General features: G+C 39.3%; 3 protein-coding genes and 1 non-coding gene across 13 annotated transcripts; 1 reads left to right on the top strand and 3 right to left on the bottom strand.

Annotated features, from left to right (window-relative positions):
- Positions 1-19,940: 19,940 nt before the first annotated feature.
- Positions 19,941-20,131, bottom strand: LOC122696684. Its single transcript, XR_006341818.1, has one exon. It is a non-coding gene; the product is annotated as a U2 spliceosomal RNA (small nuclear RNA).
- A 2,698-nt stretch (positions 20,132-22,829) lies between these two features.
- OCIAD1 (OCIA domain containing 1) lies at positions 22,830-45,997 on the top strand. Of its 6 annotated transcripts, none has more exons than XM_043906812.1 (9): positions 22,830-22,951; positions 24,522-24,584; positions 25,012-25,092; positions 29,589-29,642; positions 36,184-36,231; positions 36,998-37,133; positions 38,026-38,201; positions 42,241-42,393; positions 45,468-45,997. In XM_043906812.1, the coding sequence occupies exons 2-9, from the start codon at positions 24,527-24,529 to the stop codon at positions 45,503-45,505; spliced, it is 744 nt and encodes a 247-aa protein (XP_043762747.1). In that variant the 5' UTR covers positions 22,830-22,951; positions 24,522-24,526; the 3' UTR covers positions 45,506-45,997. The 6 variants fall into 6 exon arrangements, with proteins under 6 accessions (XP_043762747.1, XP_043762751.1, XP_043762749.1 ...); XM_043906816.1 differs by lacking the exon at positions 22,830-22,951 and adding an exon at positions 22,975-23,174; XM_043906817.1 differs by lacking the exon at positions 22,830-22,951 and adding an exon at positions 23,211-23,339.
- On the bottom strand, positions 43,282-43,533 carry LOC122696602 (40S ribosomal protein S27-like). Its single transcript, XM_043906818.1, has one exon. The coding sequence runs from the start codon at positions 43,531-43,533 to the stop codon at positions 43,282-43,284; it is 252 nt and encodes an 83-aa protein (XP_043762753.1).
- Positions 45,998-54,723: 8,726 nt separating the features above from the next.
- OCIAD2 (OCIA domain containing 2) lies at positions 54,724-66,507 on the bottom strand. 5 transcript variants are annotated; one of them, XM_043906806.1, is made up of 7 exons: positions 66,372-66,507; positions 63,754-63,881; positions 60,544-60,640; positions 58,766-58,819; positions 58,402-58,449; positions 57,122-57,239; positions 54,724-55,895 (listed from the first exon to the last, which is right to left on the bottom strand). In XM_043906806.1, the coding sequence occupies exons 2-7, from the start codon at positions 63,817-63,819 to the stop codon at positions 55,814-55,816; spliced, it is 465 nt and encodes a 154-aa protein (XP_043762741.1). In that variant the 5' UTR covers positions 63,820-63,881; positions 66,372-66,507; the 3' UTR covers positions 54,724-55,813. The 5 variants fall into 5 exon arrangements, with proteins under 5 accessions (XP_043762741.1, XP_043762742.1, XP_043762744.1 ...); XM_043906807.1 differs by having other exon boundaries at positions 66,386-66,502; XM_043906809.1 differs by having other exon boundaries at positions 63,754-63,877; positions 66,372-66,473.
- Between the last annotated feature and the right edge of the window lie 5,183 nt (positions 66,508-71,690).

Genomic DNA, 71,690 nt, shown 5'->3' with positions numbered 1-71,690 from the left:
CTAGTTGGCTGCTCCAAAAAGGTTGATTGGGCATGGCAGTGATGGTAGAGATAGAAAGTTAAGAGATGATTGATCAGAAGAGTAAACAGAATACTGGAAATCAAGATTTCTAGAGGTGATATAGTAATATGGTAGGAAGTTCTTCAAGGCATATGACCATGATAGCATTTTGCTGAAATGCAGTGGAGGAACATAATATTGGAAGTGAGACGACCAAGGAACTCAGAGGCTAGGGTATTTACATGGATAATTTTTATAAATGCTGACATCACCCGACACAAGATTATAGAGTAGTGCTGGAGAGGAAGACAGAAAACCAGAATCTGAAATCTTCACTGAAAAAGGAAAAGTTACCAAGAGAATGGTAGACAATTCAATAAAGAGAGATGGTGGTCTGAGAGCATGTACTTCAAGGAAGTACAAAGCTGAGTTGGTTGTCGTCATTGTTGCTTAGGGAGGAAAAACAATAAAGATACCTAAAAGTAGGATTGAGAATCAAGGGCATCACCTTGGGGTCCTCTGCAAGTGGGGTGTAGCAGGAAACACGACTACCACTTGAGACAACTGAGTGAATATGTCTTCAAAGCCAAACTTCAGTTAAGGAAAAACGTACTATAAGCTCCAAAACATACAGGGGAAGGGTATGGCTAACTGGGGAAGAGTGAGCAGCTGACTGAGGTCCGTGGCTGTGCTAAACGCTACGAATGACAATGAATGACCCAGGCGCTTACACTTCTGTTTGTGCTGCTGAAATGCAGCAGGCATTTGACATAATGAGATTAATTCTGATGGTCACTTAAGGGGAGGTGCCGATCCTCATTGCAGACTGCGCTCTGGGCCTGATTTCTCGGCACTCTGCAGGAGAGAGCCTGGTGGTATCACGATTGCCGTGGCCTTGCTCGCTGAGAGCTGCTGAACGTCGTGTGACAAGGACTGACTGTACCAAGGCCAAACGATGCTCGTGGTCTTGCTTGGATCCTCTGAACCTTTCAAAAGATGTATTCCATTAAGCTGCCAGGAACACATTCCCTTAGAAAATTCCTTCTTTCAGTGTCCAAAGGCATATGCTCTGACTCCCAGGCACATTAATCAATGGCGTAATTAGTTCTACTGTAGCCTGCTTAGCCTACAAATCCTCCAGTGTTAAGATGAAAAAGCATCCATCTAGGAATGGCATTGGCCTTTCCTAAATTACACCAGTGAAAATTGATGTGAAGATGGAATGACTCTGTCCCAAAAGACTTAAATCAAGTCATGACGAAAAAAAAGGCTCATAACTGATGTTCATGAAACTCCTTAAATTCCTTGATAAAAAATTAGCATACATGAAAATAATAACTGTTTAAATTATATTCTTTTCAACAGTTGTGATCTTACTTCCCAGTACACTTTAAACACATATTAACAGTCACCTTTTGTCTGGATATAGTTTAAAACTACAAAAAGCTTAGTGCTACATAAATTAGAAACACTTAAAAAAAAAGACAGACAGAAAATCTACAGGTGTTTATTCATCAATGAACTATTCTGGATGAATGGTAGGAGGACTTGAGTTCAAAGAACTGAAACACATCTCAACAAGCTAAAAGCTATTAAAAGAGCCTGACTAATAACCTTTCACCCCTACCCAACACCTCTTAACATAAATTCATGACATAGAATGATGTTTGAAACAATGGGTGTTTTGTTTTAAAATTTCAAGTCCAAGGTGTTACTGCTTACTACTGTAGTCTGGAATGCCCAGATGGCTGGGCTTGACAACTGATTCAACATGTCTGAATCTTGTCGGGACACAACACAAGGTCAGAGCAGATAGTCACATTTAAAATATACTGTTGTTATAATGATTTAGAATAGGTCTTCATGAAAGCTACATTTAAAAGTATAGTGGGGAGTCAGATGAAAAACAAGATTTGATTAAAAGGACTTGAACTAGAAAGGTTCCATAAAAGTTTAAAACAGGTAACTCTTGCATGCTCAAGCATTTCCCTTTTTACAACTTCACCTATGCAATTACTCCCCTTGAAAAAAGCTTCTTCTCCAGAATTTTTTTCCTCCTCAAGTCCTTTCCCAAAGCTGCTGCCAAAATCAACTTCCTCTGTAGCCATTATGACAATGTCACTCCCATCCTAAAACTCCCTTTAATGGCCATTGCTGGTCTCCCTGTGACTGGCAGCCTTTTGGCCCTGCCCTGATGACAAACACACTATTTCTGCCCAGATTTATTTAAGGCTCCTACCTACTTTTACAAACCCACATGTCATTTTCCTCTCCACATAGGTTGATTATCTTTCAGTTTCTGAACTTAATGTTCATTAGTATTTAGGCTGTAAACATTTTACTCAGTTTTGCTCAATAAGAGCTCCTCGTTTTAGCTCAATCTTCCCATTCACTCCACCCCAACAACACATACACACTGGAAATCTCTAGAGCTATTTGCCTTATTCAAATTTCTTCAGAAATTTGATCATTTTTGTAAAAACTACACAATCATCCACACTGAAAATTTTGGTCCGATGTAAATCAAACAACACCAAAAACAAAGTACTCTTAAAAGATGAAAATCATGTGGAATTTCCCTAAGAGGCAAAAGGATTTTTCAGAATGAATCACAGGAAAAATTATCTAATATTTTTATCACGGGTAACTTCTAGGAAAAAGTTCTCCAGATTCTGAAATAGCACCAATGCTATGTTCTTTTCATTCCTTCCTCCTTTTCTTTTTTTTTAAACCTAAAAGACCTGAATTCAAGTCCCAGCTTGGTTATCTGCAACTTTTGTTATTTTTGTCATTTAATCTCTTCAAGTCTCAGCTTCTTGTTTGTAAAGGGGAAATAACCATATCTATATGAGCTTTTCCGAGAATTCAGTAGCATTTGTAAAAATGCTTTGTGAAGTAAAAAGTGCTATACAAATACAAGGTATTATTATTACTTCCTTCAAATGTTCCCTTTTGACAGAACTTTCCCAGGATTTCCCCTTTCCCATGCATTTTTAATCTGGAGACAAACCTGGCAATGTAATCATAAACTTATCTTCTAAATGGGAAACTGTGTTAAATCTTTCAGAGATATTGAATATTGTTGTCAATAATATCTTCTATAATTATTGGATTTTATAGGAAATCAGAGATACTGATATCATTTTTTATGATTATAATTTTTTAAATACAGAAAATATATAAAAGAAAATGAAATTTATCAATAACCTCATCACCCAATGACACAATTATTAAAAATTGTGGGGTTTCTTTCTTATCTTTTCATAAGGCATATGTATAACCTTATGGAGTGTTTGTACATACATTACTTTGCCAACAAAGGTCCGTCTAGTCAAGGCTATGGTTTTTCCAGTGGTCATGTCTGGATGTTGGACTGTGAAGAAAGCTGAGCACCAAAAAATTGATGGTTTTGAACTGTGGTGTTGGAGAAGACTCTTGAGAGTCCCTTGGACTGCAAGGAGATCCAACCAGTCCATCCTGAAGGAGATCAGTCCTGGGTGTTCATTGGAAGGACTGATGCTGAAGCTGAAACTCCAGTACTTTGGCCACCTCATGCAAAGAGTTGATTCATTGGAAAAGACCCTGATGCTGGGAGGGATTGGGGGCAGGAGGAGAAGGGGACAACAGAGGATGAGATGGCTGGATGGCATCACCGACTCGATGGACATGAATTTGAGTAAACTCCGGGAGTTGGTGATGGACAGGGAGGCCCGGCGTGCTGCAATTCATGGGGTCGCAGAGTCAGACACGACTGAGCGACTGAACTGAACTAAACTGAACTGATGCTATGCTAAGGCACTTCAGTCATATCTGACTCTTTTGAGACACCATGGACTGTAGCCCGCCAGGTTCCTCTGTCCATGGGATTTCCCAGGCAAGAATACTAGAGTGGGTTGCCATTTCCCTCTCCAGAGGATTTTCCCACCCAGGCATTGAATCCACAGCTTTTAAGTCTCCTGCACTGGCAGATGGATTCTTTACCACTATGGCCACGGTTTGTACATGTCAGAGGTTTTATATGAATTATCTAATTTATTCTTTACAACCACCTTGTAAGGCAGATACTATGAGCCTCTGCTACTTTTCACAGAGGAAGAATCAGTTCAGAGAGATTAACTTGCTAAAAGTTACATACAGGGGGCTGTCTAGGGATGCTGAAGTCCCTACCGTGGAGCACTCCATTATTTCATGTACAACACTGCAACCCTACTGTGTCTGCCACTTGTGAGATAGTGGCCATCTTACTATGTCATTATATATTAATTAGAAGCATGGTGTTAATAATCTTTGTAGTTTGGGTGAGTCATGATTCATTTAATTAGCCCCCTATTGTGGGATACTTAAACTTATTTCCGATTTTTAACTAAACATTCTCTTGTTTAATAATATTCAAATATATGCTCAATATCTAAAACTTTATTAAAAATTTATTATTTATTTGTGGGTTTTCTGTGCCGCACGGGCACAGAGTTGGGGCTACTCTTCATTGCGGTGCTCGGGCTTCTCACTGCGGTGGCTTCTCTTCCTATGGAGCACAGGCTCTGGGGCACACGGGCTTCAGTAGCTGTGGTCCCCTGGGCTCCAGAGCACAGACTCAGTACTTGTGGTGCAAGGGCTTGGTCGTTCCGTGGCATGTGGGATCTTCCCAGACCAGGGATCGAACCCGTGTCTCCTGTATTAGCAGGTGGATTCTTTACCACCAAGCCACCAGGGAGGCCCTAAAACTTTCTTAAAACAAGGAAATATATCATAAAGAAAGTAAAAATCTTCTGTGCACCCTTCTCCAAAAAGAAATTCTACCCCTACTTCTTTCTCTCTCTTTTTTTTTTTTTAGTTCATCACTTCTAACAGTCTTGTATATATTTTTGCAGGACTGTTTTTCCTATTTTAATTTCATTTAATTTTCTGACCAAAAAAAGAAATGCAATCATTCTATATATGATTTGCACTTTGCTTTTTTGCTTTGCAGAATTTCATGGAAATCTTTCCATGTCAGTTCATGTGTTTATCAGGACTCTTTCTATGGCAAGAATTACACACCAATTCAAACCAAAGTAGATTAAAAGGAGTTGCTTTTTTGCATATGTACTTGGGAAGTCCAGAGGTAGATCTGTATCTCAGGTGCAGCTGGGTCCAAGTCCTCTGAAGGCAGCATCAAGAAACCCTCCCTCTCTCCCACTCTGGGCTCTGCCTTCCACTGCAATGACTTCCCATGAAAGCAGTGTGTGTCTTTCCCAACACTTACAGCCAAAATCCCAGGATGGACAGTCATCAGCGCAGCTTGTGTCCTGGGTCCACAGCTAGAATTGAGAGGCAGAATAAACCTCAGCCTCACACACTAACTGAAAATGGGTAACACTTGGTTTCACAAAGGAAAATCAGGGCACTGCTACCAAAAGAAGGAAGGAAGGAGGCCGGGCAGATACAACAACAAATACTTGCTAGTGGCTTCCCAGGTGGTGCTTGTGGCAAAGAATCTGCCTGCCAGTGCAGGAGATGCAAGAGACATGGGTTTGATCCCTGGGTAGGGAAGATCCTCTGGAGAAGGAAATGGCTACCTACTCCAGTGTTCTTGCCTGGAGAATTACGTGGACAGAGAAGCCTGGTTGGTTACAGCCCATTGGGTTGCAAAGAGTCAGACACAGCTAAGTGACCAAGAACACACACACACACAGTATGTATAGATTTGTCTTAAGATGGGTGATAGCTTATTTTTTAACTTGGTGTTTGGATCATAATTTGTTCCATAACTAATCTACTGATGAGCAGTTCAGCTATTCTTACCAAATAGTCTAAATGGATATATTTTGTGCTTACATTGTCTGATTTATTTTTAAGTTTTAAGCATCTTTAGCACTCAACTGATTTCATATTTGTTACATAATACATTACAGCCTTCTTATTAATTTGCTGATATTTCACATGGAAATAAACACACCCCATGTTATGGACTGGTGTACTTGTGTACCCTCCAGAATATGTGGTGGAAGCCCTGCCCCCCAGTGCCTCAGAATGTGACCTGATTTGGACATAGAGTCTTTATAGAGGCAATTGGACTGCCCTGGTGTCTCAGACGGTAAAGAATCTGCCTGCAATGTGGGAGACCTGCATTCGATCCCTGGGTCAGGAAGATTCCCTGGAGAAGGAAACAGCTACCCACTCTAGTATTCTTGCCTGGAGAATTCCACGGACAGAGGAGCCTGAAGGGTGACATTCCATGGGCTTGCAAAGAGGTGGACATGACTGAGAAACTAACACAGACAGAGGTAATCAAGTTAGCATGACCCTCACCCAGCAGGACGGGTGTCCTTATAGAAACGAGAGATTTGGACACATGGACAGACATACAGAGGGAGAGACCACGTGGAGACCCAGGGAGAGGACAGCCATGCGGCTGGGGTGACAGGCACAAGCCACGGCACGCCAGGGGCTGCCAGCAGCACCGGAAGGCTCAAGAGGCCAGAGGAAGCCCTTCTCTAGAGCATCAGAGAAAGCACGCACGGCTGCTAACGCTGGTTTCGGACTTCTCAACTCGGACTGTGAAACAGCACACTTCTGATTGTAAACCACCTGATTCTCGGTTCTTTGGTGTGCGATCCTTAGGAAACTAAGGCACGGTACTTACCTTCCCTGGAGGACTCCAAAGTGTCAGTAAAATGCAGTAAAAACAACAAGGAGATCATTATTTCATGCCTAAAAGATAATAAAAATTAGAAGGCTGGGCAATGCCAAGGGTTGGCTGGGATGTGGGGATGTGTATATAGGAAGTCTCATGCACTGCTAGGGGAAGCACAGGTCGGGGGTCAATTCTGGAGAGCAAACTAACAGTGCTTAGCCCAATAAAGAATACGCCTGGCCATTCTCCTCCTAGGTACTTAGGTTCTAAAGAATTCTCATAAAGGTCCATGAAGGTATGTGTTTAAGGAGGTTTGCGTATTATGACTTGTGGTGGTCACAAGTTTGAAGCAGACTCTGTGGCCATACCTGGGTAGTAGGTGCAAAGGGAAAATGTGGTAAATACACACCAAGGACTACTTACTATGCAGTCATTAGAAATAACAGGCCACCAGCCATAAAAAGGAACACAGTTGAGTCAGTTCTGATGAAGTGGATGAACCTAGAACCTATTATACAGAGTGAAGTAAGTCAGAGAAAGATAAATATCGTATTCTAACACATATATATGGAATCTAGAAGAATGGTACTGAAGAATTTATTTACAGGGCAGCAGTGGAGAAACAGACATAGAGAACAGACTCGTGGACATGGGGAGAGGGGAGGAGAGGGTGAGATGTATGGGAAGAGTAACCTGGAAACTCATATTACCATATGTAAAATAGATAGCCAACGGGAATTTGCTGTATGGCTCGGGAAACTCAAACAGGGGCCCTGTATCAACCTAGAGGGGTGGGATGGGGAGGGAGATGGGAGGGAGGTTCACAAGGGAGGGGATATATATATGCCTATGGCTGATTCATGTTTCAGTTTGACAGAAAACAACAAGATTCTTTAAAGCAATTATACTTCAATAAAAAAGTAAATTTAAAAAAAGAAGAAATAACAGGTTACATATACACAATCCCTAGCAGCATGGATGAATTTTAGAAACATAGTCCTCAATATGAAAATAACAATAAAACAAATTATGTAAATGTGAAATAAAAACCCATAGGTGCACCCAGGGTTGAGACACCACTGCTTGAATACACCAAAGCAGAAAACCAGGAAACAGTGCTGTATCAGAGGCCAAAAGAAAGATAACTTCACGCAGAGAATGATTTACAACACCAAATGCTGCAGAGATTTTAAGATGTGAAAGGAATCCAAATAATTTAGCAACTAGAAGGCCATTATTGACCCTTGGGGAAGAGCTTCAGAGGAGAATTGGGGGTAAAAGACGGTAGTAGCTTGAGGAATGAATTGGAAGCAAGATGCTGGAGATGTGGAAGGTAGACAGCTTTTTCCAGGAAAACACATAATCATCCACTTGAAAGACAACCCTGACATCAAGCTATAATTTTACATGATAGGGACGGTGGTGGATTTAAAACATGTCCATGCTCCATGCTTCCACTGCAGGCAGCATGGGTTCAACCCCTGGTTGAGGAACTAAGATCCCGCAAGCCATGTGGTACAACCAAAAAATAAATTAAAATAATGCATCAATACGTCCTTAAAGCCCTTGATGTGCTGTGCTGTGCTGTGTTTAGCCGCTCAGTCGTGTCCGACTCTCTGCAACCCCATGGACTGTAGCCCACCACGCTCCTCTGTCCATGGGGATTCTCCAGGCAAGAGTACTGGAGTGGGTTGCCATGCCGTCCTCCAGGGGATCTTCCCAACCCAGGGATTGAACTCAGGTCTCCCACATTGCAGACGGATTCTTTACCGTCTGAGTCACCAGGGAAGCCCAAGAATACTCGAGTGGGTAGCCTATCCCTTCTTCAGGGGATCTTCCCAACCCAGGAACTAAACTGGGATCTTCTGCTTTGCAGGTGGATTCTTAACCGGCTGAGCTATCAGGAAAGCCCAAAGCTTTCGATCCTTCTCCCTTAAAAAGCTAGAGTTCAATTTCCCCTCCTCTTGGGTGCAGGCCAGACTGAGTGCTTTACTGGACTTACTTGCTTCTAACAACTACATACAGAGGAGTAGTGGTGATGGCTTCAGATACTAGGTCACAAAAGGCATTGCCGCTTCCTCCCTCCTCTTTCTCTCTTAGATAATTGCTCTGCAGAAACAGCTGCCTGGTCACGGGGACGCTCAAGAGAAAACTGAGGCCCTTGCCAGTAACCAGGCGTGACCTTGCCTTGGAAATGTTGAGTTCCAGCCCCAGGCAAAGCCTTCAGGTGACTGTAACCCCAGATGACACCTTGACCAAAGCCTTATGAAAGACCCTGAGCCAGAACCACACAGCAAACCCACCCCCCAACTCCTGAACCACAAAAATTGTGAGACAATAGATGTCTGTTGTTTTAAGCTGCTAAACTTAAAAATAATTTGTTACATAACAATGGATAGCTAATACATACACTATACAGATGGTGGACAATTTGAATTTTTGTATGGCTAATACAGGTTTCCCAGCTGGCTCTAGTGGTAAAGAACCCGCCTGGCAATGCAGGTGACATAAGAGATGTGGGTTCGATCCCTGGGTCGGGAAGATTGCCTGGAGAAGGAAATGGCTGCCCACTCCAGTATCCTTGCCTGGAAAATCCCATGGACAGAGGAACTTGGAGGGCTATAATCCATGGGATCATAAAGAGTTGGACACAACTGAGGCGACTTAACACACACACATGGCTAATACTCTGACTTACTTCAGATAGATCTGGAAAAAGACAAGTCACATAAGATTTATCAGAACTCCCCCTTTCTCTTTTTCAGGTTTGTCTATGTATCCATGTATGTTTAGTTTGCAGTTATTTAGAAGAAATTACATCATTTAAATTTTAGTGGTGAGCAATTTAATTTTTTTATTACATGGGTATGTGGATTTCTACATTTTATGCTGGTTGTATACATTAAAGATCTCTAGAAAAGATAATGTCCCTGTTTTTTAAAACTAGAACAGTGTGCATTTTATTCATTCACAGTTTCATGTCTGGCTTTAGCATTTGTCAGTTAAACTTGGGAAAACATTTGGGAAAAAGTAATCAATTTTTACTGCTTTCATTAGAACATTTTCTTTGTCAGCTTTGGGAATGGATTTTATACATTGTTGGTTTTCAACCTTTCTCTATATTGCCTTTATAATTTTCTTTATCTTCACTCAGAAAGACTCTTTAGATTTAGAGTATGTTTCAAAAAATCATTTCAAGTTGTGGCTATTTTTTAAATTAGACCACAGATATACTCAAGATTAGATTGATTTGACCAATCTCACTTTTTGGTAGATGGCCCAGTATCATCACTCCCTCCTCCTCACCCCACCCCACCCCCATTCTTAAAATTAATTTCAGTCACTTTTGATGCCCCACCCCCAGTGTCTTTCATGTCCAGATCCGGCACCCAAAAATTCCACCTGAATTAGCTTGGGGCAGGACCTGGGCTCATTCCTTTTACAAATCTGACTAGGTGACTCTAATAGGTAACCACCTTGAGAACCAGCAGTGTGGTGGACCCTTGCTAGTCAAAGACGATCTTAAGATCTGCAGAACTGGCTTCACCTGAGAGTGGTTTGCTGCACAAGCAGAATCTCAGTTTCCATCTCAGACTCGTTCAAGCAGAGTCTGCCTTTCAATAAGTCTCCAGGCCATTCGTAAGGACTTTAAAATTAAGAGCACTGGCTAGATTCAAATCCTCCCTCTATGACTTACTAGCTATGTGACATTGAATAACTCAACTTCTCCGGGCCTCAAGTCCCTCATTTATGAAGCAAGAATAATAATAGTACCTATGATCTATAGGGTTGTTTTGAGAATTTCACATGATATTGCACTAAAATATTTAGAACGGTGCCTGCCTTAGAATAGTGAGGGCACAAAAAATGTTAGGTATTATTTACAGCGGTTACCTCTTCCTGCTTCTTCTTTCAAGCAATACTTCTTGGACTCAACCATCATTTAAACCACTGGCTCCTGGTTGCTTCTTTGGAAGCTGCAGGCTAGCCAGAGCAGAATCAACTGAGTGCTTTCAAGAATCTAGAAATCCCTCAGTCTCCTCTCTGAAGATTCTGATTCAGTCAGTTTGCGGACTGAAATCAAATTCCAGAGAATCTGTGTTTTTAAACCCTCCCAAGGTGACCTGATGTTCCAAGTCCTCAGACTGGGAATCAGGGCTTGGCATGCTGGTAGTGCAGAGCATTCACACTACCTATTCATGCTGTAACATCAGCTCCACTGACGGCCTGACAACTCCAGATCGATATACCTGACTGACCATGGCAGCCCTCCACTTGGGCATCCTGTAGATACTGCAAAACCCTCACATTCAGAATTCATCCCAACAACCAAAATGCCCCCCTCCAACAGAAAGTCCTTTGACACTCTGTCAGCCAGTGGTTCCAGCACTGTGCCCAAAACCAGGAAGCTGGGAGTCACTCTTGTCCTCTTTCTCTTTAACTGTCCTACTCAGTTACAATGTCCTTTGATTATACATCTTCATTATTCCTGAAATCTGTTCTCCTGTCTTTGTTAGCACTTCAACCATATTAGTTCAGGCTTTCATCTTTTATTTTTTGGAATAAAATAGCCTTAATTGATGTAGCTGTTCTTCTTGTCTTTTTTTTTTTTTTTTTTAGATTTTTTTGATGTGGACCATTTTTAAAGTCTTTATTGAATTATGTTACAATATTGCTTCTGTTTTATGTTTTGTTTTTTTCGCCTTGAGGTATGTGGGACCTTAACTCCCCCACCAGGGATAGAACCTGCATCCCCTGCAAAGGAAGGCAAAATCTTAACCCCTGGACCACCAGGTAAGTCCTCTCCTTGCCTTCAATTTAATCTGTTAACTACACAGATGATAGTGATTTTTCTGAAATTCAAATCTGATCCTTGTTTCAAACCCATCTATGCCTTCCCTATTGTCTTTAGGATAAAATAGAAAGTCCTTTCTGTGACATATGAGGTCCTTCATGGTATGATCTCTATTACTCTGACACTTTTCTCTCTACTACTACTTCTCTGCTATGACTAATACGATCATTTTGGAGATGTTCAGAGCAACCCACTCCCTCACCTGGAGGTACATCTGCTGCACTTTCCTCCCTGAGAACCCTTTCCTTTGTTCTTCCTTTAGCTAACTCACTTGTCTCTCAGAATCACCTCTTGCAAAAACCTTGTTCCCTATGATGCTATAGGATCCCCTTAGTTACAATAGTAATTGCATTATGAACTGTATGCACAAGTAGTTAAGCGTATGGATTCCAGAGTCAGAGTGTGCTCTGAGTCCTGGTATCACTGGTTACAGCTCTATGATACTAACCTACTTAATCTCTGTGCTTTGGTCACCTTGTTTGTGAAAGTATTATTTTAATAAGTCATCTCCTGTTTTGTCTTGAGAATTAAATGATATGACACATGAAATTCTTAGAACACTGCCTGACACAAAGTAAGTGCTTAGCAGCTATCAGTTATTATTATTATCTCCACTGATGAACTTAGCTTTTTAACAGCAGAGGCTGCGTTTATGCTTGATTTTGTTTATGTCTTGTTTGGTTTTTTTTAACCTCTGTGCTCTTTATCTGGTCCCTCCCATATCGTGTATACTCATTAATGACTATACATCTTTTATTCATTCTGTCCTTTAACAAATATTAGTTGAGCACTTATGTCAGGCACTATTGTAAGCACAAGGGATACATCAGTGAAAAAATTAAAATTCTGCCCACATAGTGCTTACCTGGAGACAGAAAGGCATAAGTAAAACATGTCAGGTGGCAGTAGACAGGGAGTCAGAGAGGGAATGGGAAATGCTAGTGACAGACAAGTGTTTCTGATGGGAGAGAAGGAAGAGAAGCATTCCAATTTTTAAATAGGATGATCAAGAAAGGTTCATTGAGAAGACGCAGGCTCAGCAAAGATCTTAAGTAGATGAGAGGTTGCTATCCTAGGGCACTCAGATATCCCACTCAGAGGAGGAAACAATTACATAGTCCCCAAGATGAGTATCTGCTTTGCGTATTTGAGAAAATGCAAGAGCAGTGTTGCTGCAGTGTAGTTTGAAGGGGAAGGGCAGCAGAATATGAGGTCAGAAGTTCTCTGATGGCCTAGCGGTTAAGATTCTAGGCTTTTACTGCCAAATTCAAGCCGTATTTGGGGAATTGAGATCCTGCAAGCCATATGGTATGGCCCCCCTCAAAAAAAAAAAATGTCAGAAGGGAGGCAAAGAAAGCTTGCAGGATCTTATTAGCCATCATAAGGACTTTGTCGTTTATTGGAGAACACTGGAAAGCTACTGGAGAGTTCTGAGGAGTGAGTATCTAACTTGGATTTTAACAAGATCAGTGTGGCTATGTTAAGAGTAAACTGAGGCAAGGCAAAGAAAGCAGTTAGGGGACTTGAGCAATAATTTAGACAAGAGATGATGACATGGACCAGAGTAGTAGTAGTGAGTCTAGTGAAAAGGAATCAGATTATGGTGATATGACTGGAAGAGAAGCCAAAAGGATTTACCACGTGAGTGCATGTAGGGTGTGAGACAAACAAGGAGTCAGGGACAGGACACCTCCAACGATGTTAGTCCAATTAGAAAGAGGAATTGCCTCCAAGTGAAATGGGGAAGATTGAAAATAAGAGGTTAATTTTTTTCTGTTGTGGAGTTGGAGATTAGAAATTTGGTTTGGGATGTGCAAAGTGTGTGATGCCTGTTAAGTATAAAGAGAGACAGATATATGAGTCTGGAGTTCCAGAAGAAGGGTCTGTACTAGAAAACTAAATTTGGGAGTTATCAGGGCACAAATGCTATTTAAACCTCAAAATTGTATGAGATTAACATGAAAGTGACTGCAGAGATGTCCAAACTCTGAATCCAAGGGCATCCCAAAATTTAGAAGACAGAGATGAGGAGGAATCAGCAAAAAACACTGACCAGTAAGATTTTAAGAAGAATAGAAAAGTGGGAAATTTTAGAATCAAGTGAAAAATAAGAAATGATCAATTGTGTCAAATGCTTTTCCTGGAATAGGACAAGTAATACAAGAATTGAGAATTGAAAAATCAGCCTAGTAACACGGAGGTCATGGGGACTTTTTACAAGGGCATTTGTAAGTGGAAGAGTAAGGGAAAAAACATGCTTGAAGTAGGTCCAAGAGAAACTGGGAGAAGAGGAGTTGAATCTAGGAAGTACAGAAATTCTTTCAAGTTTTTACATAAAAGCAAATAAATAGGATGTGGGCTCAAGGGAAGTTTGCGGGGGGCCGTTATTGTTGTTGAAGGTGTGAGAATTATAGCTTGTTTATAAGCTGGTGGGAACAGTCCAACAGTAAAGGGAAGTCAATGATGCAGGAGAGAGTGAGAAGAACTGCTGAAAGAATGACTTGGAATAGATTAGAGAGAATGAGATCCACCTTACAAGTGTAGGGTGGATCTTGTACAGGAGCACAAGCAAAAGACACAGTAACCGGAGGAAAGACAGACTCTGGGCACAGAGGCAGGTAGGCCGGCAGACGTCATAAGAGCCTGAGCTTATTCACTGCATCTCTTAAAGGTCCTTTAAAGAAATATCAGAACACCTATTCTGTTACATATATAAATGACTTCTCATTTAACTATTTTAAAAAGAGCCTAGTATGCATGATACTATTGATAGAAACATAGAGGGACACAGAATCTTTTCTAGCAAGAATTAGTACTGTGGGTGAAATAGGTAAACAAACAATGTGGAGGTGAAAGTATTATCAAAAAGACATTTGAAAATACTACAGGAGCCAAGACTGAGAAAAGCATTGAACAAAGTTTTCAGAATATATAAGCATGCAGCCAGGACTCATTTCCTAAGGTTTAATATTCTGGGTCAGTAAACTTGCAAAATTCTGTGTTTTAACATTATAAGAATGTGAAAGTTCTCATTTCCTGCATAGATGGAAAAGTAAATAATTGCATTTGCTTTTTGGCCAATTTGAGGTTGATAGAGTGAAACTGGTCTGACACTGTTAATACTTTACATGTCTAGACCTCAAACTTGCCTCTGTATCAGAAACTCCTTGGCTCTTGAATCAAAGTTTTAAAAATATTTTTTTCATGTAATAATTTTTCTTAAAAGAATTCATGAATATTATTTAAATATTTACAGTTGGCCTGACTCTTAAACATTTTGTGGGAGTTAACTATATATAAATATATATTTCAACTTTAAAAGAAGTTTAAGGCCCATTCTCCCAGGAGTTAGTATGATAAAATGAATTATTCCCTTTGTGGTTCTAATCTTATAAGAAAATAACTCCAAAGCTGAAATTTCTGAGTGGAACCCAGGTTCAGAACTTCAAAATCAGCTATATGCAGCTGCACCCTGGCTCCCCTAATCCATCTAACAGCTTTTAATGGGTTCTATTAGTGACATTAGAAAAGGCACAGCAGATGTGCAAGATGGCTTCTGAAATCTAAAGTAGGACAGATGGTTCTCTGGCTGATTGACAGCATGAGGAGCTCTACTGCAAGGGTCACCTCCTGTGAAGGTTTGCCCCTCCCAACTCCCACTCCTGCTTCGGCCTGCAAACTGAAAGGTCTTACAAGAAAGAAAAGCAGGGATGGCTATTCAGAATGTCTTTGTTTAAAAATATTCATTGTAGTGAAAAGATTTTCTATAAAAGAAAAAGTCACCTAGATATGGAAAAAAATTCTCCTTTTTTAACCTTTGACAAAGAATTGACTCTCTGCATAGTTACAACAAAGTAGATTCATGTTTGAACACAATACTCAGGAGACTAGAGGTAGAGATGAAAGAACAAAGAACTAATATAATTGGAATTTATAAGCACTGGTTAGTACTACTGTTTAGTATTATCAAACAGCATTGGTTAGTACTAGACTATTTCACCATTGGAACTCCCATATTGCCCTTAAAAATAAACTTATTTTAAATTTTAACTACTTATGATTGGTAACCAGGAATTAATAGTCTAGACTACACCACCTGTATGCTTATCCCTCTCTCTCTCTCTCTTTTTTTTCCAAATTCCTTTCTAGCACTTCAAATCTTTAAGAAAAGTAAAAACAAACTCATATTCATTGCATGTAAACTAAATGCTGGACCCTGTACTAGCTGTTTCTTATAATTTAATTTGATTTGGGATCTCAGCAATATTAACCAACTCTTTCCTCTTAGGTTCACATTAATACAGAAACTTGGGCCCTTGATTTTATTGATATTCTTCTTCGTCTCTTCTGCTGTTGAGGGAAGTATAGCGTTAGTGGCTCAGCTGTATCAGATTCTTTGCGACCCCACGGATTGCAGCCCACCAGGCTCCTCTGTCCATGAAATTCTCCAGGCAAGAATACTGGAGTGGGTTGCTGTTCCCTTCACCAGGAGATCTTCCAGACCCAGGGACTGAACCTGGGTCTTCCACACTGCAGGCAGATTATTTACCATCAGGGAAGCCCCTGGTGTCAGAGGGAAACCAAACACAAAATACACCCAGGAATATGTGTCCACACCTAAGTTCAGATGCATGCTATGATTCCAAGATTTCTGCCTTCCACCCAGCTCTTAAAGACATTTATACAGTGGCAGATGCAAGGTCTCTCCATAGAAGAGACTCAGGAACAGTGATGTGTTTGTAAGGAAGAGCTGGGGATAAATTGTTTTGAAACTTCCTTTGTCTAAAGTTATGCTTATTTAGAGCAAGCTGCCAAAGTACCAGTGAATTCACACCCTGCTGGGAAGCCTGCTTTTTGGAGGGTCTTCGAAAAGTGCTGCATATTGATAAAAGTCTGAAGACTACAGTGGATCCTATACAGAGATACATTTAGACTTTACTCCTGAGGCTCATGAAGTAAACTGGGTTCGGACCATATGGACAGCAAACTCCCAGCTACCTCTTTCTATCCTCAAACAATTCTAGAACTAACGAATAGCTGACTAAGTGACACATAAGAATGAATAAGTGATCTGGAATATAGAATAATGGAAACCACTCAGTCAGAACAGCATACAGAAAGACAAAAAAAAAAAAAAAGGCAACATATGAGATCTACTGGATAATATAGGTGCTCAACACTGCTAACTATTAGAGAAATGCAAATCAAAACCACAGTGAGGTATCATCTCATACCAGTCAGGATGGTCACCATCAAAAAATCTAAAACTAACAAATGCTGAAGAGGGTGTAGAGAAAATAAAAGCCCTCCTACACTATTGGTCAGTGTATTGGTCAGTCAGCAAAAACAAGATGGGGAGCTGACTGTGGCTCAGATCATGAACTCCTTATTGCCAAATTCAGACTTAAATTGAAGAGAGTGGGGAAAACCACTAGACCATTCAGGTATGACCTAAATCAAATCCCTAATGATTATACAGTGGAAGTGAGAAACAGATTTAAGGGACTAGATTTGATAGACAGAGTGCCTGATGAACTATGGACGGAAGTTCGTGACATTGTACAGGAGACACGGATCAAGACCATCCCCAAGAAAAAGAAATGCAAAAAAGAAAAATGGCTGTCTGAGGAGGCCTTACAAATAGCTGTAAAAAGAAGAGAAGCCAAAAGCAAAGGAGAAAAGGAAACTTATACCCATTTGAATGCAGAGTTTCAAAGAATAGCAAGGAGAGATAAGAAAGCCTTCCTCAGTGATCAGTGCAAAGAAATAGAGGAAAACAATAGAATGGGAAAGAATAGAGATCTCTTCAAGAAAATTAGAGATACCAAGGGAATATTTTATGCAAAGATGGGCTCAATAAAGGACAGAAATGGTATGGACAAAACAGAAGCAGAAGACATTAAGAAGAGGTGGCAAGAATACACAGAAGAACTGTACAAAAAAGATCTCCATGACCCAGATAATCACCATGGTGTGATCACTCACCTAGACCCAGACATCCTGGAATGTGAAGTCAAATCAGCCTTAGGAAGCATCACTACAAACAAAGCTAGTGGAGGTGATGGAATTCCAGTTGAGCTATTTCAAATCCTAAAAGATGACGCTGTGAAAGTGCTGAACTCAATATGCCAGCAAATTTGGAAAACTCAGCAGTGGCCACAGGACTGGAAAAGGTCAGTTTCATTCCAATCCCAAAGAGAGGCAATGCCAAAGAATGCTCAAACTACCACACAATTGCACTCATCTCACACGCTAGCAAAGTAATGCTCAAAATTCTCCAAACCAGGCTTCAACAGTATGTGAATCATGAAATTCCAGCTGTTCAAGCTGGTTTTAGAAAAGGCAGAGGAACCAGAGATCAAATTCCCAACATCCACTGGATCATCAAAAAAGCAAGAAAGTTCCAGAAAAATACCTATTTCTGCTTAATTGACTATACCAAAGCCTTTGTTTGTGTGGATCACAAAAAACTGGAAAATTCTGAAAGAGATGGGAATACCAGACCACCTGATCTGCCTCTTTTTTTTTTTTTCTGATCTGCCTCTTGAGAAACCTGTATGCAGGTCAGGAAGCAACAGTTAGAACTGGACATGGAAAAACAGACTGGTTCCAAATACGAAAAGGAGTACGTCAAGGTTGTAATTTGTCACACTGCTTATTTAACATATACAGAGTACATCATGATAAACGCTGGGCTGGATGAAGCACAAGCTGGAATCAAGATTGCCGGGAGAAATATCAATAATCTCAGATATGCAGACACCACCACCCTTATGGCAGAAAGTGAAGAAGAACTAAAGAGCCTCTTGAGGAAAGTGAAAGAGGAGAGTGAAAAAGTTGGCTTGAAGCTCAACATTCAGAAAACTAAGATCATGGCATCTGGTCCCATCACTTCATGAAAAATAGATGGGGAAACAGTGGAAACAGTGTCAGACTTTAATTTTTGGGGCCCCAAAATCACTGCAGATAGTGACTGCAGCCATGAAATTGAAAGACACTTGTTCCTTGGAATGAAAGTTATGACCAACCTAGACAGCATATTAAAAAGCAGAGATATTACTTTGCCAACAAAGGTCCGTCTAGTCAAGGCTATGGTTTTTCCACTAGTCATGTATGGATGTGAGAGGTGGACTACAAAGAAAGCTGAGCACAGAAGAATTGATGCTTTTGAACTGTGGTGTTGGAGAAGACTCTTGAGAGTCCCTTGGACTACAAGGAGATCCAATCAGTCCATCCTAAAGGTAATCAGTCCTGAATGTTCATTGGAAGGACTGATGTTGAAGCTGAAACTCCAATACCTTGGCCAACTGATGCGAAGAGCTGATTCATTTGAAAAGACCCTGATGCTGGGAAAGATTGAAGGCAGGAGGAGAAGGGGGAGACAAAGGATGAGATGGTTGGATGGCACCACCGACTCAGGACAGGAGTCTGAGTAAACTCCGGGAGTTGGTGATGGACAGGGAGACCTGGCGTGCTGCAGTCCATGGGGTCGCAAAGAGTCAGACATGACTGAGCAACTGAACTGAACACTATTGGTGGGAATTTAAATTGGTGCAGCCTCCAAAAAAACAGTATGAGATTCATTTAAAAATTAAAAATAGAGCTACCATATGATCCAGCAATCCCACTCTTGGGTAAATATGCAGAAAATACAAAAACTCTAATTCAAAAATATGTATACACTCTCATGTTCATAGCAGCACTAATTATAATAACTGAAACACGGAAACAACCCAAGTGCCCATCAACAAACAATTGACTTAAGAATATGTAGCATACATATACAATGAAATATTACTCATTCATAAAAAAGAATGATAATATTGCCATTTGCAGCAACATGGACGGACCTAGAGAATATCATATTTAGTGAAGTAAGTCAGAAAAAGACTGACTGATACCAAATATTATATGGTATCACTTCCATGTGAATCTAAAAAATGTTACAAGTAAGTCTATATACAAAACAAAATCAAACTCACAAATATAGAAAACTAGCTTATGGTTAACAAAGGGGAAAGGGAGTACAAGGGATAAATTTGGAGTATGAGATTAACGGACACAAACTATTATACATAAAGTAGATAACAAGAATTTTCTGTACCGTAAAGAGAACTATATTCAATATCTTGTAATAACCTATTGTGGATTAAAAATTGTTGCCTGACATATGAAGAATGCTGTGGCCATCAAACCACCAGCTACTACCACAGCCCACAACCGTAAGCCTGAGGGAACTGAAGATGGATACAATAGGGCTGCTGGATGCCAAGCCCTCAGCCACTGCAGCCGTCCCCAGTGGTGTACAATGAGGGGACTCAGGATGAGAAAGAACAGGACCTTAGATAGCTAAGGTGCATGTTAAAGAAATGATCTCAATGACTGTTGCATCTTTCCATACATAGAAAAATACTAAAATCATTAACTTGAGATGTCTGGTATTCTTTTTTTTTTCTTTTTTCTTTTTTTTCTTTGTGCACCGTTCCTGGAAGTACTGCAATACCAGGTCGATGCGTGGAGTGGACGGAGCAAGCTCCCATTCCAACTCCTAATTCCAAAAATCCATTTAATATATTGTCCTCGGACAGAGGACGCATCAGACATTAAACTGATAAGAACAGATACTACACTTGATCTTAGCCAAAAGGCCGAGAAGCGATGTCTGGTATTCTTTAACCAACAGTAAGACTCTTGAGAATCCCTTGGACTGCAAGGAGATACAACCAGTCCATGCTAAAGGAGATCAGTCCTGGGTGTTCATTGGATGGACTGATGCTGAAGCTGAAATTTCAATACTTTGGCCACCTCATGGTGGCCTGATGCTGGGGGTATTGGGGGCAGGAGGAGAAGGGGACGACAGAGCATGAGATGGCTGGATGGCATCACCGACTCAATGGATATGAGTTTGAGTAAACTCTGGGAGTTGGTGATGGACAGGGAGGCCTGGCGTGCTGCAGTCCATGGGGTTGCAAAGAGTAAGACACGACTGAGCGACTGAACTGAACTGAACTGAATCTTTTGATGTTTCAACTACCTGGTTTTTGTTGCAAAACTCCTATATTGTATGTACTGGCTCCTCCCTGAACTTTTTGGAGCAGTCTTTCAGACCTACCTGAGAGGCTGTCTCCTGGGCTTGATGTCCTTAGCAGGTCCACCGACTAAAATATATTTCTCAACTTATACGTTGTACATGTTTTTTTTCAGTCGATACTATAATGGAAAATAATCTGAAAAAAAAATCGTATATACAACTATATGAGTCACTTTGCTGTACACTGAAACTGGCACAGTACTGTAAATCAACTATGTTTCAATAATTTAAAAAAAGAGAAATCAAAAGGTGAATCAACTTTCAGTAAGCCTTTGGCACCCACCCAATCTATGTTTAAATTCTTTAATTGTTGCATTACTAATGGACTCATTAACCTCTAAATGCCAGAAGAGAAAACGCCAATTTACCTTGAATGTTTAGAATCTTATTTTTTTTCCCACAGAAAGAGTACCATACCCTTTCTTCAATAGAAATCCAAGTTTTCAGTTAACTTGATTGCTGAGAAATATGTGGGCAACAGAAAATACACTCATCAATATCTATCATGTGCCAGGTGTTAGGCCTGGCTTAGTAATATAAAGAATATGGTAAAATTATGTTCTTACAGTTTATTCAGAAAGCGAAAGCAAAGAACAGATTACGTTTTAGCGTTAAGCTCACTCCCTGCGTCTTCTTATTTTCCTATTTTTGTTTCTTCTTATATAAAAATGTACTCAAATTCACTTAATAAACACTTATTGATTTCATACTATGTGCTAATCATTTTTGATGCCAGACAGGCTCCTACCCTTATGGATCTTTCATTCTAGTGAGGTGCTGTAGAGGGGGGCTGGGAGGGGGCGGCAGTGGGGGGTGGTGGGGGGTTGTGGAGGAGAGAATAGACAAATAATTGTTTACGTCATGATGAATGGTATGAAAATAATAAATGGAGTAACATGGAGAGTGACTGGGGAGCTATTTTAATTGTGTGATCAGGGAAGGTTTCTTTGATATGATGACACCAAGTGCAACCACAAACAAGAAGTCATGTGATCATCTGGAGGAATAAAGTTATTGAAAAAGTAACAGTGGTTGTAGAAGAAGGAATGATGATTGCAAAGGTCCCGAACCCAGAACCAGGCTACCATGTTCTAGGAGCAAAATGAATATTAATTATTGACGACTTTAAGGATGTATTAGGGACTATAATGATTTATAAGCCAAGTTCTCAGTCTGAGAGAAGCTCTGCAATAGAGACAGAAATGAGCAAAAAGATCACAACAGTGGCAGAATAACATTATAGTGATAGAATTTTGCACAAAGAGGTTCGAAGGAGTTATTAATCCTCAGGGTGTATTTCAGGGAAGACTTTGCAAAAGAGGTAATGTAAAAGCAGGATTTTGAACTATCAATAGTGTTGACAAGGCAGGAAGGCTGTCTATGTCAGGGGCAAAGCATACAGGGAACTGTGAGTGCAAAGGAGTTTCCTCCAGTGAACACTAAAATAGAAGCGAGGCTCAAGAGGACAGAGTCCAAGACAGAAAGGGCCCGATATTCTGCGCATGATACGAGATATCAAAAGCTCTAAGGAATGAACCACAGGATTGAACTTTAGATGGATCACCACAGATTGTCTCCCAAATATGTCTGTGGGAGAATAAAATGGAGGCAGCGAAGAAAGATGGAATGAGGATAGTCACAGTTGGGCTCGGTAAGAAGTAAAAGCGATCTGAGAGGTTTTCAGGAGTTAAACGGAGAGGGCTGACTGTTCAGTAGCTGGCCCTCAACAAATATTTGTATAGTGAAGAAATGAATGAATGGTGGTTGAAGAGTCATGAGTCGCGCCCTCCAACTTCCATTACTAGAGAACTTGGACGGCTCGTTTAAGTGTGTCGTTTTAAACCCAACAACCCTCTGAGGTAGGTCGTATTTCCATTTTTTAGCAGAGAAAAACCTGAGGTTCAGAGAGAGCTGGAATGTACCTTGCCTGAGGTTTCTAGAACTAGTCAGAAGTTAGGCTCAAAAGTATCAGCCAAGTGCACATGTTTAATAGTTACTTGCTACTACTTAGCCTAGAGGCCCAAAGGAAGAAATGCACTATGTAAAGCCTAAAAGCAGAGAAAGCTAAATAGCCAACTCTCAACAGAGGATAAAAGCGGCTTCCAGAACGTTCCTGCCGGCCAGTCACTGGAAGATTACAGCGGTGCGTCACAGCAGCCTAAACCTTAGCCTCCTCCCGCGGGCTGCAGGGAGGAGGTGGGCGGGGTCGGGTCCGCAGTGGTGGGACGCGCAGCCGCAGTGCAGCTCGTGAGCGCCCCGGCGGGCGGTGGAGGGGAGCGCTGCAGGAACAAGCCAAGGCGGACTACGCAGACAGACGCAGGAGTTCGCGTCCTTTCTGAGGCTGCTCGCCTTCAGACTCCGCAGGGAGGTCTTGACGTCATTTCCTTCCGTAGGTCACCACTGCTTCCGGGTCGCGGTCATCTTGAGTCCGTATCTGGGTGACTTCTTGGCGGTCGTGTCGTTGACCGCTCCCCACCCCCAACCCCGCAGCGGTCCCGCGCGCCTCCCGCCTTCCCCTCCCCCCTCCACCACACTCGAGTCCCCCTTCGGGCCTTCTGTCCCTGGTCGATCGGGTTCGCCGCGCCACCGCCCGCCGCCGCCGTCGTCGGGAGGTGGGTGAAATGACGCAGAAAGCCCTGTTCCGCCCCCCACCTACCCACTCACCCATTTCTGTGCGGCCGGCCGCTCCCCTGCGCCTTCCGCCATTTTTCCCGCCTGCGAGGGTGGGCCGATTGCGCTTTGGGCCTCGGGCTCCTGGGTGCCGGTGACCAGGGCTGGTGAGGGAGCGTGTCTGGGGGTGTGCATGGGAGAAATTGGTGGTGACGGATGTGTGTAGGTGTTGGAGGTGGGAGACGCAGTGGGTGGGGGATGGGATGCAGGAATCGACGGTTGTTGTTCTTTTCTTTGGGAGCAAGAGATTAAAATGATTTTGTGAAAAGGGGTTTTGTCAAACCTGACAATCTCTTTCTAGGTAGGATGCTGTTGTGAGAAGAGGATTTCGGTTTTTTCTTTTGCGGTTGTTTTAGGATATACGTAGTTTATTAAGGAATCTCCATCCATCCATGCATTGATTTACTCTATTCTTTTTCCCTAGTCAAGAGGTTGGCATGAATTAATAGAAGGCCCTCAGTGACAATTTACTGAATAAGTGAATTATGGAAGGGTCCCAGTTGCTCTCCTCTTCGCGTGTGAAGTTTCCTGTTTTCATTTGAATTGTCTTTAAGATGAGAATAAAGACCATCCTATGTGAACATTGTGTACAATACGTAGCTATCTAATCTGTTGATCTCTTAAATCCGGAGGCATGGGTTAAAAATAATAAAATGTATGTTCTTGAAATGCTATGCATTTTGTGTATCTCGTTTATTTTTCTAGGTCTCCATTTGGGGAGGGAGGAAAGAGGATACAGAATGTGCTGTTAGCTTCCCACCACAGGGAGAACAAAATGACGTCCTTGTTATTTCAGTTTTTTTTTTTTTTTTGAAGTACTGCTTTGTAGAAGAGATTGTATGTTTCCTGGTCATTATTTCATTTTTTAAAAATGTAAGCCCAGAGATGATTTGGGATTTCCTTCTCTATTTTGGTGAATTATCTTAATCGTTGGGCATATGTTTCGGAGAGGATCCTAACACAGGATAATGTGAAATAAACCGGCCTCAGAAGGAAAAATAAGTCTTTGTTAAACATCGATAGCCTTTTGTGTCTTGATATAACCAGCTAATAAGTAATTGTATTATTTATGTATTCTTCAATTACAGGACCTAATGAATCGTTCTAAAATAGTTACTAGGTTTGTGACTTTTTAAGGCAGCTTTTCAAGTACTCTAGATGTAGTTGTGTTTTGTAAATATTTGTTGGCTGGTTGCAATGTAGACTAGTAATTTTACTGTGTTATATCTTGATTTATTTTGGCCAGTTGCAGTGATTTCTAATGCTTTTCATAAATGTTTTTGATGCAGGAAAGATGAATGGGAGGGCTGATTTTCGAGAGCCAAATGCGGAAGTTCCAAGACCAATTCCCCGTAACTATCAGTTAAATTATTTCTAATTAAAAGCACTTTTTATGTAGAGAAATTTCCATTGCCTTGAATAACCATAGCCACTGGGCTGGCTTCATGACTATGTGACCTTTGCGTTGCACATGGACCCATTAATGGTCTACTCTTGGCATCGTTAAATTCCTAATAATTTGAACAGAGGGTCCCAAATTTTAATCTTGCACTAGACCCAGCCCATTTTGAAGCCAGTCTTGACTACATAGCTGGTAGAATACTGGCACTAACTTTATATTTGAAGTCAAAGTTTGTTAAAAGTTTACAATCCACTTATTCCATTACTTTATTTAAAAAAAAAATTATGTTTTGTTAATGTTTAGACTAAGGTACTTTTTTAGACTTAGTTTTTCTTCATGGGTGTTTTAACGTTTTACTGATTCTCCTTGGTAAAAAGACATAGGGGCTGATTACATTCCAACGGAGGAAGAAAGAAGAGTCTTTGCAGAGTGCAATGATGAAAGCTTCTGGTTCAGATGTAAGTTAAATTTTCTGATCAACAAAATTTGATCTTTAATACCTGAAATTATAATGACTTTGCATAGAAAGAATGGGCAGCTTTTTTACTTTGGTATGGTTATTGCTAAAAGAGGTTGGTTAAGGAAATAAAGTTGTACACATTTTATTTAAGCATTTAAAATTGAAATATAGTTGATGTTTGATATTAGTTTCAAGTGTACTCCATAGTCATTTGACCTTTGCATACATCATGAAATGATCAGAATTGTATGCATATTAAAGTAATAATTTCTTTTTTCAAGATCATGAAGTATTTTTATTGACAATAGTAATAGCATTTATTGAGTATACATGGGTTATGATACTATTTGGTGTTCCACAGCTGGTAAGCAGTGGTCTCTGGACTTGAAGCCCTGTCCCTCTGAAACGAGTTCATGATTCTGCCCCTTAAACTTTTAACCACTGTAGGATAAAAATTGGTTAGTTTCTGTTTTATTGATGTGTTATTACACTACAGCTTTTGATTTCTGACTAGAGATTTTATACATGAAGATTTTAAGTACAGAGAATGGTGAAAGCAACACAAAACATAATTTTCCTTTGAGTAGAACCATGTTGCTTCTTCAAGAGGTCACTGCAGTCCTTTCAGATAAGGTAATTCTAGCAAAAAATAAAAACAAGGTGAGATTTTAGAAAAGGAGGGGGGACAAATAATTAAAAAGGATGTACATTTTCATCAGTCAGCCTGGTATTTGTGCATATAGTGTGTAAGGTACTATGCTTGGAATATGTTTTATGAGATAGTCTTTGTCCTGAAGTAGTTTTATGATGTACTTGAGACAGAACTAACTGGAGACACCTTGAGAAAGATTAAGTGCATAACCGCAATAGGATTAAAAAGATAAATTAGTTGGAATTGATTTAGCTATAAAAGGCTTTATTAAACAAATGAGACTTAACAACCAATAGAACTTCAGGTAAATGAAGAATGGTGGGGGAGCATTTAAATGAACAAAATAGTGAACAAAGGCAGATTCTGTAATAACTGGATCTCTTCTGGAGCCTTGAGTCTGAAGGGATTGTAGCAGAGGTCTTTTCTTGGGGGTGGAAAATAAATATAATACCAAGGAGTTAAAGGTTTGCTTTATTACCTATTATATTTTCTTGGGGGCTTCCCAGGAGGTGCTAGTGATAAAGAACCTGCCTGCCAATGCAGGAGACGTAAGAGACGCAGGTTCAATTTCTGGGTTGGGAAGATCCCCTGGAGGAGGACATGACGACCCACTCCAGTATTCTTGCCTGGAGAGTCCCATGAACAGAGGAGCCTGGTGGGCTACAGTCCATAGGAATGCAAAGAGTCAGACATGATTAAAGCAACTTAGCACATGCCTGTGAGTTCTTGGGCCAAGGGGATGATATGTTATTTGTTTAAAGGAACATTAGTTAGCAGTGTGCAGAATGGGTTAGAAGGACAAGAAGGTGTACAACTAGTTACATCTGCACAAACATACAGGTAATGTAACAATCTACATGCTAGGGTTAGTTTAATGTGTGTTATGTATTACAGCAGTTCTCAATCTCTGCAACTGCTGAGAAAGTGTATGAATTCATATTTGTTTAATGCATCTTTTATAGGTTTTGTGAATGACGTTTCATATGTCTGTATTGGTTTTCAAATAAAACAGTATATGATTTATGTAAGAGAGCATAGACTCTGAAACCTGATTGTCTGGATTCAAGTTACAGCTCCAACATATATTAGCTGTGAGATTTTGGAGAAGTTCCTGATCTCTGTATGCCTCAGTTTCCTTCTCTGTTAAGTGGGGATAATAATAACCTATCTTATGGGATTGTTAAGGAGATTAATTCAGTTTAACTTACTATGTTTAAGCTGTTTCATTGAATGGCTGTCAGTGCTGTTGTGATGAATGGAAAGTTTCAATTGAAAACGATTATGAGTTTAGAGAAGTATTTTGCTAGTGTAAGAGAAGAGTTAAAGGAATTTTAGGGGTTCTTGTGTTGAATATGATTGAGATCATGGTTGTAATACAAAATAGCATTTGGTCAGCAGTTTTACTGATTTGCCTAAAGAAACATTTAGTTGACTCTCGAATGGGAGTCAAGTGCAGTGGGAAAAGACCACTGACCTGAGAGTTAGACGACTTAGGCTTTGATCTAAATTCTACCGCAAACCATCTGGGTTGCTTTGAGCAAATGACCTGTTCTTTACTCTGACTAGAATGAAGACTAGATAATCTCTGAAGTCTCTTTTAATTTTCCATTCTCTTTTTCTGTAACAATGCATGAGTTGGGAAGAGACGTTAGTTCTATTCGGTTACCCTTTTTAGTATGAAAAGAAGTTAGGAGATTTATGGAAAGATACAGTGGTGAATGGCAGAACTAGTACTAGAATCTCGTTAACCAGACTGTTGCTCTTTACATTGTACCATCTTGGCCTAAGAAGAAAGCAAAATGGGGAAGTTGTCCTTTGTAGAGATGGCCAACTAACTCATTGCCTTATATCCTTAATGATGCTTTAGTGCTTCAAGTTGCAATTCTTGAACCAAGCTGAAGGAGAAAAGTGATTGCAAATTGTACTGAAGCTGTAATTTTAAAGGAGTATCCTTTGAAAAACCTTAAATAATATATGAAGGCATTTTAACCAACTAACGTTACATCATTTTTCCAGCAGAGGTAAAGTCCATTAGTAAGTAATAGAGCAAGGATTTAAGCCTTAGAGTTTCTGCAGATTGTGTCTGAGGGCCAAGCTAATGCCCTATTCCAGCATTATGAATTTTAATCATGTATATTTTAATAATTCAAATGCTTATTGACTTTGGTTCTTAAATTGCCCATATGTATTCTAGACCATAGTTGAGCAAGCTATAGGCCAAGGGCCAAATCTGTTTTCGTATGGCTATAAGCTAAGGCTGACTTTCACATTTTTGAATAGTTGAAAAAAACCAAAAGAATTTTTCATTACACATGAAATTTACCTGGAATTCCTGTTTTTGCATTCATAAAGTTTTATTAGAACATAGATGTGTTCATTTGTTTATATATTGTCTCAGTGCTTTTGCTTTAAAATTAGTAGTTGGGGCAAAGACTGTGTGGTGGACAATACTTAAAGTATTTACCATGTGACTCTTTACAGACCATTACCGAACCCCTAGTCAGGAACTTCAGTCTCCAGTGCGGCAGTCATGTGTAGCTATTTCAATGTAAAATAGTTTACAGCAGAAGGGATACAAAGGAAAATCAGCAAAGGTTAAGGAGTGGGAGAAATTCAGAGACAGAGCTTCTAAGAGTCCTCTCCAAGTAGACACACACAGAATGTACTAAATTTCTCCAGTTGCATGTTGTAGCAACACATCAAGAGACTTAGCACCCACAGATTTTATTGGGATCTGGTCACATAGACCCCCTCAGCCTAGCAGGTAACAAAATTCCAGACTCCCTGAAGGAAAGGAGGTGTTTGGTATGAACAGTATTTGTGTAAGTAGTTCGGGCATAGTGAGCCGCTTATCATCCAGGTAAAGTTTTACATCAGTTTACCTGTCACCCTCCCAGATAAAAGGGAAGGACCAACCTTGAAAGCAGGCCTCTGTAAGGAAAGCAGTCTGGGGGCTGCCGTGTTAAATCTTTCCTGCACACTACCTAACTGGGAAAGAGGTACAGACTTAACATCGAAATCCTTTTAGGCAGTTTGGGTAGAGAAGACTGGTTTCATGAACAATGAGCCCCTTTGAGATGATGAGAGTTTGGGATTTTTCACTCGGCATGAATAGGCATATGTATGTCAGTCATACTTTCATTTAGTTTTACAGAATTCCCTGGTTTAAGAGAAAGCATTGGTATTTAAAATATATGCTTTCTAATTGTACCGATCACCATATGATTTTGGGCAAGTAATGTATCTTGTGTATTGGTTCACTCTGTAATACAGAACTTAAAAACTTGATATCTGGTATCAGAATTCATTGGAATCTGGAATCTGCCATTGAAAGTGGCTGTATGATCTTGAACAAATTACTTAATGTCTCTAAGCTTCAGTTTTCTTATCTTTAAAAGGGTAATAGTAATATCTAGCTTATAAAGATGTGGTAAAAATTAAATGAGATAATGTGCTGAAAGCACTTAACATGGTATGTGGAATTTTGCAGTTTGTAATATATGTCTTGCCTACCTCATCATTAATTTTTTTCCCCCCTTCAACTTCAGAGGTAACTTTTGGTCACTATTACTGTGTTGTTTTAATTGATGAATGGCTTTTTTAGAGCCTAAATTTTGGGTGGTTCTGAAATTATGTTGTTTAATAATCTGTCGTATTTTCTTAAATTTAAAATGCTTTTTATGTTTCCCTGAGTATATATAGCACAGCTTTTAAAAGTGGAGAAACCTCTTTTGAGGATCTTAATTGCGCTGGTTTTACTGATAGGCATCTATTTATCCTAATGAACTCAGACAAAATCTTATCCTTTTATTGATGTTGACAAATTCTTTTTCCCCCTACAGCTGTACCTTTGGCTGCAACAAGTATGTTGATTACTCAAGGGTTGATTAGTAAAGGTAAATATTTTAAACTTTGAATTTGTTTAGCACTTTGGATATCATGTTTTTATGTTCTGTTTTTCTCATCTTTAGATAAGGGACATATGGTAATATATCATATTAAAAATTATCATTAAAAATTTCTACATTAGAAGGGATATATCGCCATGAATCCAGATTCAAAATTCAAATTTGAGAATTTGATGTCCTCCTGCACTGTAGTGTACTAACACTATAAGAACAAGGAAGTAATTAAAAGCCAGTGGTGGTTTACAGGAAGGTAGAGAAATAGACCTGGTTTAGGTAGACCGTCCACATAACTCATCACCTAGGAGCTTGTCAGAAATGCATATTCACAGGCCCCATCCCAGGCCTCCTGAATCAAGGGGCTCCTGCTGAATCTGTGTACTGGTTAAAAGACTGAATTCTCTACCTAGCTTCCTAAACCAGCTGTGTCTTATACTGGGGGAGTGGAGGTTCTTCCTTGTCCAAATTCTGTTGGTTTAAATAGTGAAGTTGGCAATCTCTCAAAAACAAGAGCAAAAAGAAAATACGTAGATATTCTGTTAGCTATTAGCAAAATAAATGAAAATTTTGAATTACACAGTAAAATATGCTACTTGGAAAGAATAGTTGTGTTTAGGTTAGGTATTAAATGTATCAGTCTGTACATCTTTAAATTTAGTGTATAAGCAGTAGAAATATTCATTACATTTATTTTGTGACCTGTCTTCTTGGAATTAGAAGATGTTCCAGAAAAGGATAGTCAACAAGCTCCTTCTAAAATGTTACTATGATAGGCGCATACAGCCTTTTCATATTAACAGTATGAAATACTTAGTAGTATTGACACAACTAGTTGAGAAAAGTAGTTTTGAAGGGAAATGGGAGGAGTTTTTGAGGTAAAATTTTGTTTTTATTTCAAGAATTTCCAAAGAACCTCACTAGACAGGAATTTTTAAAAAGCAAATGAATCAAGATGCATTTACTTGTCTTTCAGAGTTGTTTTATAGACTAGGGCTGTTTCTATAATGTGAAACAGACATTTTAGTCTCATTAATTTTAAGGAAAAACTGAGCAATGAAGAAATTACAGTGTCTATTATTATATTACCCATTTTATTTATTTGAGTTCTGTCATTTAATGATTGGAGCTAGACATGGGGTGGGGTGGGTTATAGAAAAGAAAAATTAGTAACAGCTGGTGGTTCATGTAAGGAAAACAAAGTGAATACAAAGTTGTCAATACGACTTTGTGAATACAAAGTCAAAGCAAATAGAGAATATAATTAAATAAGCTTCTAAGTTTTGTGGTAGAGACTCCCAAGAGTTACAGGGTTTCAAATAAGAAAGATCTTTGTAGGGCTACTGTAATGAAGGTTTTGAAGATGGGTAGGATTTAGATTAAAGGAGATGTAGGAGAATCTCAGGAAGGAGGGACCTGGTTATCAGAATGATAACCATGACAGTTGGGGGGGAGGGGACAGTCAGGAGACTGACATGGCTAGAGTGGCAAAGTCATGCAGGGAAGAATGAAAATGTATAGCTAAGATGGAACCAAGAGAAATGGTAATGTTGAAAAGATAACAAAGAAAGCAAAATTTTGGAACTTTTGGGCTTACATAGAATAGGAGACTTTGGACAGCTTGAAGGTAAGGCACAAGTGGTGAAGGTTGGGAGGATGAGATTGCACCTACTCAGACCTTAAATGACACCATTGCTGGGTTTTTGCCTGTTTGGGAATGCCTTGTAGCTAATTATACATATAACCAAACCACAAACAGAAATTCTCTTTTTGTAGTTGAACACACATCTTCATAGGATGGTTCTCACATAGTTACCACTGAGAATCTTAGGACCTAGTACTGAAATGACAGATTATTGTTGCAGCCAAGATCATCTTGGACTTCTGGTTATTGTTCGGTGATTATTTGACTTGAAATTAATGGTGATTTATGCCTCTGATTTCATTTGCAGAAGTCATACCATGAGCAACAACCATCTTCAACATTTTTCGTAGTGACTGGGCTTGAACCTTTTCAGTGGGATTTAGTAATCCATTTTTTAAAAAGGATGAGTTGTTGAAATTGACTTAACCTAATTTGTAGAATAACATTTTCTATTGAGCATGTCACGTCATCTTTATACCTTTGTCAGAGTTTTGTTGTTGGGATTTTGATACTTTGAGTAAAAGATACAGAAAAGAATATTGAGTGATATGTCACCCATATAATTATCTCCCAGAATCCAGGGCTTTTATTATTGTTGAAATTGTATTGGGATCTTGTTTTTGGAGGGTGAGGTATTCTAATGAAAACTCAGTCTCAAAAAAAATATTGAGAGAGACTTTAGAAAAGGAATTCGAATCCAGCAAAACATTTTGCATTTAATCAAAATGCCTAACATTTTGTGTATGATTTTATCTACATGTATGATTTTTATCCAGTTTGTCATACTCTACATAGTCTTAGCTGCTCCTGCTCTATTCATTCTTTTAAATCAAAACATTTAAATATGCTCAGATCATTTCTAACTTGAGAACATAAAAAAGAAAAAATTTTTATCCTTTTACAGCTGCTCCTGGTTATCTTGAATTTGAAACCAGACTTCATGAATGAGCACTTTACTTTTTCTTTTGACCTACTGCAGTATATGTCCTAGATTATGTATATAATCTGACATGTACTAAAACGTACCAGTACAACCTTTTTGTTGCTTGAATTTGATAGACAGATTTTCTTCATGACCATTACACAACTTTAACCAGTCCTTCTTAAAATGTTCTTGTCTCTTGGCTTCAATTATAGCACATTCTTCTGGTTTTTCTCCTATTGCAGGCAACTTCTCCATGTTTTCATGTTTTTTGAATGTCTGATATGCAGTATATACTGTTTTGGGTATGTAGCATTGAAGACAAAAACCCACAACCTGTTGGTGCTTACATTCTTAGTGTGGGTTTTTTCCTTCACTGTGTTCTTAAGAGTTTTGTTTTGTCTTTGAATTTTTAGTCCATGTACTATCCAGCAATGATGGGAAGTTTAGTGACCATTTATTGCTCTAAGTCCTCATAATTATCTCGAGCCTAGGTAATCTGCTCCAGAACCATGTTCTGCACATCTCCACGTGAATGGCCCTTCTACAGGCTTCTCAAATTGAACTCAAGTTCAGTCCCAAACTGAATTCACTTCTCCACAAATTAATTCCTCCATTCCCCCTGAGTCTGAATGGCATCACTCTCTAGCCAGGATTCAGACATTTTTCACTTCTGTTCTTTATCTGCTTTGTCCAACAAATATCCATTCTGTAGTCCAGTTCTTTTTTTTTTTTTTCAATCTACAGGCAATTTATTTTGAATATAACAATATAGGGAGGCTGAAAATAAAAGAATAGGCAAAGGTATATCATGTAAACATTAATTAATAATAAACAATTCACTATATAAATGTCAGATAAGATAAACATCAGAGCAAAAAAATTAGTGGATACAGAGAAGAACATTATATATAATGAAAGCTTCTCAATTGTGTCCAACTCTTTGCGACCACATGGACAGTAGCCTAACAGGCTCCTCCGTCCATGGGATTTTCCAGGCAAGAGTACTGGAGTGCGTTGCCATTTCCTTCTCCTGTAGTCCAGCTCTTAAGTATTTCTGTAAGCTATCTATTTTCATCTGCATTCCCATTGTAATTCATGCACCATTTGTTGGTAAGAATATTGCATTAGTCTCAGTAATTGTATTTGTCTCCATTCTTGCTACTTCCCTTTAGAATATGGACCTTTTTTTTGGCAACTGACGGGGCATAGTGCATGCAGTAGACACTAAAATACAAGAATAATTCATTTTATTGTGCTTCACAGATACTTTTGTTTTTTTTACAAATTCAAAATTTGTGACAAGCTGCATAGAGCAAGTCTTATCAGTATCATTTTTCTGAAAGTAGCTGTTAACTTCTGTGTCTCTGTGTCATATTTTGGTAATTCTTGGAGTAATTCAAACTTTTTCATTATACTTGTCATGGTGCTCTGTAATCAGTGCTCTTTGGTGTTACTGTTAACAAAGATTATAGCTTGCTGAAGGCTCAGATGATGACCAGCATTTTTAAGCACAACATATTTTTTTTAAATTAAGGTATGTACATTGTTTTTTAGACATAATACTATTGCATATTTAATAGACTACAACATAGTGTAAACATGAATTTTAATATCCAGTGAGAAACCAGTAAATTTATGTGATTTGCTTTATTACAGTGGTCTGGAACTGAGTCTGCAGTTATCTCCAATCTGTGTCCGTATTTGAGTGGATGAATAGCAACCATTACACTATATTCTGTTTGTCTTCATTTGATCTGTAGACTAAAAGCTCTGTGAGGCTAAAGAGAGTGTCTCTTTACTGTTACATTCCTACTTCCTAGAATGTAGTGCCTGTATGTTATAAGTGGTATATAGCTATTTGGTGACAGAATAAAGAAACAGTGTTTTTGTGTAAATGTAGATATTGTTACAGTCCTCCCTTTTCTCATTATCTCAGTTCATTTTATAAAAAATTAAATGGCAAAATTACATACACATGATATAATCTTTTGTGTACCTTCTTTCAACATTGTGAGATTCGTCCAGTAGTATGCCAAAACTGGCTTGTACCAGCTCCAGAGGGCTAATTGTTAGAAATTTTAGGAACTTGGCAAACCAATTTTTAAAGCATTGGTAGCTTGAAATAGGGCAAGTATTTACACCACAGAAATCAACTAACATTACAAATCAGAGCCTTTTATTTGGAAAGCTTGTTTACCAGCATGTCACTGGATTCATTCACATTGTTGCATGTAGTTGTAAGTTATATATATTCATTGCATATAGTCTTTTGATGTGTGAATATATCATGGCAGTCTGTCCATCCTTCTGTACATTGATTGTGTAGTTTCCAGTTTTGACGTTACAAATGGTTCTGCCATGAACTCCATGTCTCTCTGTAGACGTTTTGCTTGGTCAGAGATTATGTCCAGGCCCAGTTTTAGTGGACACTTTCTAAACTTCCCAAACTGTTTAGACCAGTTTACACTCCTACTACCAGTTTATTAACTTATTGGTGTCATTATCACCAACACATGCTACTATTGTATCTTTTGAATTTTAGCCGTTGTTAGTAAACATGATAGCGATTGCATTGTAGTTTTAATTTGCATCTCCCTCATGGTTAATGAAGTTGATCTCGTGTGTGTTTATCAGATGTCTTCTTATAAGAAAGGCTTTCTGTGGTCTCTTCAGGATATTTATCTGGTATAAGGACATGAAGAATCTCTTGTGCTTTTTCTGTAAGCGTTATTGTATTTATATTGTCACACTTCTTAGTTCACTGACCAGGGATTGAACTCAGGCCCTTGGCAGTGAAAGCCCAGAGCCTTAACCACTGGGATATTAGGAAATTCCCTGTTTTGTCTTTCATACTTTTATTTTCAAGTCATCTCGAATTACTTTTGAACATTATATGAGGTAGGATCAAGGTACATGTTTCCCCCGTACGGATTTGTGGTTGGCCCAGCACTATGTTTTGAAGGCTAGTCTTTGTTCACTGCAATGCAGTGTTGTTGCCTCTGTTATAAATCAAGTGACTGTATGTGTGGGTCTGTTTCTGGATTTTTCTGAATTTGATCAGTTTATGTGTTCTTGTACTTATAACACATTCTTAATTAGTATAGCTTTATCATAGATCTTGATATCTAATGATAGCTAGTTCTCTGTTGTGGTGTTCTTTAATATTGCCTCGGTTTTTCTTGACCCTTTGTGTTCCCACATGAATATTAGAATAAGCTTTTCAGTTTGGGGAAAAAACCTTCTTTGCTTTTAATTGGGATTGTGTTGAATTTATAGATGTTTATGAGGAACTGCCATCTTTACAATATTTAATCTTTGAATTCATGAACATGGTGTGTTTCTCCATTTAGCTTTAGCTTCGCTTTCATTTCCCTCAGTAAATTTTGTAGTTTTCAGAGTCTTTGATGGTTTTTGGTGCTGTAGTAGTATCCTTTTTAAATTGTTTTTTTTTTTGTTTGTTCCTGTTACATAGAGATGTGTATTTTTTGTTTTTGTGTATTTTTGTATAGTGAGCTTGTATCAAGTGATCTTGCCGAATTCATCCATTCTAATAGGTTAGAATCTTTTGATTTCTTCATATTTCTCTTGATGTTGAATTCTTTTTTGATTAGCTTCAGGCTGCTTTGGTATTCTAGAAAGAGCTGATGCTTTCAGGTAATATATAGAGGTGTAGTCTGTACTAATTTTTCCTTATGTCTTTGTGGGTTGCTCAAAGCCACTAAGAAATAGATATATCTTGCTTTATACTGCACTGCTAAACTTAAAACTACTTTTGTCTCACATTAAAAAAGACCAGCAGAAGTATATGACTAGCAGAATTATTTTCTTTGTATTTTTGACCATAATTTCTGTACCATTCTTATACTCTTAGCATAAATGCCTCTCCTTGCAATAAAAAATAAAAAAAATCTTAATTATGTAAATGTAACAGTGTTGCTCAGAAACATTTACTGTTTTATCTTTAGGAATCCTTTCAAGTCATCCCAAATATGGTTCCATTCCTAAACTTATATGTAAGTATGAACAATACTAATTCTCATAGCTTTTTTGCCTAAGTAAAATAAATAGCTTTTACAGATGTTCTGTCTTACTAATAACAGTTATGTGGTTATTTGTTTTGATAAATCATTGTGTTTAAGTTTTAAATGAACTACTTGGGCATTTTATTGTTAGCATTCAAAACCATGGGTTAGTTGAAAGAGGCATTTTTCTCTGTTTTATAATGTCTAAAACCATCAGTTTTAAATTTTGTAAAGATACAATGTTTAGTCTATGAGGAAAGAAAGTTTAGCTATTCTGATTAATCAAAGAGTATTTGAAAATTAATTTTTTAAAAACCCTAATTTGCAAGTAGTAGATAAACATAACAGCATTTATAAATATAGCTTCTTTACATTTTATGATATGGTTAGTAAAAAAATAGTAAATTGCCCTAAAGGAGAGTGTCTGAAACTTTCTATGAATCTGACAGGGTATTCTGTCTTCTGTATCAAAAAGATACAACAGTAGCCATGCTTAGGTAGCGCTTCATAATTTATTATTTTAAGGGATTTTTTTCACATAATTTTTAACTTACTTGATTTATATCCACTGAATCTTTCTGTGAACTCTTTGAGTGCAACTCAGTGTTGTACTTTTACCAGTATTTCAGGAAATCCCAGTTTTTCCACACCAGAGACGTATTTAGAACTACATTTTTTTGAAGTGTTCTTTTAGAAAAGATTTTTGTCTATAAAGAGGCACATTGAGTTACACTTTTTGTTTATTTTTACAAATAAGTTGCTTGCATCATGGGATACTTTGCTGGAAAGCTTTCTTATGTGAAAACTTGCCAGGAGAAGTTCAAGAATCTTGAGAATTCCCCTCTCGGAGAAGCTTTACGATCAGGACAGGCACGACGATCTTCACCAACTGGGTAGGCCATTCAGATCTTTATAAAGGCTTTCATTTTAGCCAAAAAACCTGTAACTAGATACTGATGTAGTTGAGTGCATGAAACATTGCCTCACTGAAGGACCACTGGAAACTTGCCATTTTGCAGCAAGCTAAAGCTAATTTTATTTTTAAAAGTAAAACAAGATTTGTTTACTTTGGTTTAAAATAAAGAGTTGCATCCTATTGGGAGTTCATGTCCGAGAATGAGAGATTTTAATTTGGCAAACTAGTTTGGTTACTATATTCTTATTTTTTTAATTGCCAAATATTATCAGTCTCATCTCTTGACAGATTTCAACTTTTTAATCCTTCTGTTGGTTAAAATTGTAGGAAAATTGTGTAAGTGTAGATAAATGAATCTGTCTGTTTTGAGAGGTAGATGATAAATAAAGTAATTAAGTAGATTCAGTAGATAAATTGTCCTGTCACAAATGGTAAGTGACAGAAACCCCATGAGAACTACTGTTATTTATATTTGCTTCAGCAAAATGGTGTTTATATGGACTACTCCCTGTGGAAGTAACTTCCCAGTTAATGTGAGAAATGGACACATTTTCTGATCTGAAGTACTTTTTCTTTCCAAGAACTTTAAACACATTAAAAGGATCTCTGAAGCCTAATAATAGAAAATCGGATACATATTTTCTCTTCTCTATATTAAGAGTGACAATTTTTTAGTTGTATAAGTGGATCAGAACATATTTTTGTTTTTGTGGCAGAAACAGACTGTATTTTACTCTTTTAAATAACTATACTAAAATTATATGATTCCTTTAGAAAATGACTTAAGGTTTTGTATCTTAACACACTTCTTTAAATAAGGCATAGACAGTAACCCATGTTTCTTTATACAATGTGATTTTATTTTATAGGCACTATTCTCAGAGGTCAAAATATGACTCAAATGTGAGTGGTCATTCATCTTTTGCAACATCTCCAGCAGCAGACAACTTAGAAAAAGAGATGCTTCCTCATTATGAGCCAATTCCGTTCAGTGCTTCTTTGAATGAATCTACTCCAACTGGTATTACTGATCATATTGCCCAAGGTAGAAACTTCTCTTGAAATGAATTTCAGCTTTTATGGTCCAACGTATGTATAAACTTTATTTGATGACCTTTTTTGCTGGATATCACCTCTGTATTCCACCGTCAGCCTAAACTCAGCATGTTTGTTTGCTCATCTGTTCATTTGAATTCATTCTTCATTCCTTCAACACTTTTTGAGGTCCAGTAGGTATCAGGTACTCTGCTAGGTATGGAAGTAAAGATGAATAAGAGCTGGCTGTTTGCCCTGAAAAACTCTCTCAGTCTGCTGGAAAATATAGAAAAATAAGAATAAATTATTAATATGCTCCATTAATTGAAAATACCATGTTTAGTGAAATAGCAAAGACGAAATGATAAATGGTGCTTGAAAGAGTCTTTAAAAGGTTTCATTTATTACTGTGGTCTTAAAGGCTCTCTTAGCTTCTTTGTAATGTGAAAAAAATTACCTGCTTTACAGAACTGTTGTCAGGTGAGAAAATCCATGTGAAAGTGCTTTGTGAAGTTTGTGTGACTATTAGCTTTGAAGATCATGTGATGTGAGTGAAACAACATCAGCTTTGGATTAAGGCCTGCATGTGAATTGTGATTAACATTTGCTAGCTATGTGTCTTTAGACAAGTAATTTGTAGTGCCTTCAGTTTCTTGATCTCTTGAATTGAGTTGGTAATACATGTCTTAAAGAAATTTGGGAATGAAATGAACTAATCAGAGGTAATGCCTGAAAAGTATTAATAATAGACTGTCAACAAATGTTAGCTAGCTTGCTTCCTTGCTTTTTCTTCAGTCTAATTTGCCATGAAAGATGAATTGGAAACAAAGTGTAAGTTTGTAATTTCTTACCTAAAATCAAAAACTTTTTTAGAAGAACAAGATTTTTAAATAATTAGTGATAAACATCTGACCTGAACTCAAACTGATTTCAGCTGGATAGAGCTATATTGATCATCTTTATTTATCTTAATATTTTTTCTAGATTTTGTTTTAGGAATGTTGTGTTTGCTTATTCATCACTACTTCAATGGACATTAAGTAATAAGGGATATATACGGTAATGTTTTTTCTAAAATCTAAAACTCTGATTTTTGAAGCATTTCTGACTCCCAAGGGTTTGGAGAAGGGATTGTGGACCTCATAGATTATTTGAAAACACGTGCTTTGAAATAAACACAATAAGCCAGTACCTGTGGGGAGCAAACAAGGTTAAAGGGACATTTGGGCCTTCATTTCTTTTCAGACAGAAAGAGATTTTATTCTCTATGTATGAATAGGTTAAAAGGAGGGAAAGTATAGAGTGGAAAGAGAGGTGTTGATTATAGATCAAGTAAGGTTCCAGATGGTGCTGAAAGGGTTCTAGGTTGGTCAGGATATAAAATAGCCATTTGCTGTATGTGGCTGTTTAAATTCGTTAAAATTAAGACAAATTGAAAATTCAGTTCCTCAGTTGCTTTGGCAGCATTTCAGTTGCTCAGTAGCCATATGTGTTACTGGCTACTGTGTTGGACTGTGTAGAGAACATTCTTATCACTACAGAAAATTGTATTGGACAGCACTGTTATCTTAGAGCAAGAGTCAGTGGCGGGGGTGGGGAGGATGAGTATTAACTTTGCAAAAGAGACAGGAGAAAGTGAAGTTAAAGAGTTAAGATAACTGAAGAGATTCTTAAGTCTTATTTTTTGTCTGCACTGTACGACATGTGGAATTTTAGTTCCCTGACCAGGGATCAAACCCACGTGCTGTACTGAATCATCAGGAAGGCTCAAAAGTCTTTTTAATTGTTACCATTTCTCCCCCCTTAGTAGCTGGACATGCTACACCTGATTAGTGAGAAAGGAAAAGAGGTCAGCAGCATAGGAGAGAATGGTTAAAGTCATTAGTTTATCTCCAGAGTCAGCTGTTTCAAAGTGTCTCCCATTTCTCCGGTCTCCCAAATTCGAATCTATTCTACTTCTGTTCTAGCCATGCACCAAGTCTTCCCTTGCTATGTCTTGCATCCTTCCTTGTATTTGCATTAGAAAATTTCATTCCATGTTACATAATTTCTTTGCCAGTGAAAACAGACAAAACGCCCTTTGGTATTTGCCCACAGACTACAGCAAGGACCAAACTTTGATGTGTTTTAAGTCCCCCACTGTAGCCATCCATCCATCCTTGCTCTGCTGTCTCACCCCTGCCCCCAAGTCAAGGTTGCCACTTTAGTTCCCCACGTGAGCCCACAGTGGCCTCCTTTGCTTTCCTGCAGTCCTCCCTTACCAGGACATCCTCCCCTTTTGTTTAAGTCCTTTTTGTCCTCTGCTTTCTCTTACCAGGAATTGAAAGTTATTAATCTCTCAGAGTAGAAAGCATTCTTTCATAGTTGTTATGAGACTTATTATAGTTTATTACAGTTAGATTTAAATCAGTGCTTTTTTACATTTTCCTGTTCCTTCCAGCTCTTTACTATAAGTCTTGCTCCCTACACAATGCAAAATATTTTCATTTGGCTTTTACAAGTGAAAAAAATTACCCCTAATTTTCTGTCTGATTCATGTTTTCATTATTCGTTGCAGAATTTCAGAACGATGAAATGTTTTTCTTTTTGATAAGAAAATGTATTAGACCTGGAAGGAACTTTGGTGAAGATCATCTAGTTCAAACTTCCATATTTCACAATTGAGAAAACCAAGACTCAAAGAAGCTTAGTGATTTGCCCAAGGACATTCATTAAATGTTGTCAGAGTGGGAATGAGAATCTAGGGTTCCTAACTACTCATCTAGTATAAGCTGTCTCCTTCAGAATTTAAAAAATATCATGTATGGTGAAATCAAATGAATTCAATAACTTATTACTAATGAAATGCAAGGTGCTTTTAAATGCACTATACAGTTTTAATATTTTTCTTTAAGCAAGAAAAATGTGGTTTTTGTCCATGTTATATAATATTAGAACTAATTAGAAATTTAAATCCTCTGCTTTGTATCAGCGCAAGTATACTTTATGGTAAAAGATTGTAGTTGAATATAGTCAATGAAATGTTATGTTGCTTTGAAAAATGTGAGTATTCACTGGGACCTTACTATTGACTTTCAAAATAGTACCATTTATAAAAACTGCTTTAAAACAATTATTTTAATTCATATGGTTATATTATTAAAATGATATACCTAATTTCTGTGTCTCATTAAAAACCTCTGAAAAATATTATTTTGGGAGTGGTTTATTAGATTTTATAAGTTAAGTAGTTCACTGAATGTTATGTTAACATTAATTAATTTTTTAAAAATATTATCTGGCTTTGCTTGCTGACTATATATTTTATAAACTATATTCAATATTTAGTCCTGTTACCTAACCATTTCCTTATTTTTATATCAGTATTTGACTCTTTGATAAAATGTTTTCATACTTTGACTTTCTTTGGGAGAGAGAGAGAGAGAATAAATGCTGGTTCCCCAGGTAAAAGTTGCTACTTTTTTCTGCCTCAGTATTGTATCCATTAAACCTGAATCAAAATGATGCTTCCTGTGATTAAAGACTTATGTTTTATACCTTTCAATAGCTATTTTCAAATATTATTGAAATACAAGAAAAGATAAATTTTTTAAATTGCTGGAGTTGTTTGTATATATATAGACTGGATACAGTAACATTTAACTATGGAAATACTGCTAAATCTACACCATGTCTAGTTTTGTTCAATTGTCACTAGTAGAATATATTTCTCTTTAATTATATAAACTGTATGAATAACCTCCCAGTTTAGAGCAACGCTGGCAATTTAATCAGTGAATTGTGCTGGTGTATATTATATCCATTCTTCTGGCCATGGGTAGTTTAAAAATATATATTTTTAACTTTAGAAATAAAAGCTTGAAAGTGTAAGAGGAAGTAGATTTTGGTTTTATAATTACCTTGGGGAAAATACAGAACCTTTGGAATGCTGGTAATAATTTGATCCTTCACTTTACTTTTTTGGTAGGTAAGGAGCATTTGTAAACTTTAGTTGCTTTGGATTTACTCAAATCCTTTTATCACCATTTATTAACTGTTTGTTGTTTTAGGACCTGAGCCCAACATTGAAGAAAGTCCTAAAAGAAAAAATATTACATATGAGGAATTAAGGAATAAGAACAGAGAGTCATATGAAGTTACTTTAACACATAAGACTGACCCCTCAGTCAGGCCTATGCAGGAAAGAATGCCAAAAAAAGAAGGTATGATAGTCTAGTCTGACTCACTTTACTCTTTAGGATTGGAAACTGCAGCACTAGTTTAATTATACTAACGTGTGATTTAATGCCTCAAGCAATTAACCAAAATAACATTTTTTTAAGACGGTAACTACTTAATAGTTATCAGTTCTTCCTTTTTTAAAGTGTTCCAAAAGCCATTTTACGTTAGAAAATAATGAAGTCCAAATAGTGTAACTTAAAACAGTAAGACTAAATTTTTAATGTAGAAATTACACAAACATTTGATTGTTTTCCCTTATGAGAAGCCACCTTGGGAATTGATACCATTCTTTCAAATGATGTATCTATTGCATGAAACCAGATTAGATTGATAATGAATGCCACTTTTGGCAGAATCACAGAATCCTGATTGAGTAATAAGATGATGGCCTTGTATGTCTGCGACATTGAAAGAATTCCATTCTTGCAAGCTAGCTTTTGGGGCGTTTCCAAAGAGGGAGTTTGACTTTCACCCGTGCTTTGCGCGTAGTTGCTCAGTTGTGTTCCACACTTTGCAACCCCATGGACTGTAGCTCCCAGGAAGAACACTGGAGTGCGATGCCATTTCCTCCTCCAGTGGATCTTCCCGACCCAGGAACTGAACCCATATCTCTTACATTAGCAGGTGAATTCTTTACCACTGAGCTGTCAGGGAAGCCCCTTAACAGTACTTCACTCTATAATTAATTATGACATATAGATTTTTTTTTATGGTATCCAAAACTTGTTTATTGGGATGGATTCCCATTCATCTTTTTTTTTCCCCCATTTATTTTTATTAGTCGGAGGCTAATTACTTTACAATATTGTAGTGGTTTTTGCCATACATTGACATGAATCAGCCCCCATTCATCTTGATACAGGGAGATTTTAGTGCTGCTTCCGTCTGAAAGAGCATCCTTCTGTAAGCCTTGCTTTTCCTCCTGTAGGCTGGTAGAGGACAGTAGAGCAGCCAACACACAAAACTACTATTTGTGCATGGCTAAAGACGGTGGTGATTTTATAGCATCCTGGGCATTTTACATCCATGAAATAGGAATTGGGTCTCTGCACCAGGCGCTTCTTCTTGTGTTTCCTCTTCTCTTCTGGAGAGGGATGAAGAAGATCTGTTGCAAGATGCATGTTATTGTGAGGAGGTCGTCACCGCCGGAAAGTACATACAGATTTTTAAAATCATGATTTAAGACTTTTTGGAGCAGCTGCACATAACCCAGAGTAGATTTTCTGACTCCAAAGATTTGCCACTAACGAGGGCATTTTGAATAGGGCTTTGTAGCTGTTTCAGTATAAAATTTTGTAATATCTTTCTTGAGGAATTTTAGAGGATGTATCATTGTTTCAAGATTTTCTATTTACTACTTTAAAAATTGAAGGAACAAAAAAGTCCTGTGTACCTTCTTGAGAGTACTCCATAGAGAATGCAAAAATACATAAAAAATCCTTAGTATTTTTTATTATGATCATCCTTTAGAGCTAGTTTTATTTCTAATTGGTAGTAATTGTTTCATTTAGAATTATATTTTATAACAGTGATCCACCTCTGTCATATTATTGATGTTCTTTACAGCTTTAAAATAGATTTGTAATCAGCAATACTTGTTAATGTTTGTCATAAAAATTTTTAACATAAGCCTTATGTATTTAGTAGTTATTAATTACTCTGTGATATGTGAAGATTCACTGGTACGCTGATCTTCTAATTAATTTGAGAATTTAGACTGTAAGCTCCATGAGGGCAGGCGGTAGTATTCTTCTCATTTTTGTAATCTGCTCTACTGTAGGTCTGCATAGCATAGTGCCATCATTTGATGTCAGAAATGTGTTTTGGTTAGGCCTTCTAGTACTAAAAACTAAGAAGAGATAGCAGGGTAGATGAGTGATATTTGCTGGATTTGGACATTTGCGCTTTTGGCTGTGAATAGTTTTGAAGTTCTGTTTCGTGATACAGTGATATGAACTGTTTTTCTTTGTAAAAAGAAAGCTTTTTTTTTGCACTTTATGTAATTTAAAGAAAAAAGTTATGAAACAGTTTGTGATTTCTGTTGTAGAACCTAGACAGAAATTTAACAGTACAGTGTAGATTCACTAGGTCAGAAAGTGTCATTTAAAAATTCTCAGCTTTTGTTTATGTGGATTATATTCATTGTTACTTTAGCTAGTTAGAAATTATGGCGGAAATTTTAAACATCTAAGCATATTTTCAGTTAACTATCAGCAGTGATGTCCCCACACATCATGTAGCTCCGTGAAAACTGCCTTCTACACATAAGGAAAGAAGAGCAAGGGGAAAAAGCAAAACAATGTCCTAGTATAATAATGAAATAATTTTGACTTTGAAGACTTCACTGAAAAAGTCTTGGGGAAGGGAATCCTCTTATATAACTGCTTCTTTACATTGTTAATGAATACTTGGGTCTTCTGAAGAGTTATAGTTCACAGATGATGACTGTGTAGAAGAGGCTAAAAAGTAAGAGTAGAGAAGATAACATGTTTCAAAATATAATTTCACATAAAATGCAAAAATATGGAAAGCATTTCCTCCTTGTACTAGTATTAATCTCCTGAGAGAGATTAATCAAATCTGAGATTTCTGTGAAAAACGGCATTCAAATGTTCATTATTGTTTTATTTTTCATTTACTGGTAACTATTGTACATCCTGTAATGTATACTGTGCTTACTTTAGATGGTAAAGTTGTAAAGGTACCCAGGCTTTTGGACCTAAATAGACCTGTGTTCACGTTTCAGTTCTACCTATTTTGTTAGGTTTGTACCTTGGGCAAGTTACTAATCTGTTTTCCTTAGAATGGGGATTATATGTACTTTATCAGGTTGTTTTAGACATCAAATGCATTTGTAAAGGTCTTGATACCATATTTATGTCCAACCTCCAGTTCACAAAAGTCTAGCCAGCCCCTTTTTATAATTATAATTTGACTCTCATGTGCATTTATTCAAATGATAAACATAATTTAAGTCATAATAATAGCAAACATAAAATAGTTCCTTTCACTTATTACTATTTGGAATCATCAATTATTTGTGCTTTTTTCCTAGTCAAAGTAAACAAATATGGAGATACTTGGGATGAGTGAAAAATTGCATCATTGGACCTACTGAAGGAGTTTCAGTATCCAGCTTCATCTAGGTGGTCATGAACATCTGCATGCTTTGAGCTCAGCAGCAGTCTTCATAAACACATTTAAAACTAGAACCTGGGTTTTTGTGGTTTGGCTTATTAAGATGATGTTTTAAAAACTCAGACTTTAATATTAATATTGTGTGAATGTAGTCATTTGGGGAACTCTGAATGATGGTATTATACCATGATTATACATAGTTTGTGAAATTGTTTTAAGTTACAGGGCAAGGACACTCTGTTATAAAACTTTCAAGAGAATGTAATGCTCTGCAATCACTGCATCTGGAAATAAATGATGCCTGCATGTTCAATTGGGGTGGGGGGGAGCAAGCATAATTTTAAGTGTTAAACTTTACATCAAAATTACTTAAACGCCTTTCTCCAGTGTTTGCTGTATTCTCTTAGTGTTTATGGTAAATAAAATATACAGGAATGTGCATCTTCATTGATTTCATGGTCTTACTGTTTCTAGTCTGCCTGTGTGTTAAATTGCTTCAGTCGTGTCTGACTCTGCAATCCTGTGGACTGTAGCCTGTCAGGCTCCTCTGTCCATGGGATTCTCCAGGCAAGAATACTGGAGTGGGTTGCCCTCTTCTTAAGTATAATCATAAGTAAAAGTTTTGTAGGGATAGGAAATAAAGTCATCTCTCTGAATATTTAATTATGATACAAAGAATGTGACTCAAAGCAACATACAGTGAGTAGCCCAGTGCCCTAAAAAAGCAGTGTTTGAAAAATTTGTGAATTCCAGGGGAATAAAAATTTAGTATAGTCTATTTTCTTCATTATTGACCTAATACTTGTTTCTCGTTCAGGTGAGTGGAAAGTGAAAGTGTGGTCTCATCTAAATTATACTTAATTGTATTACATTTCCACCAGAAACAGTATTTCAGTTAGTTACTGCTGCAAATCATCCCCAAACTTTGTGGCCTAAAACAGCAACAATTCTTTGTCTCCTGTTTCTGTGTCAGAATTTAAGGAAGGATTCAGCTGAGTAATTGGCTTTGGGTCTCTGAGGTTTGCAGTCAGGTGCTGGATGGAATGGAAACAGCAGGCAGCTAGTCTGGGCCTGGCCAGGCTTCTCAGCTTCAGGACCTTGCCGTGTCTCTGGGTGAATGGGGGCTCCTCACAGCATGTTGTGCTCAAGCCATTCGACTGTTTACTTGATCATTAGGGCTCTAGTGTGAGTGCAGCAAGCGTTTCAGAAACTTGCCTTTTTTTCTGACCTTGCCTCACAAGTCCTGCCTCAAGTGGGAACGTAAACTCCACAACTAGTCACGTTTTTTAAAAAAAGAAACGGGATGGAAGATGCTGAGCTCTTTTCAGCCCCCCATTTGACCGCAATAATTCACACCATTCTCACTTGCAAAATTTTTCCGGAACTCCATTGTGACAGCTCAGGGTCTAGGAGCTCACCGTCTAATCAGGTCCAGGTGTGGCTGAGGTAAAGGTCCTTAAGTTTCATTCCTCTCAGTCTGAATACCTACGAACTTAGAAGTAATCTTCCCTGTTTGTCCCAAACTCTGTCTGCTTTCGACTTTCCTTTTTAAAGGGGGAATGAGAAAGACACCGCAGTCACCTGTCTTTGGCACTTAAACCCAGCCAGTCTTGTGTTGGTTTGACTAGGATTTAGGCATAACCCCTGGGGCTCTGAGTCATCCTTTCCCACAAAGGTAGCACATGATTGCCCGTGGAGTAGTGCTCTCAACCTGCCTCTTTCCCGTAGGAATTAGGGATTTCAAGGTCTCTGTTTATATTATACCTATCCAAGCTGAGAGAATTTTTTAAACCTGTGGGGCTCTTAGGTTACACAAAAGCCCCTGTAAGTCTGTTAGAAATAGTCTCTTCTGTCTACGGCCATACCACCCTGAACACGCCCGATGTCATCTGATCTCAGAAGCTAAGCAGGGTCGGGCGTGGTTAGTACTTGGATGGGAGAAATAGTCTCTTCTATGTTGGGCTCCCTGTGAGGCTGATGAACAACCTCCCTAAAATTCTTGGAAGCCTTCGGCAGGGTCTTCAAACTTGTAGAAGGCGGTTTGTGTCTGAAGTGTTCTGAGGCACAGTCATCTTTCTCAGATCTAAAACGAAGTCTTAGTGCCCTTCTCTGAATTTGACCTTTGCCTGGAAGCTATTTCTGTACATGAGAATCCTTTCCTGGCTTAAAAGACTTCTGAGCCTTTATGTTTTCTCCAAATCACATTTTTCCTTATGTAAGGTTTCTCCTCTCTTATTTTACTTACACAGCTAGAAAAATCCAGGTGGCATCCTCAGCAGTGATCTGAAATAACTAGAAAAGTTTATTAGGTATATATATGTATTTACTTTTCATTTTACCACAGGTAGCAGTTTTACTAAACTCTACTACACAATCTTCCTTTGTGGCTCATCTGGTAAAGAATCTGCCTGCAATGCGGACCAGGGTTCGATCCCTGGGTTGGGAAGATCCCCTGGAGAAGGGAAAGGCTACCCACTCCAGTATTCTGGCCTAGAGAATTCCATGGTCTATATATAGTCCATGGGGTCACAAAGAGTTGGACATGACAGCGACTTTCACTACCCAGGGTCTCTTCCAGGTTCCAATAACATTTTCCTTTATTCCTTGTAATTCCTCCTTTTCAGCCTCCTCTCTAGGCTTCTGTTAACGCCCTCATCCAGGCCCTTTAGGTTTTTGTGAAAACCTACTCAAGGTCCTGCCAGTTGTTCCCCAAACCAGTGCCACATGTTTTAGGTTTTTATGGCAGCTCCTTACTTCCAGCTACCCAGTTTCTGTATTAGAGTTTGATAAGAAAGTAGAACTGTTCTGAATGATAGAGATTTACTATAGGAATTAGATCTTAGGAAATTGTGAAACTGATAGTCTGCTGTTTATTGTGTCTGCAACTAGTATTAGGCATGTTCTTACAGTCAGGATAGAGACCTAAGCAGAAACAGGTCACTCTAGGCCTAAATTTGGAACGGTCATAACTTAATTTCTGCTTCATATTTTTCCCAAAGCAAGTCATACGGACAAGCCCAAGGTCAAGAGATAGGTAAGTGCATCCCACTAACAGTGGGAGAGAAATACAGAATTATATGACAAAAAGCTTTCATGTAAAGAGAGAAGGAATTGTCTTACTCAAGGGTCTTCCCTGGTACTTCCAATGCAAGGGACCCAGGTTCAATCCCTGGTCAGGGAACCACATCTCACATGCTGCAACTAAGAGTTTGCTTGCCTCAACTAAAAGATCCTATGTGCCACAAGTAAGACCCAGTGCACCCAAATAAATGAGTCGTTAAAAGAATTGGGCCAGTAATACAATCACAAGGGGAGCAGAAGTGACCAGTCCTGCCCCTGGCATTCTAAAGGCATTTAGCTTGTATCTATCTCACACAGACATTATGTCCTATTGTATTATAGCTATGTATTTAAATATCTTATCTCTTGCACTAATCTCTCTGAAAGCAGGGATTATTTTATATATGTGTGTATCCCTATTTCTTCAAACACATTGCCTTGCATATTGAAGGTCCTGAAAAATATGGAGTTAACGGATGAAGCCATTTCTGGGCTTTCAAATCACAAGCTCTGGTTTTCAAAACATTCAGGAAGCTTCCTTTTTTTTTTTTTCCCCTCCTATTTTTTGGCCATGTTGTGTGACGCATAGAATCTTGGCTGCTCGACCAGGGATCGAACCCATGCCCCACTGCAGTGGAAGTGTGACATCTTAATCACTGGACCACCAGGGAGTTTCCTTTTTGATATTTCTTTCCTCACCATCATTAATTTCTACCTCCCAGGTTCCTTCTCTTGTCACCTCCCCATTTCCATCCTCATTCTTGCCCCAGCCACTTCTAGAGATGAGAGAATCCAATAAAGTATTTTATAATATAAATTCTTCAAGACAGGCCTTCAGGCAACAAAGATTTTTTTAGATAATTGCCACAAATATTATACATTAATAAAGCAAAGGGCCAAACTAGTTTTCAGTGCAGGTGACACAAAACTTCCATCACAAATTTTGGACTGAAAAGGACAGATAGTTGAGTCTGAAAATAGCTCCATGAAATTGAAAAGAGATAAGTGTATAACGAGTTATACTGAAGTTCAGAATGGCCAGCTGCATAAACATAAAATAGGCAGATGAGACTTGAAGGCAGATCATGTGAAAAAGCCTAGCATGGGCCAAAGGCATGACACAATCACACAGGTTTGGACTACGCAGTAGTTAGTTCTAACATCCATTTGTTACCGAATTAGGTCATAAGGATCCCACTTGGGCTGTAGCCCAGCAGAGGCCCCTGCCTCAGTGAGGAAAGTTCTTTTTCCATTGGGGTTCATGCAGTCAAAAATGAGTTCAAAGCTGAGATTGAAGCCTTATTCAATGGCCAGAGAATGGAGACATGGGAACTTAGTTCATAAATCAACTTCTTACATAGGGGATGACTGAGGCAAGATTTTAGGGAAAGTTTAATGAGGGGGAGGCATAAGCATCGCTTTTCTGAGAAGAGGCAGGGTTCTTCCTGGTGCCACCTCTTTTTTGCCCCTGTGTGGTCCTCGGGCATCTGGGTGAGAAGCAGGTCGAACCACCGTGGTGCAGACAGGCGGTGATCTCAGCCTGATTGGTTGGTGGTGAGGTAATCGGGAGTTGACATCATCAACCTTCTGGTTCCAACAGTTTGAGGTCTATGTGTTTTGTGGGCAGCATACAGTTAACTTCTCCCACCTGGTAGGAGTTTTAGTATCTTCGAAACAGCCCAAAGGACATGACTCAGAGTATCAGCTACAGACCTTGAGGAGGAACTAAAAGTCCTTGACTTTAATGGTGCAACCATTATTTCATGTGTGCACAAGTGAAGAATATGCTAGTGTATAATATGCCACTGGTCTCGCTTCACACGACTACACGTTCTGGTCCCAGACTTTGAAGCCTCTGGGTTAATCACTGAAATCTCTACAACTCTATAAATGTCCATGAAATCAGATTTTATAGTTCAGATTTGGGTGCAGAGTTCCAAAGTGAAAATGTTTTCTGTTGAATAGTAAGAAAATTACCTACATGACATTTTCATTACTTAAGTCATTCAAGATAAGTATCATTACTATCGCAATGTTAACAGAAACTAGGAAAATCATTCTGACAGCATAGGAAGAGAAAATCTTTGCTTAAATGAGAATTTAGAAAATATATTAGCATTGTATAAGGTATATCATTATATATAGTTATAGATAGATAACATACAATATATATTGAAAATTCTGGAAATTATGATCTACTTTGGTAAATGAATCAGACATAAGAGGATTTTGCTACTATTTTTTAAATTGTGAGATGCTTATTTCATGCAGAATATAGTTAAACTCCAGCAATAACTTTTGAACTTTAAGATCACACCAAAGAAAAATTTAGAAACAAATGGTCACCCTAGCTAATACTGGGTAGAACGTTTGAGCAATGTCTCAGAATTTAAAATATCTTGCATAGAGTCCTTTCTAGTCATCCATACATACATTACCTAAGACAGAAACACACTTCTGGCATAATTGGAGTGTCAGTTCAGTTCATCACTCAGTTACGTCTGACTCTCTGTGACCCCATGGACTGTAGCATGCCTGACTTCCCTGTCCATCACCAACCCTCCTGAAGTAATTCATGTCCATCAAGTCAGTGATGCCATCCAATAATCTCATCCTCTGTTGTCCCCTTCTCCTCCTGCCCCCAATCTTGGCCAGCATTAGGGCCTTTTCCAGGGAGTCAGTTCTTCATATCAGGTGACCAAAGTATTGGAGTTTGAGCTTCAGCATCAGTCCTTCTAATGTAAATTCAGGAAGTGTCACATGGAAGTAAAATATATCACTTCAATGATGTTTTCTGGTTGGATGAGGATCATCCTTATCACTGCCCTTCTCCACTGTGAATGGGCTTCCCACATGGTGCTAGTGGTAAAGAGTCTGCTTGCCAATGCAGGAGACATAAGAGATCTCTGGGTTGGGAAGATCCTCTGGAGGAAATCATGGCCACACACTCCAGTATTCTTGCCTGGGAAATCCCATGGACAGAGGAGCCTGGTGGGCTACAGACATGGGGTTGCAAAGAGTCAGACACAACTGAAGCAAACTAGCATGTATGCATGCCACTGTTAAGAACATTTTACCATGTTCTCTAAATAAAATACACATACAGGACAACACTTGTTGATTTCAGATATCGTCTGTCTCATCTTATAGGTACATCCAGGAATAAAGTATCTCAGTCAGTTCAGTCACTCAGTCATATCTGATTCTTTGCGAACCCATGGACTGCAGCATGCTAGGCCTGTCCCATCACCAACTCCCGGAGTTTACTCAAACTTACGTCCATTGAGTCGGTGATGCCATCCAACCATCTCATCCTCTGTCATCCCCTTCTCCTCCTGCCTTCAATCTTTCCCAGCATCAGGGTCTTTAAAAATGAATCAATTCTTAGCATCAGGTGGCCAAAGTATTGGAGTTTCAGCTTCAGCATCAGTCCTTCCAATGAATATTCAGGACTGATTTCCTTTAGGATGGACTGGTTAGATCTTCTTGCAGTCCAAGGGACTCTCAAGAGTCTTCTCCAACACCCCAGTTCAAAAGCATCAATTCTTTAGGGCTCAGTTTTCTTTATAGTTCAACTCTCACATCCATACATGACTAGTGGAAAAACCATAGCTTTGACTAGATGGATCTTTGTTGGCAAAGTAATTTCTGCTTTTTAATATGCTGTCTAAGTTGGTATTAGCTTTCCTTCCAAGGAGCAAGCATCTTTTAATTTCATGGCTGCAGTTACCATCTGCAGTGATTTTGGACCCCCCCCCCACTCCAAAATGAAGTCTGTCACTGTTTCCACTGTATCCCCATCTATTTGCCATGAAGTGATGGGACCAGATGCCATGATCTTAGTTTTCTGAATGTTGAGCTTTAAGCCAACTTTTTCACTCTCCTCTTTCACTTTCATCAAGAGGCTTTTTAGTTCTTCACTTTCTGCCAAAAGGGTGGTGTCTTCTGCATATCTGAGGTTATTGATATTTCTCCCGGCAATCTTGATTCCAGCTTGTGCTTCCTCCAGCCCAGCATTTCTCATGATTACTCCGCATATAAGTTAAATAAGCAGGGTGACAATATACAGCCTTGATGTACTCCTTTTCCTATTTGGAGCCAGTCTGTTGTTCCATGTCCAGTTCTAACTGTTGCTTCTTGACCTGCATACAGATTTCTCAGGAAGCAGGTCAGGTGATCTGGTAGTCCCATCACTTTAAAGATTTTCCACAGTTTGTTGTGATCCACACAGTCAAAGGCTTTGGCATAGTCAATAAAGCAGAAGTAGAACTCTCTTGCTTTTTCGATGATCCAGCGGATGTTGGCAATTTGATCTCTGGTTCTTCTGCCTTTTCTAAAGCCAGCTTGAACACATGGAAGTTCACGATTCACGTACTGTTGAAGTGTGACTTGGAGAATTTTGAGTATTATTTTACTAGTGTGTGAGATGAGAGCAATTGTGCGGTTGTTTGAGCATTCTTTGGCATTGCCTTTCTTTGGGATTGAAACGAAAACTGACCTTTTCCAGTCCCGTGGCCACTGCTGTTTTTTCCAAACTTGCTGGCATATTGAGTGCAGCACTTTCACAGCATCATCTTTCAGGATGTGAAATAGCTCAACTGGAATTCCATCACCTCCACTAGCTTTGTTCATAGTGATGCTTCCTAAGGTCCACTTGACTTCGCATTCCAGGATATCTGGCTCTAGGTGAGTGATCACACCATTGTGATTATACTGGGTGGTTAAGATATTTTTTGTATAGTTCTTCTGTGTATTCTTGCCACCTCTTCTTAATATCTTCTGCTTCTGTTATGTCCATACCATTTCTGTCCTTTCTTGTGCCTATCTTTGGGTGAAATGTTCCCTTGGTATCTCTAATTTTCTTGAAGAGATCTCTAGTCTTTCCCATTCTATTATTTTCCTCTATTTCTTTGCAGTATCTAAACATTACATTTTAAATTCCAAAAACCAAATGTGAAAAATTTCCATTTTCTTCACTCTTGAACATCAATCCAATAAGGAAGAAGGGAAGTTTTGCCAAGGAAGTTGGTTAGATATCCAATGTTTACCATGTAGTCTCTTCAGTTCTTTCTTTTATGCAAGTTTATGTACAATCTTACCTTTTCTTTGCCAAGGTTTTTTAGTTTTAAATCACAAAAATACTGCTTCTAAAAACTTATGACCACCTTGGTGGTGAGTGTTGATAACTGCTAAATGCTTACAGACAAATGCTGCTCCTTTCACGTCTCTTCCTGCAAAAACAGAGCCCCCCTCAGACACTTGTTTCCTAATAAACACAACAGATAATGCAGCAAAATACTCAAGATTTCTTGGCTGACCTTTGAGGTTTTCCCCTGATTTATTTTCTTTTGCACTAAGATCGCTGTGATAAACTTCTTTAATAAGAAACTTATCCACTTAGGAAAACCAGAGAGCCCAAACCATAAACCCAACTGGAGTCAGAAGGACTATGAAGATGTCAGCAATAAGCATAATGTTCCCTTGCAGCAATAATAGATTCATCCTTCTCCCACTACCCCAAGATGGGTTTTCACATTGACTTGCTGTACTTAGCAATGTGAAAATACTCTGATCCCTGGGAATTCATTTTCTGGAACACAGAAAATAAATGTGCCCAATTCTGAATTTTTGCCAATAGCTGAAATAACACAGAGTCACCAATTGCTAGTTTGTCAGAACCAGTAGTTAAACTGCACCCAAGAACCTAGGATATTGGCTCTGCATTCTGATTTACACAGAATTTTATCGACAGGAAGAAAACCCAGGATATGTAATATAAAATTGTGTGGGTGTTAGTTGCTCAGTTGTGTCTGACTCTTCGCAACCCCATGGACTAAAGCCCAATAGTCTCCTCTGCCCATGGGATTCTCCAGGCAAGAAGACTGGAGTGGCTTGCCATCTCCTTCTGCAGGGGATCTTCCCTACCCCAGGATCAAACCCAAGTCTCCTGCATTGCAGGCAGATTCTTTACCATATAAGCCACAAGAGTAGCCCATACTATAAAAAGAGACATGGTCAAAATTACTCCATTTCATACACCTAATATCCATATAAAAAAAAAAAAACTTCTAAATATTTTTGATGTAGAAAATAAAATATATATCAAGCATTAATTTTTTTCTTTGAATTTGTTTTTATTTTTAAGCATTAACTTTCAATGAGGTTTTCCATTTTACCTCCATGATACAGTTTTTAAGATGAATTAAGTAAAACGTAAAGTGTACATATACACATCTTCATTAAATGAATGGTGACACATGTATAAAGCATTTTCCTGAGAAAGGACAAAGATGCAGAAGTTTTCATGTAGCGCTCAGACAACCTAACAAAGACAAAGGTCCCCTGTGGGAGAGTTTGTCTTCATGCAAAAAAAACCTGGCATGAGAATAAGAATGCAACTCTTGGGGTTGGATTGGCTCCCTCTGAGCTCCCTTAAAACCCTGAAGTTTATCAGTGTCTGAATTAATTCTTCCAGTGATTCTTCCCAGAAATATGCAAACTGTTCCGGAGGGACATTTGGAGAAGTTGTGTTTATTCTTTAAAGCCACCAGCAGCATATAAAAGAGCCCTAGTTCTCAAGAACTGACCATGAGCTAAGCAAGTAACCTAAAACAGCCAGCTTTTCCAAAACTTCACCATACCGGGCAGACATAGAATCACTAAGGTCACTAAAAGGACAGCTGATTTACATTGTAACGCTCTCAAATGAAATATTTTTCATTAAGTTAAAAGAGCTTGGCCCCTACATTTTAGAAACCACTTCCCATAGACACAGTCTTTCCTGTATTTCTGTATTTCTACCTCCATACACATTGGTTCTCTTTGGGCATGAACTCCCAAGTTTCTCAGCATTCACTCCTGTTCTCTATCAGAGATCTTAAAACCCTGAACAAAAGCAAGTATGAAATGGGGGTGAATGGGGGTGAATCAGAGAAGACTTCAAACTCTTTCATTTAGCTGTAAGGAAATAAGAATGCAATGCAATGTTATTTGGTATATGAATGCTCGCAACATGTTCTTAAATAGCAGAAAACATGGACTGCTCAATTTGATTGAGAATTAACGGGAAAGCATTTCAACAGAGCAAGAGAATCACAATGTTGCTGTTCCACAATAAGTAAGTTACTTTAAAGTACACTTGACATTTTAAAGGTGTACAAAGTCAGATGCTTTTAGAAACTTCAGTGCCCACAAACACATAGTTTAGGAAGTGGAAGGCTGTGAACTTCTCTCCTGACTTAATCCATGCTTTGTTTTGCATTCCTCACAGGTAAGCAGGCAGTGCCTAAAACAGAAGCAAAAATGTTGGTTTGTACTTTGACACTGGAAGCTCTAGTCTGAACACAATATTATCTAGAGATTTTTTTTAAAATGTAATTGATATATAGCTAATTCACAATGTGTTAGTTTCTAGTGTACGCAAAGTGATTTAGTTCTCCATATACATATGTTTATATAGATATTATTTTCTATTATGGTTTATTACAGGATATTGAATATAATTCCCTGGGTTATACAGTAAGACCTTGTTGTTTATCTGTTTTATATATAGTGGTTGTGCATCTGTTCATCCCAAACTCCCAATTTATTCTCACCCCCTCTCCCCTTTGGTAAACGTAAGTTTGTTTTCTATGTTTTTGAATCTGTTTCTGTTTTGTAAATAAATTCATTTACATCATATTTTAGATTATTTAGAAGTGTTTTCTAAGCTAAAGTTTTCAAGCTTGTTTTTCCCAGGAATAGTCAGAGCTGTTTCTTGGTCTCAGGCTCCTGGAATCTCATCACCAGGAGGCCAATAATGATCTTCCTGTCCAGTGTTGTCAGCGTGTTGTGCTGCCTTTCAAACAAGAATGGGGTGTTTAGAGTAAGGTGTCCCCAACAGCAGTCCTATAGTACCACGGTAGAAATAACTATTATTCACTGAGCACTCACTGAGTGTCATAAACAATCATTCCTATTCCTTACAACATCCCATAAGAAAATTGTGATCACCATTTTATACAGATGAGAAAACTGAAGATTTGAGAGTTTAAGAAACATATCCAAGCTCACACAACTTACTAAGTAAACAGAACTACTTTTGAACCCGGTGATTCTAACAGCAGAGGTAATGTGGCTAACTCCAGGCTTACTGCTAGTATACCCTCATGAGCATCACAACTTATATTAATAGTAAAGGCTCTGAGAAGTCTTGCAATTGAGAGTCCTGGTTAAACTTGTGTAATCTTGGGACAGTAGAAGCTGTGTCGGCTGATTAAGGCATTCATTAGACACTTGTACAATGCCTTGAACACAGTAGGTACTTACTAAATGTTTGATGAGCAAACAAAATAGGTAACTCAGTTAAATCATAATTATTAATGAAGTTGAATAGCAACAACTCAAACTTTGAATTTTTTTCAACATATCAATGTTAAAAACTATTTTAATATTACAAACAGTTGAATGACCTTTCATTCACTTTTTAATAGTTACCTTCATTATAATCCCTTAACCAAACAGAGTACAAACCTATTATGCCCAGGACCGAAACCAGCTCCACGCAGCTGACCTTCAAAGGAATGGAATTTACTCTGGCACACTCCTATATACGATGCTTTTCCAAGGCCAAATCCTAAGATACCAGCAACTGTAAAAGCAGGTTAGGAAAGATAAACAACTTAAATATTTGGAATCTCCTCCATTGTCTGCTAGAACTTTATTAACAGCAATAATTCTTACATCAAAAGTACCTTACTAAATCAAGGAACAAAACTCTGGGAATGAAGCTCTATTAAAGAGCAGGATTGGGAACTAGAGACTTTTTGATCTCCTCAGTTCTGAACTGGAGGTAGAAGGGTCAGGTTACAGCAAGCCCAGGTGATGCTCTGACACGGGCAGCCAGAGGGCAGCCCAACTGGCAGACAAGTCTGTGAAGTCACCCAGGAAGGGAGAGGTGGGACTTGAGCTGTGGCTTTGGGTAGCCTCCAAATCACTAGGTAGGAGACCCCTTTATTCTCTGTGTGGATGGAGTATGGGGAGCCACATTATCTTCCAGGCAGCGGAGGGAGCTCATGAGGCAAGACCATGGAAAACATTTCTAACCTGCTATTCCTGCCGGGAATGAGGTTTTGGATGGTACCCCAGAATGCATCTTCTGTAGACATAAAAGTTCTCTGCATAACCAGTGCAAGAAGGTGAAAGCCTAAGTTTATGGTAAATGTATATTAGAAAATGGGCTTCCCTGGTGGTTCAGTGGTAAAGAATCTGCCTGCCGATGTAGGAGACTTAGGTTCAGTCCCTGAGTTATAAAGATCCCCTGGAGGAGGAAATGGCAACCCACTCCAGTATTCTTGCCTAAAGAATCCCATGGACAGAGGAGCCTGGTGGACTACAGTCCATGGGGTCGCAAAAAAGTCGGACATGACTTAGCAACTAAACAACATTTTCAGAAAGCCCCGATTTAAAAAGCTATTCATTTATCGTGTCCATTACAGAAAATATTTGGAAAAGATTGGCCAAACTAAAAAATTAAAATCCCTTGTGGAGCTATTGTTCAGAGGCTCTGCTGGCAACGTCCTCTTGTGTCTCCTGCCAGGCCCTCCTAGGCCACGCTTTAGGGAGGACTAAGGTGAAGTCCCTACTGCTCAGCTTTCTGTCAGAAAGTGTCGAATGAACTAAAAAACTGCAATATGGCAAAAACTGGAGACTAGTGTTTCAGAGAGGTTTACCTGGACATTGCTATCTCCAGTTACTATAAACATTTCCTTTTTATAAAAATGAAGCTTTGTTTTTTAACTTCTATGACTTACGTGCAACTTTAGGCAATGAACCAAATCTTGGATTCGCTGCTAAATAACCTAGGAAGTAATGTATAAAGACATTATTATTTCATTTTATAACATTTAAATTAATAAAGGATAAAGAGGTCTTAATTTCACCTGCAAATTTAATTTCCCTTTGCCATGTAACCTAACACAGTCACTCATTCCAGGGAATAGGACATATTTGGGAAAGAAGTATGGGGACATAGACTAGAAACAGTCAAAAGTCTGTATAAATAAATCCTTCACCAAAACAGAAATGCCAAATATTGTACCAAAGCCTGCCAGGAGGACCACAGAAAACTGGATTCTCTTCAGTTAAAACATTTACCAAATACCGACTCTTACTTACCATGATGGACCAGTCCTTGGGTGACAAGCATGCTTACAAGAGAAAAAGGCAGAGCTGTAAAACAAAAAAGCCCTTCAGTATTGGTATTTTGAAATTTGGCACCTCCCCTAGAGGTCAGGGAGAATTACTCTGTTTTTTTCTTCTTACTTTGGCTGTGAGATCTTAGTCATTTGTTATTTTACTTATTTGACAATTTACTTATTTTACTTATAAACTTACAAACTTAAACTTTACTTATTTACTTACTTTATTTATTTTACTTATTTACTTATTTGACCCCAATTGTCTTGGGGTCTTACCCAGGCACTCAACCTAATGCACAGCATTAACAACAAAATCTAGACTCGCTGCAATTCCATCTCCAACACCCATCATGCATCGGACTCTCATCACTACATACAACACAGGCATCTTCACGTGTGTATGCACTCAGTCGGGGAATTCGGGAATTGCCGTTAGCTGTATGTTTGGAAAATTTCAATCCTGCATAAAAGTTTAAAAAAAAAGACAACAAACTGCACACCCTGTTTAGGACAGTGCCCTGCTTTTGTCTTTTAACGCCATTTTGTTGTATGATTTGGATATGTTTATTTTCTGAAAATTACTACATTCGCAGTAAACATGGGCAATGTTTAGAGATGATTTTTAAAAACAGGCACATTAGTCTGGCAAAAGCAGTTTCTAGTCAAAATGTGTCAAATGACTTCTTCCCAAAGCAGGGAGAAGTGATTATATATATATATATTATATAATATATACTAACATATCTATTAGGATTATTATATAATATATATATATATTATATATATATATATACACTATTTGATTTGGCTTAGTTGCTAGCTCTTCCTAGTAACCAAGACAAATCAAATAGCAACCAGCTTTTCCACTCAGATCTATCTACCTGATGGTAGGCAAATGGGTCATACTGTAATGTTAGACTACTAGGGGCTTAATTCAATTACTTACTCATGGGTTATGAGAAAATAATTTCTAGCAGCATAATCGGTAATCAGTAATGCATAGCAAATATCAACTTCTAGGCAGTGTTATTTCCAAAACAACTGATACTGGATTTCAATGATTTAAGAAATCAAAATGAGTATTTCAAAGTAAAATTATCTCTATGCCAGCAATATTGGGACTATATCTACAGGCTCTAGTATGACATTTTCAAATGACAAGTCATGAATTTTTAAAATTAGATGGGACTTTAATGTAGTGCCTGAATTCACACCCTTGTCTTATATAAAGCAGGCCCAGAAAGAGAAAGAGACTTGGCAGAAAAGGTTATTTCAAGACACTGTAAGGGAAGTATTAACGGGATGCTCCCACTCTTCATTCATTCCACAAATATTTAACTGGTTCACATATTTTTATATGTGAAGCACTGTGTTTGGCTCTGAGAGGAAGCAATGAACCTGAACTTGATGAAGGTTAGAGTCCAGTGGAATTGTAGAAGGTGTACTCTTTCAAGAAATTCTAAGTTAACACTCTTGGTTCACTTTCTCAGTCGCATGAAGGAGAGTGTTAGGGGTGAATCACTTTTTGCTAAGGAGGGTAAACAGCTCCTAAATCAGATATTGTCCCTACCCTTAAAAAGGTCTCAATATGGATTTAAATTCCAAACAGCCTCAGATACCAATGTTCTTCCCAGAATTATGCAAGATTTCTGCTCAAAGAAAAAAAAATCATTACCATAATTCTAATATGATATTAGGCAGTTTATATGAGGCAGCAAATACAGTGTTAACAACCATCAAGAGGGGTGCGATTACCTCTCTTCCAGAAACTTTCTTCTTGACATTCCCGGATAATCTTTGAAATCTCTGATCTGTGGATGTGCAGTTTTGATTTTGGACAAAACAACAGACTCTGCAAGGGAAGTTACACGATGAGTTGACTGAAATCATCAGAAAAGCATCTGTTCTATTTTCCCTCGAGGAGGGCAGGGAGGTCCCTTCCCTCTGGTCGCACAGCGTGTGTGCCTTAGATCCCGGCTGCCAGCACTGAGCAATAGCCGGTTTTAGCCAGTGTTTTCCAGATGCAAGTGCTGGGTGAACTTGAGCAAGAAAAGAATTTTTTTGAGACGCAAATAGTGATCCATGGTCTAGCGAGCATGAAGCAGATATCTGGTCAGAATGCGTTACTGCTGAGGCCACATTTTCTTTTTTAAATATTTATTTAACTAGGCTGCACTAGTTCTTAGTTGTGGCATGCGGGCTCTAGTTCCCTGACCAGGCACTGAACCCTGGCCCCCTGCATTGGAAGCTCAGACTCTTAGCCACTGGACCACCAGGGAAGTCCCCACATTTTCTTCTTACTTCTAGACTCTGCACGCAGTCACTTCCCCTGCAATGCTACTCACTCCCTGGGTTGTAATCTTTTGTTGTTCAGTGACTCATTAATTTTTTATTGTGGTAAAATACCCATAATAGCTACCATTTTAACCATTTTACTTAAAATTTTTTTTCATACTCTGGTATACTTTATTTTTTAAAAAATTCTATATTGAAGTATAGTTGGTTTACAAAAATGTGTTTAATCATTTTAAAGTATACAATAAAAAACAATTTAAAAATATATAACAATAAAATAAAGTATACAATAAATGGCATTAAGTATATCTATAATATTGTGCAGCCACATCTATCTAGCTCCAGAACTTTTTCATCACCCTCAAAGGAAATTCCATACCCACTGAGGAGTCTCTCCTCACTCCCTAATCACCTAGCAACCACAAATCTGCCTTTTGGATCTGCCTATTCTGGATATTTTGTACAAACAATAATATCACACAGCATGTGACCTTGTGTGGCTAGCTTCTTTTCCTCTGCTAATGTTTCAAAGGTTCATCCACGTTGTAACATGTATCTGTATTTCATTTCTTTTTATGGCTCAGTAATGTTCCAGTGTATGCACATAACACATTCTGTTTATCCATTCACCCACTGATAGACACCTGGACTGTTTCCACTGTCGGGCTATTGTGAATAATGCTGCCGGGGGAACATTCCTGTACAAGGTTTTGTTTTCCGCTCTGCTGGGCCAGGTTGTAACTCTGTGTTTAACTTATTGGGGAACTGCCAAACTGTTTTCCACAGGAGCTGCACCATTTTACAATCCCACCAACAATGTATGAGGTTTTCAATTTTTCTATATCCTTGTCAAGACTTGTTATTTTCTGTTTTTGTTCTTTTGTTGTTGTTGTTGTTGGTTGCACTGTGCAATTTATGGGATCTTAGTTCCCCTACCAGGGGCTGAACCCGAGTATTTCTTTTTTAAAATTAGCATATTAAATACTTTTAATATAAATTGTATAATTTGTTTAAACTAAAAAGCTAAATTGTTTCTGTTTTTGATTGGGGTCATGTTAGTGGTTGTGAAATGGTGGTTGTGATTTGCATTTTCCTAATGATTAATGACATTAAGCATCTTTTCATCAGATTTTTGGCCATGTGTATATCTTCTTTGGAGAAATACCTATTCAAGCCCTTTGCTCATTTTTTAATTAGGTTGTCTTTCTGTTGCTGAGTTGTAAGAGCACTTTATATATTATGGATACCAAACCTTTATCAGATATATAATTCATAAATAATTTTTCCCATTCCGTGGGTGATTCATTTGGTTTTTAGAAAACAAGCCTTATTGAAAATTTTCCTTAAATCACACTTATATTTCCTTGCTTGTGAATTACTTATGTAGGTGCTTTGCCTTTTATCTCTTGGAATTTTAGTGATTTTCTTGTTGAGGTGCAGGTCTATGGCTTTTGCAGTTCACCCTGTTGATTTTGCAAATGTTCTTTCTGGACTTCCTGTAGTAGACGTCAGTGTGAATGGTGATTACCATTTGTCGAGCATTTGCCCCCGGGCCAGGCACTGTGCCAAACACTTTACACGCATGATGGTGAGGTACAAGGATCCTGTGGTGCCAATGCCTTCAGGGCTCTACCTACCACCAGGGCAGGCAACTCCGCTCTTCTTCCTCTACAGCTCCCCACAGGGCAGCAGGCGGAAGCGGAGGTCAGGGTGAGCAGCTCTTATGCTCCACTTATGTTAGCTCAGCAAACACTCCTCCTTACCCCAGTGTAAATATTTCTTCTTGGTTCTGCCTGTGGCTGTGGCAGAAATAAGCATCTCTCTCCTTCCCCTCCCGTAAACACACACACATGCAGGGTCAGGGAACCTGATGATCACAGTTGCTCTGAGTCCTGCAGTCAAGATTGAAATACCAGCAGAGAGTGTCCCCAGGGAGCTCTGGTGAGCCTTTTCTGTAGAGCCATAAATGTTTTATGGCTCTCCATTTCACAGAGGCAACTTGGGTGTCTAAATTCTTTTCCTGGTGACATGATATCATTTGTCTATTTGCCTCTCCTAAACTTTGCTCTTAAATATAATCTCCATAACCCATTTTTAGCTTGAAAAATTGACCTCAGAGAACATGCACTCTATTTACCCATCACAATGCCTTCTCTTTTCTTCATTCATGTGTCCCTAAGACACATAATCTTCATTCTCAACAAGCTGAAAAACTGTGCCCCAGTTAACACTTGGGTTCTCCATCTGATGACTAATTTAGTAGTTAAGGGCTCTGCCATCTCAAACAGTAACAACTGTTAGCAGCATGTTCTTAGCACGATTAGCCTTGGTAACAGAAATGTAAAAAACACGCATCATGTGGCATTCTGTTAGAGTCAATAAAGAGTTTTGCTCTGCTAAAGGAAACCTCTTCAGTCACTGACAACCTATAGAAGAGTTAGTTAAGTTGAATTCTAAACAGGGAAGAGTAAAGAAAAGATTTTGTAAATAAAAGTCTCCTTTTCAAGACAGCCAGAAACATACTTTCCTTCTCCGTTCTATTTTCCTTGAGCCTATCCTACAATGTGCCAGGCAGAGAAAAGTAAGACAACTGATCAAGGATGAGGTTTAAGGGGAAGTCCTGTATGATATTCCTCTTCAGATGGCAGACTTCAAATTATAAATACATACCTGCTTGCTTGGTGGTGGCAAATGGGGACTTTTTTCTTGGTTTTCATGTGTGGACACTGAAGCCATGATGACCTTGTCTTTGCTTCTCTTCTAGTTGAGTGGACTCAGCTTCCTTGTTGACCCACTATCTAAGGAAAGTAGAAGAGAGTTACCGTGCAGTGACTGAACATTTATGTCAACCATAAAAACACCCTTGGGATCAACTCCCCTATTTGGAAAACTTACTTTCATTTTGTCATTAATCTTAACTTCCAACCACCTGCAAACTCACTTTCTAATGCTCCTTCCCCAGCAACACACACACACACACACACACACACACACACACACACACACACACACACTAACAGACCGATGGTGACAGATCAGAGGTGGAGTGAAGTGAGATGTCAAAGAAGGCACAGTGAACTGTTTTACCACCTACAGTGTTAGTCAGTTGGTCGTGTCTGACTCTTTGTGACCCCATGGACCGTGTAGCCCACCAGGCTCCCTCTGTCCATGGAATTCTCCAAGCAAGAATACTGGAGTGGGTAGACATTCCCTTCTATAGGGGATCTTCCCAACCCAGGGATCCAACCTGGCTCTCCCGTGTTGCAGGCAGATTCCTTACCATCTGAGCCACCAGGGAAGCCCTTAAGACTTATAAACTACCCTGAAAAAATTTCAATTCACTACAAGGTCATTAGCTTACACAAATATTTACTGAGTGTCTATTATGTGCCAGACCAAAGGATACAAAAGATAAGATGAAATCAATACTAAAGTAACTCACAGTCTACAGGGAAGACAGGCAGTTATACAACATGTAGAAGTCTTCCCTAGAAGTAGGCACAGGGTGCTGAGGAAGGAGAGGAAAGAAGGCATGTTCACTCTGGTTAGGTCTGAAGACACCCAAGACTAAGGCTCCTGAGCTTTCAAGATGGCCTGTGGAGAGTGGATGGACTCCAGGGGCAGGGAAACCAGGTTGGAAAGTGCTATCATAGTCTAGGGAATGAAGTGAAGAGGCCTGAACCAAGACCCTTGTGGGAAGGCTAGAGATGACAATTTTGCATCTGGAAATGTTGGATTTGGGTGCCTGTCGGGGCATACATTGGGATTAGCCATTAGGGATTAGAATATTTGAGGATTTGGGTCTAGACTTACAGATAAAGAGTAGGCTGGAAAGATCATTTTGGAAGTTGCCATCTCGGAGATGACAGATAGAGTAGGAAACAGGAGTAAAATTGTGTAAGAAGAGTACTGGAGAATGTGAACATCGAGACCAAGGGAATACCAACAGGAGGAAAAACAACAGCAGGCCAAGGAGAGGACTGAGAAAGAACCTCTGATACAAAGAGGAAAGAGTGTTTGAGGAAGAAATGAATCATCAGTATCACGTGGCTTAGAAAAGCGGTTTGGCAACAACGGGCATAGTCCAGGTGGACCACGAAACCTACCCAACCTCCTGCCCTGTCAACAGGCCACTGCCCTCTGCAGGTCCGGGCTCCATGACAACCACTGACTTCCATGCAAAATGAACATATTTTCAGACACAATTCAGTTTCCTACTAAGCTGCCAGGAATATCAGCCAAGGGGATCCGTACTTGACCAAGTTTCACTCTAGGTGCTTGATGTTCTTGTAGAGGGAGTATGATGCCCTAGGGTGGAAAGTCTCGGAATCAGGAAGACCTGAGTTCAGATCCTGACTACTTGGTAGCCTGGCTTTGGGGTAAGTGACTTGAAGTGTCTGTGCCGCAGCTTCTCAACTGCCAAGTGTGGGTAATGGACCTTAAGGGGCTAGTACAAGGATGAGGGGTGAGGTCCGTAAGTCAACAGCTCCACACCCAGCACACAGTGAGTGTGTGAGCAGTAAAGGGCAGCTTTCAGAACCTGAGCACCCTATTTCTTGAGGACTTCCAGGAAGTCTTTGCTGACATAAGACCAAATTAGATTATCTTTGCCTAGTTAGGCCATTGCCTCAAACCTGGAAGCAAAAACACTACAACTGGGCTTTGGTGGTCAAGTCCCCTCACACGCACTTAGTCTTCAGTCCACATCTAAGCTGGGCTTCTCAGGGTCTTGCCTTCAGGTGCAGCCCCCACCCTATGCCCAGATCTGGTTTGGGGTCCCTCTGCTTCTTTAGCTGTTGAGGGTGGGGTGTCAGAAGTCCTGACAGGTGGGCAGTGGGAGGGAGGCGATCGGCAGGATAGGGGGTGGGGGCGTGTGATCGGACACAGCCAGGGCGGGTCCCTGCACTTTCTGGTAGGGGAGCAGGGGCGGGGAGTTGGGGGGTCGGGGGCGGGATCAGCTTGCAGGAAATTGCTGCTATCCGGGGTCGCATCCGGAGCCGGGCCAGAGGGGAGGGGGTGTAAAGGGCGATTCTAGGCTAAGTACCACCATCCTGAGGACACGAGAAGTTATGTGGTCAAAGAAGGCCACCCCCTCTCGCTATTGCACCCGTTGTCACCTGCCCCCACCCCCCAAGAGGGCAACCCGCGGGGCTGAAGATCGCTTCGCAGGCCGCGTCTCCCTCGCGCGCCCAGCCAAGCTCGCCACCCTGGGCGGCCGCGGCTGCAGCTCCGATGCTCCGGCTTCCCCGGTGCCCGCGCCCGCCCCCGGCGACCCCCGGAGCCCTTACCGTGGTCCCCTTACCGCGCTCGCTTCCAGGACCTCGCCTGGGCTCTGGAGCTTCCCTCCGCCTCTTTCTTCCCCTCGCTCCGCCCCCGCGGCGCCCGCCCTCGCTTCCTCGCGTGAGTCATTCAACAAGTACACCCCATCCCCCGCCTCGCAGTCGCTTTCTCTGTTGGTGGCCTCACACCCACACACAACTGCCCCGGCTGAAACCCGGCTCCTGTTGGAATCTCCGACTCCACCCCCAAGTCTTGTCCAGACACCGGTAGAGTCTACCGAATACTTCCTCGATTGCCTTTCAAATAACTCCTTTCCTCCCAACAAAAACAGCCACAACCATTTATTGAACACCCTCCTTGGACCAGGCGGCTACTTCCACTTATCTGCAGGCTTGTTTTTTCTTTTGCAGTGTAATTGGCATGACGTTACATTAATTTTAGGAGCTCAACATAATGATTCAATTTTATATACGTTGCAAAATGATCACGCAGTAAATCTAGTTAACATCCCTCACTATTTGTAGTTACCAAAAAAAGTTACCCCACCCCTCCCCTTGGATGAGGATTTTTAAAATCTCCTCTTTTAGAAACTTTCAAATATGCAATATATATATAATATTATTAACTATAGTTGCCATGCTGTACGTTACATCCCCGTGACTTATTTTATAACTGGAATTTTCCACCTTTGATGCCCTTCACTCTTTTTTTTTTTTTTTTTTTTTGCCCTTCACTCATTTTGCCGATCCCTATGCAATCTTTTCTACACCTCTTTAGGGTGAATACTGTTATGTGCATTTTATGGACCAGGCAACCGAGTTGTGCAAGGCCACACTGGTTGTTCAGTCTCGGTGGTGTCTGACTCTTTGCCACCCATGCACTGCAGCACACCAGCCTTCCCTGTCCTTCACCATCTCCCAGAGCTTGCTCAAACTCATGTCCAGTGAGTCGGTGATGCCATCCAACCATCTCATCCTCTGTTGTCCCCTTCTCCTCCTGCCTTCAATCTTTCCCAGCATCAGGGTCTTTTCCAATGAGTTGGCTCTTTGTATCAGGTGGCCACAGTATTGGAGCTTCAGCTTTAGCATCAGGCTTTCCAATGAATATTCAGAATTGACTTCCTTTAAGATTGACTGGTTGGATCTCCTTGCAGTCCAAGGGACTTTCAAGAGTCTTCTCCAACACCACAGTTCGAAAGCATCAATTCTTTGGCACTCTGCTTTCTTTATGGTCCAACTCTCACATCCACACATAACTCCTGGAAGAACCATAGCTTTGACCGCACAAACCTTTGTCGGTAAAGTATTTAAGTTAAAAATAAAAGACACCTCTTTACTACCTGGGTCACTCTGCCCAACCTCAGCTGCGACTCCTCCCTGGAACATGCCACTGGGACTCAGGGAATGTCTTGACTTGGAAGAGAGGCTGTGCTTCACATGGAAGGCCCTTGTCATTTCACATCTTTTCCGACTGTCCTAATTAGTCTCTAACGCCTCTGGCCTCTTTTGAGCCCCTCCGCCATCCACTGGGCCTTCCTTCTGTTCCTGGTGTTTACCCAGTTCTTCCCACCTGAGTGAAGCCTGGCATGGAGCCTCCCCCTGCCTGGACTCCTCTCCCATCAGACTTGTGCTGGTTTTTTCCTGCTCATTCTTCTCTGACTCTTCCTCATGGGGATCTGCCTTGACCCCAGACACTCTAAAGTGGGTCTCCCTTTTCCTTGTTCATAGCACTTATCATGCGTTATCATGAACACTCCTGTTGGTGTGCTTACCCCTTTAAAATTTATATCCCCTGCCTCAGTGTCCTCTTCCTGAGATAGGGAACAAGATGGTATTATTTTGCCCACCATTGTATACTTAGCATCTCATATTTGAAACAGCCCAGTGAAGAGCTGCTGAATGAATGAATGAACTCAATGAACCTGAGTTCAAAGGCTGCCTGTCAGGATACTGTTTGGGAGAATCTGTGTTCCTCCCAGTACAGCTCCAGACCACTGTTCCTCCATGTGATTCACTGCTTTCTTTTCGCTGCCACTCCCCCCCTCTAAATGAAAGGAGATACAATTCTGTTTCTAATTTTGCTTTGTGTTATGGGAAGTCAGAAATAACTCTATTTCCTGGTCTAAAAGGAAGAGCTTTCTAATCAGTTTTGTGATAAAATTGAATAGTTGTAACTATTCAATAGTAACTATTCACAGTGTAACTATGTTACACCAAAGTTTATTTTCCAACAAATATGCTACAGGCATTTGACCTTTTAACATCTTGCTACAATAGAGTCTATATCCCTACCCTCATTTCTACTTTCCACCAGAATGTTCTACTTAATTGTCTGAAATAACTAGAAGTTACCCATCAGATAGTAAAGAAACCACCTGCAATATGGGAGACCTGGGTTTGATCCCTGGGTTGGAAAGATCCTCTGGAGGAGGGCATGGCAACCCACTCCAATATTCTTGCCTGGAGAATCCCCATGGACAGAGGAGCCTGACAGGCTGCAGTCCATAGGGTCACAAAGAGTCGGACATGACAGAGATTAAGTGCAGCACCCATATGCCATGGGCATGGATTATATAAATTCATTACTTGGTACTGGTTGGACAAATGTGAGGTGCCCCTGTATTGTTCTAGGTACTTTCAGAGATAAAAGAGAAAAGACATGGGTCCCTTCCACAAAGGACAGATCACTTCCCAAAGAATTAGGATAAAATACAATATCCACAGCCCTAGAAGTGGATAATGTGAAACAGAGCCTTTCTTTACTGAAATTTTATTTTTTTTTTTAATTTATTGTAATATAGTTGATTTGCAGTGTGTTAGTTTCAGGTTTTTTTTTTTTAATTCTATTGAAATATGGTTGATTTACAGTGTTGTGAACAGAGCCTTTCTTAGGTCATGCCTCGGTAGCTGCTGGGGCCTCAGGATCATGATGGCAAAGTTGATTATCGCTGGCTAATGCTATGGAAACTGTGGCTGATTTAGAAAGTGCAAAAACATTCACAGCAGGCTGCAGCTTGAACAATTCCCATAGCTCTGTGCTGTCCCCAGGAAAGATCCTGATTCATTAGCAGGGCCCTACAGGATTCAGCCCCTGCCTGTCTCCCCAGCACAGGGCTCTTAGGCCCTTCAGGCGTCCTACAGAGAGGCTGAGGTTCTCCCTTCTCATGCTTCATGCTTTTGCATATGCTAGGGTTTCCGCTTCTGCATTCTCCACCCCTCCCTCCCCCATTGTTTAAAAAATTGAAGTATAGATGATGTGCAGTATTATATGTTACAAGTGTACAAAATAGTCAGAACTTTTAAAGGTTATACTCCACTTATGGTTATTATAAAATATTGGCTCTACTCCCTGTGATGTACAATGTATCCTTGTAGCTTATTTTATGCATAATAGTTTGTGCCTCTTAATTCCATCTCCCCTTCCCTCTCCCCACTGGTTAACCACTAGTTTGTTCTCTATAACTGAATCTGTTTCTTTTTTGTTATATTCACTAGTTTGTTGTATTTTTTTAGATTCACAAATAAATGATATCATACAGTTTTTGTCTTTCTGTGTCTGACTTACTTTACTGAGCACGATGTCCTCAAAGTCCACACATGTTGCAAATGGCAGAATTTTGTTCTTTTTTTATGGCCGAGTAGTATTCCATTGTATATATACCACATCTTTTTTATCCATTCATATTGATAAATGCTTAAGTTGCTTTTATATCTTGGCAATTATAAATAATGCTGCTATGAACATTGGGTACATGTATCTTTTGGAATTAGTGTTTTTTGGGTTTTTTTGGACAAATACCCAGGAGTAGAATTGCTGGGTCATATGGTAGTTGTATTTTTAGTTTTTTGAGAAAACTCCATAATGTTTTTCACAGTGGCTGCACCAATTTACATTCGCACTAACTGTGTATGAGGGCTCCCTTTTCTCTACATCCTTGCCAACGTTCATTATTTGTGTTCTTTTTAATGATAGCCATTCTGATAGGTGTGAGGTGATACCTCATTGTGGTTTTTAACTTGAATTTCTTTGGTGATATAGAGCATCTTTTCAAGTGCCTACTGTCCATCTTCATGCCTTCTTTGGAAAAATCTCTATTTGGGTCTTCTGCCCATTTTTTACTCAGGTTGTTTGCTTGTTTGATGTTGAGTTATGTGAGCTGTTTATATATTTTGCATATTAAATGTTATCGGTCTTATAATTTGCAAATATTTTCTCCCATTCAGTAGGTTATCTTTTAGTTTTGCTGATTGTCTCACTCATTCTTAAAGACTACGCCTAGGGATCACTTCTTCTTGATAGCTTGGCCAGACTCAAGCTTGCTTTCCAACTCCTGGGTTCCCATTGCACTTTGCAGTGGATACCTATTGTGTATATGTGTGTGCACATGTATGTATTTGTTAGGCACGTATGTGTGTGCAAGTGTAACAGTTATCACTAACATGTGTTAAACACTATGCCAGGTGTTCCTCTGGTCTCTCTTCACCTTTTGACCATCTGCACAGCAGTCCCCTGACAGAGATGCTAGTAACTTAGCCAGGAAGTGACAGGACCAGAGTTGGGACCCAGGACTGAGAGTCATGCATTTCAGAACTGTCCCTCAGCTGTCATCACGCTATGTTTCAACCGCTGATATGTTCATAGTCACTCCTCTTGACTTTGAGCTCCTTGAGGGCAGGGACTGATCTTGCTCAGTAAATGGAACACAGTGTAAACTCAAGAATGAGTAAATGAGTTTAATGAGGCATGGAATTAAAAAAATGAGTAATACCTGGTCCTTTATTTCAAGGGACTCACAGTCTCTTTTTCTCTTTTTTTCCTTCCCCAAATGGTTGCAGGGCCTTTTAAAAACCTGAGAAACTGGTATTATTATTCCAGCTTTACATGTAAGAATAATGAGGCCAAGAGAAGTTGAGTAACATGGCCAAGGTCATAGCTGGGAACAGGCACAGCTGAGATGCAAACCTTAGTGGCTTGGCTCCAGACTCATGCTCTGAACCTCAGAATAAATATGTCTCCACTAGCCACAGTGGGCAGAAAAGACACGAAGACAAATGCAAAACTAGAGACAGGTATGAAAGCTTAGGCAGCGGGGTGGGGGAGAAGGACCCTGATAAGCACTTAGGAGCAGCCTGCCATGAGACTGACTGAAGAGCAGGCTCTAGTTGGGAGGGCCAGGTAGGGGATGCATAGAAAACAAATGCTGGTGGGAATCTCTATAACTGCCTTAGGGAGCTCTGGGCTCACTCACAACCACCTATTCCCTGCTGGTTAAAAGGGGCTCTGACTGGGATCTGGTAGGGAAGTTTCCTCGTGTGTGTGTGTGTGTG

The sequence above is a fragment of the Cervus elaphus genome, chromosome 6 (genome assembly GCF_910594005.1).
Source record: "Cervus elaphus chromosome 6, mCerEla1.1, whole genome shotgun sequence".
NCBI lineage: Eukaryota > Metazoa > Chordata > Mammalia > Artiodactyla > Cervidae > Cervus > Cervus elaphus.
This window is presented reverse-complemented; position numbering and strand designations above follow the sequence as displayed.

Excerpts from the sequence above, each read along its gene's own strand:
- OCIAD1 (XM_043906812.1), top strand. The coding sequence starts at position 24,527 with ATGAATGGGAGGGCTGATTTTCGAGAGCCAAATGCGGAAGTTCCAAGA. Across the intron at positions 25,093-29,588 it reads TGAAAGCTTCTGGTTCAGAT|CTGTACCTTTGGCTGCAACA; the intron begins GTAAGTTAAATT and ends TTCCCCCTACAG. Across the intron at positions 29,643-36,183 it reads TCAAGGGTTGATTAGTAAAG|GAATCCTTTCAAGTCATCCC; the intron begins GTAAATATTTTA and ends TTTTATCTTTAG.
- OCIAD2 (XM_043906806.1), bottom strand. The coding sequence starts at position 63,819 with ATGGCTTCAGTGTCCACACATGAAAACCAAGAAAAAAGTCCCCATTTG. Across the intron at positions 58,820-60,543 it reads AGAAAGTTTCTGGAAGAGAG|CTCTGCCTTTTTCTCTTGTA; the intron begins GTAATCGCACCC and ends TTTGTTTTACAG. Across the intron at positions 57,240-58,401 it reads TTCATTGCCTAAAGTTGCAC|TTGCTGGTATCTTAGGATTT; the intron begins GTAAGTCATAGA and ends CTGCTTTTACAG.
- LOC122696602 (XM_043906818.1), bottom strand. The coding sequence starts at position 43,533 with ATGCATCTTGCAACAGATCTTCTTCATCCCTCTCCAGAAGAGAAGAGG.